The following is a 57,948-nucleotide window of genomic DNA, read 5'->3' as shown; positions in this document are numbered from 1 at the left end:
TTGTCCACTCCAGAAAATGGGACATACAAGGAAGTTTGCAGAATGACTCATCTTCGGTTATAATTAGACGGTATATAACGTATTCGGTGAACTTACACAACACAACATCTTTGACAACCTCTGTGAGACACGACACAAGATTGTGACGATCTATGACAAGTGAAGAGTTTGCTGGTGTTCGGACAAATTAGCACGTATTACCGGGACATCGATCAGGACTTGGGGTCGACGTACGTCCTCTTGTACAAAGGCGAGCCAAAACCCCGAGACGATGAGTACACGTTGTATGGATAAAATGGGGCACTGAAGTGGAGCCACGAATGCTTGGTCTCATCAGATATATTATGGTATATCCTCGGGTGTACGGTGGCAGTCACATGTTCTTATGGACTTGTTGGGTTCGTTTTACCAGAAATAATATATTGAAGTGTTATGTATAGTGAGTGTGAAAAATGATACCAATAAAAGACGCATTTCACTCACTATATTACTATATTACTATATAGTGATCTGACACAAAATCAAGGGCATTTCTGTCCCAGGTTCATTCTGTGAATAGATGTATTACACGTCCTGTTGTTGTTGTTGTTGTTGTTGTTGTTGTTGGTGGTGGTGGTGGTGGTGGTGGTGGTGGTGGTGGTGGTGGTGGTGGTGGTGGTGTACACACGGTAGTACACACGCATTATTACATGTACATATAATCGTACATTCAATAGTATAGTATAGTGAAATGACAGCAGGCCATGATTTGTTGTACCATGATATCACGGGGAGAATGCATAACTTACATTCAAAAGGTCAGAAAGGCACATGTTCCCCGAAGCCAGACACTTGTTCCCCAAAGCCAGACAATACGACTTCTTTCTACAAACAAAACACCTTTCGACAACTAAATGACAGAACTACTATCACTCCAACCTGTCTGAGCTGCAACTGACTCGATCATTTCTGAAGTGTCCAACGGTAGACACGTATAGTACGATCACTGCTGGAGTAAGACGACCTGACCTGTACATTTTTTAACGACAATTTTCTAGAAGTTTCTTGTCTCTTTTTGTATAACAGAAAACAAATTTCACCATAATATTGTTTCATCAGTTATATAGGTAGAAATACATTGTACTGTCAAGACTTTTTCAAGATGTTGAGAATGTTTCAATAACCCCCCCCCCCCCCCCCCCCCGATATGAGGAGACCTTGACCCACCTTCGACTGGGTCATTCTCGGATTGTTTCTAGAACACTTTTACAGTAAATCATGGAAAAGAACTCGTATGAGATACTAATAAGCAAATACAGTACAGTTTTGACTCAAATCAAGGTGTAGGCAAATACTAGTACATGTACAAACGTAATGAGCGAATAATATCACACTCTTTGTTTGTTATTGTAACGTTTGGAAACTTTGTTGTTATTCCAAAAAGAAGAGATGTTTGTTTATTTGTTTATTTGTTTTCTGTGTACATTTGCGCATTCCGCGAAGTTTGTGTTTCTTCCTTTTCAGATTTAAAAAATCACGGCCACGCGACGAAAACTCGTAATAGTTTAGAGCCCTGAAGTATCACCAGCGAATCAAAAGTAAATAATCGTTTCATAGATGCTTTGTGTACGAATGATTGACGACATCGTTGGAGGACGTGTCACACAAAAGGCAAGCATCTCGTCAGTTCCACTAGCATACTTCGAATGTCGTTTTTCTGACTCAAGGAAAGTAAATTTCAAGGACGCGGGGGATTGAAATTGGGTTTTCAAGTACTTCACTGCATGCTCACCGTCCGTAACTTGTCGACATCCAAGAACAATTTTATCACTATGTCAGTTATAGGATAACGCCGTTGAGTGTCACATTGGGGAAAAGGCTCACTATTTACTTTTCCTCATTTCTTTTGTGGTGGTGTCATGACTTTCTTGTCGATATTTGCCACGGAATTCCCTAATGATGTTGTAATAGCAAACAAAATAGAAGACGAAAAGCTAGTTCGCAGTTAAAAGTTTGATTTCACCCATTGCAAACTTAAATGTACCGTTCGTTGTTCTGTTATTACATTGTAGCTACCGTGAGGTCATGCGACAGTCAGTCACCATTACATTGGGCCAAATGTCATCCAAGGATATTATAAATAAAACATGCTTACGAAATACACTAGCTCTAGGCCTCAATACATCTGCTCTATAAAAGTATTGGTGATGTATCGCTTTTTCGTGTACCTTAGGGACCCCCTCGGTAATACGTTTTCAAACTGCCAGGCAAAATAATAAGTTTTACGTTGTTAAAGGACAGGCACTTGAAACGTATCCAACATTTCAACAAAAGTGAATGTTTGGCATTCTTAGCCCCGACTATCAAACTTTCACCTCAGATGACAGAAAAAATACTGCTGTACCTAGAGACGAAAATATCCAGAGAGATCACATTACTTTCAGTACAGAACGATTCCAAATATTTCGTTTTCGTGTTGTTTGAATGTCTGATTGATGGGAGGGTTGGTCAGGTGAAAGTATTTGGTAGATAGTTTTGGTATTTTATGAGGCGGTTTTTGTCGGAGACAATGAAGGACAGAGGATGATGCCTTGGTTTCTAATAAATTCATCGGACGCAGGGAAGCGTGGATGCTGGAATGGAAATTGAGTTATTATGAAAGAAAATAATAATATCATTTGAACTTATTTTTAGGTTTATTTCATACTGGTTTAATATATCGAGCGATGAAATATAAAGTAGACATGTAAAAAAAGGAACATTGCAGATAAATATTACAATATATAAAATTTAGTTTTATCGTAATCCAAATTTTAACAAAACAGTAAAAAAATTCAGAAAAGTTATATTTTAAACAATAAATTGATACTATTCTCATAAATGCATAAATAATACAACAATCACATTCATTTTTAAATTTTCACAGTGATATAATGATTCAACGATGATCTTTAAGTGCGCCCCCAGTGGTCGATTGTTCAAAAATTCACATTTACTTTAGGCAGTACATTTTTACAGTACTTGAACAATTGCAGTGTATATTTTTTGCTGTTTTTAAGAGGAAAAAAAACCACAGTTCACAGCTAATGTAAATGTTCTGAGAAGAGAAAACGCTGGAGCACACTAAGCTATCCTATGTATTACATTGTTCACATAATTTCCCTACACTCTCAAACAACTAGGCTAAAACCTTCGTTTTAAAATCATTTTGATTGTCATGTACGCTCTCTTGATTATAAACACAGCCCCCATATTTAAAATATATAAATTTATAATAAAATAACATACTAATACATAAACGATAGCACTTTGTGGCTGGTATTCCACATTTGGATGCGGTATGTGTAAATGGCGGGAAATAGGGTATGTCGGGCACTGAGATAAACAAAACTTAAAAACTCCATTACTATCATTTACAAAGTGGTTATAGGATTACATTCACTGTTGTCTATTGCTAAACTGAAAAAAAAATAAAGTGTTTTACGGTTTGTTAAACTAAACAGCCAGAACACATTCCACTGAGTAATACTAAGCTGCCATCTTTACTGAAAACTAATAGTAAACGTTCATGAAAATTGAATGTTTAAGTATATGTTCATTTCGATTTGCTCAAGTGTAAGCTGTAGAAGTGTAAAAGAGAAGAGAGTGATTCCTAAGACAAACGATATATCGATATTTCATACTGGAGATCAAACATTTTTAGAATTATACATAATTATGTCACTCAAGTTTTCAGTCATATTTTAGAGTTACATTATTGCATTATATGCGTAGTAAAATTTGCACAGTCACGTGATAACATTGTTTTGGCCAAACACAGCCTCAAACGACAAACGACAGCGCATCAATGAAACTTACAAACAGCATAGCGAATCGTTGTGAACATGCCAACATGCAGGAGAACCAATGTGTTTAGTTCTTGAAAACAGTGATGGTTATATCATTATTTTAATTAATTAAGAGCATGAATTTCGATTTCAAAAATATTCTACAGTTTAGTACAATTATATATGTGGAACCATTAATAATGGTTTCTTTAAAGCTAAATTTACATTCTTAGATCTGTCAGAATTAACTGAAAATTAAGAGAAAAATTTTAAAAGTAACGAAAGTATGTACATTCTGGCCTGTTTGATTATTATCATTAATGTGGATTACTCTTATACGTAAAAATACAATTACCTCGAAAATTGTGAGAAATAGTAGTTGTATGTGTATCGTAGTGGCATAAAAATCTTCTAAATAATACTTACAGGATGCTAAAAAATAATGTTCCTTTAAGTTTATTCCTTAACTGACAGAATACTGAACAATCATTCTGACAAATATTGCAACAGCAGTTCAACGAATTTTGATAGTCAGTTTTCGTATTTCGACACTTTTGTTTTCATTTTAAGAAAATATATTCTCTTATTAAAATCAAATGTAAATATACAATTCTGTACTCGTAGTTTACATTTTTCCAAACAAAATTGGCAGGAATATGAATATTTTTGGCAGCCATAATTCAACTTTTGGCAGCCATTTTGTATTTATGTCAGGCAGCCATTTTGTTTTTTATGCTGAACTCTCGGATTTTTTCTTCTTTCGCTTCTCCATACATACACAATAAGTTAGCACAGAAAATAGTATAATCATCATGCAGCCAAGTAAAACGGCAAACAGAATCCAAAACCATTCAAGTCCACCGGTCGTTTCCACACCAATCGCTGCGTGGAAAAAAACATAATCGTGAACCAATTAAACAATTATTTGTGACGTCACCATCACTGTAATATTTCTCGCGTCGGTGGAATATGCTGGCGTTGTGAATATTTGGAGCCACCTTAGCCGTCAATGTCATTGAAACAGCAATAATTGAGTTTATTTCACATCTTGTGGCTCCGGGCGCAGACTGTGGTTGACAATCTGACCTTGAAAACTAGTAACTTTCAACTCAAAAGTCCCACTCCAAGTCCCTGAAACTCGGTAACGCAATCCCTGGTACATTTTAATTCTTTGCTTTAACGAAACAATAATGAAATGATACAAGCCAGAACTCGTTACATTTATTCCTAGACCAGCATCGAATTTTTTCTATGGTGGTCTGAGATTTATCACACATTGTGATCTACTAGACACTGGCGATTGTCTTGATGGCCACGCTACATTCTCACCCTCATATTCAGAAACGAAGTGACAATGTGATGTGTTGGTGTGAACCATACATGTAAAGGCATGCTATCTCACAAGGTTGTAAGCACTTTGTGTAAACCCGTTTGTAATCATGTTTCGCGCTCTGAGTTTTCTAAAATCGAGAGTATACCATCGTGTTTGTTATTTCATACAAAATAAATTTGTAGTAAAGATAACTTGAACCCCTATTACCACGGTACTACCTTTTGTTGTAGTAAATTAATCTCGCATGTTTACGTGATTTAAGGAACCACCACACCAACAAATATTTTGGTTTAGATAATTTATTGAGACACACTGTGATTTCAAATGGAAATGTAAGTTTGAGTTGTCTTTTATTGACAGTATAAATGAATGACATTAAAATGAAGAGAATGTTTTAGTTGTGTGTACCCGTGAAAGGGAAGACAGAAACAACACAGAAAAGATACCTACCGATATCACAGACGTCTCCTTCCCAACCTTGTCTACAGAAACACACGAATTCGGTGAACTTATTGACACAAGTACCGCCATTCATACAGGGATTACTGTAACATTCATCAAAGTCTGTCAAAACAAAGATAGAGATGACGGCACCGTTAAAGTTTAAAGTGGCATGTACATATAATGGTAAATGTTATGGTATATTGATACTTCATGTGTGCATGCATACAAACATGGTTATCGAAGTAAATTTGCACACACAAAAAGGACTACAGAGAGAGAGAGAGAGAGAGAGAGAGAGAGAGAGAGAGAGAGAGAGAGAGAGAGAGAGAGAGAGAGAGAGAGAGAGAGAGAGAGAGAGAGAGAGAGGGGGGAGGGAGAGAGGGAGGGAGAGAGAGAGGGAGAGAAAGAGAGAGATACGATGGTGAAGTAGTTATCAACTTTACAGTGGTTGGGATAATGTCTAAGTAATTAAAGTGGCGCATCCGCCTATTAATCCTGAAAAGATCTCTTTGTATAAAACTTTGCGTTCTATAAAACATTTCGTAGCAACTTTCATTGTCTCAAAAGTTTAACATCATTAACTTAACTTCAATTAAAATAAATGCTGAAGTGATCTCCATGTGTTGCATATATTTATTCAGGTATGAAGTGTTGGTACACGAATTACTTTGGAAAAGTAGCACACAAACAAGTTTGCAAGCACCTTCACGTTCGCCCAAATAAGCCAATATGCAACGCTGAGGGCGTTATTGCCTTACCTTTCTCACAAAAGTCGCCTGTCCAACCAGGCGGGCAAGTACAGGTGTATCGACTTTCATAATCAACGGATGAACAGAGACCGCCATTCCTACACTGGTGGTTAACGCACATACCGACATCTAGTCAAGTAAAAAACAAGTGAGAGTAGAGTAAGCGAACCATGCAACAGTGACGAATTATTTATTCATCGGGGTGCCGGGAAGTTGTGATTTGTTTGGCCAAAAATGAGAATCTGAAATAATTTTTATCCTTTAAGTTGTGTACAAACTGATAGGTTTTACTGTTTTATAATAACTTGTCTACATAAATAAACCCGAATATTATACTTACATAATTCGCAATACTGTCCACTATAAGCCGGTGTGCATTTACATATAGATGTACTGTCAGGTAGCGTCATACACGTAGCTCCATTGAAACACTGGTTGCCGCCAACACAGTGACTAACAATACCTACAAATTGAAAACGATGAGACCATATGTTTAGCAAAGACACATAATTTTTTTTTTTAAATAGAAATAAATAACGAATAGAAATTGGTTTTAAAGTCCACATTGTTATAATAAGCATAGAGGAAAGAAATAGTCCACCAATTGTAATGTACGGTTTTTACTTTGTAAATTATGGACCTGTGAAGTTCTTTGCATTGTCCGCTGTGACGGATTGACAGGGTAAACTTAACAACTACAACTGCAAGCGGAACATCATTGCTTGTAGCATTCTTGAACAATACGTCATCACTGTCTTACCTAATTCACAGTTTGTGCCTGACAAGCCGGTTGGACATTGACAAGTGTATTTACCAAATCCGTCGTCGATACATTTACCACCGTTCATACATGGATTGCTTTGACAAATATCAACTGTGAAAAAAAAAATAAAAATTAATATTCTAGATTATAAACACCTAGTTTGTATATTTTAAAGCAAAGGTAACCATTTCAATCACTGTCACTTCTTGTGTTAGTCTGTAAGGCACACCATGACTGGGCGCCCTCACACATCGGCCAACCCCTCCCTCGGTGAGAGGAGGCCGCTGAGGGCGGAACGTCACGACGTATCAGACCGTCTACTCTTGTGTGTGTGTTTGAGTATCGTTTTGAAACTGTTATATTTTGAAACTATAATGTACTTATTGTTATTGGTGGTTTCATTTTCTTACACTTTTTTTGATATTTTGCTGATAAAAATGCAACATTTCAAAAACCATGGATAACAATTATTGTTTTGCAGTATTTTCACATATTTCACAAGCGATAACCAAAACTTTATAATTATGATATAAAATTTATCATATTTGCTAAGAAAATAAAAATTCAAAATACATCAGAATTTGTTCTGTAATGTTTATGGGCTAACCGTCAACTTTGACGGATAGAAGGACTATCTTTCTTTAGAAAAAAACTGTTTTCTGTTTATTTGGAATGTTCTGTCACTGCGTGATTGGCACGATAGCAGGGAAAATGTCAGATTAATGACGTCACTCACGTGTTTCACAGCGGTCTCCTTTCCATCCATCCTGACAAATACAGGAAAACTTGTTGATATCATCGATACAGAAACTGTCATGCTGACACGGGTTGCTTGCACACTCGTTAATTTCTGGAAATATAATCACAAACAATATAAATATACTATTATCTTTACAGAAAACATAGACATTCTACAAACAAAAACAAATCTAACGTTACATATAATTTTACCCATCAAGATGAAGTACATGTATATGTAAAGTCAATGAGCGACTGGACGAGTGGCGAGTAATCACATGATTTGCACCGAATTAATTAGATTGGCCGCATGTAAATTGGTCGTAAATACGAAAGCTGGAGAGATGTTACTAGACTGTAGTGACGTCATCGGTCTGGGCTGATCAGCCTGCCCTTATTTGATTAGACCACGCCCACAATGGCTGATCTGTCAGTCTAAAATATTACCTGCCACTTTTTGAAAAAGGTGAAATACACACGTCAGTTTCCACAAGACAGTGTTTTAGCCTTAATTACGATTGCTTAAAGAGAGGACGAACCTCAGAGTACTCTGATGAGCTTTGATTTCGATCGAGTTATCAATAATCACTCTTTCTTACCATTTTCACAAATTTGTCCAGTAAATCCGTCTGCACAATTGCATTGCATTCCACCATTGGCAAGATCTAAGCAAGTTCCGTCATGACGACAAGGTAAAGCCCTACACCCAGTCAATTCTGTAAGTGAACAAATATCATATTCGTGATGATTGCACGTGTCGGTTTAGGATCCAATGTGAATGTATGAAAAAGTTATTTGCAGAGCTATAGCAAAATTTCGCTGAAATACAAAAGAATGATCCTCGCTAACCGCCACCCCCACCCCCACCCCACTGAAAATATAGCACTAAATATGAGAACCTAGATTTAATCATGGGACAAAAGTACGTAATCTGGGGAACGGTTCGCTGAAATATACGAGTAATACAGATTCTATGAATGCTTAAATCTTACATTTACATATGTTAAGTGGATTTATTATTAACATTTCAACATTCACGATACATAATTCAGGCCATCCATGATTCGTGGTCTGAGTTTTTAATTTGAGAATGGCAATGTACTACGCCCCATTAGTAGACAAACATTGAAAATATCAGCATTGTTTATGTCAGTATACGCCAAACTAGACGAATGTTTTAGATTTTCACTTACCAACTTCACACCTCGTGCCTTCGTATCCTTGACGACAGAAACATGTATAAGAGTTCCTACCATCTATACAAGTTCCGCCATTGTAACATGGGTTGGGAGAACATTCATCAATTTCTGTCGAGAGAAGAGTTTTCAATATATATAAATGCCAGAGGATTTTTGAAAGTTTAATTTCTAAAAATTGAAACCATGCAAGGCCTATAACCAATTACCGAGAGGTCTTATATCTGATTATTAAAGCAATGTACAGGACGGTTTAAGTTTGTGAGACAAAGTAAACTTTACTAGTTATGAACAGACAGACCATATTCTTAATATTCGTCAGCTGAGAAAGCAAATGACATAATATGACTACGATGATTACTAGATTGCGTCTCCATCTGTCATCGTTTCAATAATAACAACAACACAATTCTAGTAAAAACAACAAACTGACCTGCTTCACATAGCCGACCGTCATATCCAGGAGGACAGGTACAAGAGTATTGGTTGTTGTATTTGACACAGGTGGCGCCATTTTGGCACGGACTGCTGGTACACACGTCATAACCTGAAGACGACCAGATAGATGGTTTGTTATTACACAAGAAAACAAATCGACTAGTGCATGTAAAAAACTGTTGGTGTTATTTTTAGGCCCAAATTCAACAATTGTGTTATGTATGCATTGATTCACTTTAGCCTAGCTAAAGGATACAGTTCTTGGTGATTATTTTTGTTACATACGTGTTTTTCTATGTAGATAAAAACTAAATTCCAAGTTTTATTTTCACTACTTACCTTGGGAGCAAAGATTGTGATTCAGACCAGGTGGGCATATACAGATAAAGTGATCCAGGGTGTCTAAACAAGTCGCCGTGTCAGGACAAGGACTGCTAGAACAGTCATTAATATCTAAAGAAAGTTGTACGAAACATCGGTTATTATAATTTTACGGACTCGAGTATTCTATATTTTGTCATTTCTTGTTCCGATCGGATGATTTTAGCATAATACCCTCGATAGGACTAAAGTTCCTTTAATATGGTAAACATTTTGGAATAGTTGGGGACATATCGTATTTTTCGTAACGTCCAAATTCCAATCCGATCACTCTACAGACTATAATATGATAGCCTTGCTTGAACGTTGAAATTTTCCGTGGTGAATACACATCAGTAGAAAAAAAATCAGAGTTTTGTCCCTATTACGCAGACAGGTACAATGTATACTTACTGACTTGAGTTTCACAGTTCACGCCTTGCCATCCATCCGTACATACACAAGCATACTTGGAGACGGCATTGATACAGCTACCACCGTTCTGACATGGCATGCTGACACATTCATTGACGTCTGTAGGTAAATAGAATTAAACACACGTTATCTTTCAAGTAAAAATCCAAACTAAATACATTTTTCCATCCATATGGCCACTTAAAGTTTCTATAAAATCCAGGGAACTCGAAAGAGGACAGAGAAAGAAAACGGGGACGTACACAATTTTTGGAGACAGGGTCGCTATATCAATGGGGCTAATTAGAGTTCTTACTACATGACAATATACATTGTAAGGTTCTTTTTTACCTTGTATCTATGGAATTTATACAGAGAGTTGACGTGCTGTTACATAGTTTATTACCTCGAGATATCTACCGAAATAAGCAGCTACTTATTTACAACAAAATTAAGGTATACTAACCGTCAACTAGACTAGTCTCGTAAAGTCGTACAGAAAAACCAGACTCGGTCTTTTCATGATCACTTGTAAATTGAATCCAACATTCGTGACCGTCAGTGATGATAGAGGGCGGTTGTTCACGTCCGGACCAATGAATACGTCGTGATCCAAGATCCAGCACGTCATGCCACAGTCCCACATCAACCCAATCGTATTTCCATTCAGTGTAAAAATCCTGGAAATCCACCTGGATACGTTTTCCTGGATCGCAGCGTACGATCCATCTACAGTATTTGTTGTCTGGATAGTTAGCAGGATAGTTTGGTGAATGGAGCTCCAATACTCCATCGTCTGGCATGTCGATCTCAGCAATACAACCAATTTCTGTGGTAGAAAAGAACAATTTTATACATGAGGTTACCTTGAATATTGAGGCGATATATTATTTGCTAAATGAATATAGTTGTACGGAATCAGTCGTATATATTCATTTGAACAAACTGCTATTACTTGGGGTCAATCAAGAAAGTTACCATATTGTGTGTGTGTGTGTGTGTGTGTGTGTGTGTGTGTGTGTGTGTGTGTGTGCGCGCGCGCGTGCGTGCGTGTTTTCATTTCATGTGAACAGCCGACATATCAAAGTATCCCTGTGATCATCAAAATAAATGTGCCCTCTCTATTACATTCATGCTGTACTCACTGTACTGTGTATATGTATGCCCTACCAACAACACAACTTACCTAGCTCACACACTAACCAACAACACAACTTACCTAGCTCACACACACGTATAAGACCATTATAAACACCCCCCAGTTCACACACACACTTACCAACATAATAACTAAGGTCTTACCTAGTTCACACACACGTCCTTGGTAGTCGCCGGGGCACTGGCATCTGTAGGAACCAGGCATATCAATACAAGTACCACCATTATGACATGGATTACTTTCACATTCATTCACTTCTGTAACGATAAATAGCCGAGAATATCTGTTAGGAATTTCACCTACTTAGTTCGAGTCAAATAACAGTTGCAAAGATCTAAGTGTACAGTAGAACAGTTGCTTCGGAAGTTTGTAAAATTACAATGCTTACAATAAGTAATGGTTTCAAAGTAATACATTTAGTTCAGCAAAACGAATACACTTTTCAAACCTTTGCCTAAGTCAGGCCGGTGAAAAATGTCTTCATATTAATTGATGGCTTAGACTTTGAAATATATGACGGGAAATACTTAGAAAAGTAAGTGCCTTGAGGGCAAGGATTTGATATTTGTAAAAATAAAATGTTTAGACAACTTACCATATTGACAGAGAGGACCATTAAACCCAGGTAGACAACTGCAACTGTAGCTGTTTGCACCATTAATACAGGTAGCACCGTTCACACAGGGACTACTCACACATTCGTTGATGTCTGTGAAAATGATGACACGGAGTTAAGGTTATTGCGTCATCAACAACAAGCACGAACGGTGGAGGAAAGTAAAGAACGTAGAAAACAAGTCATGGCAAACAACAAAGAAACTAAAAACATAGATCAAAATTGAAAACCTAACAATGTAACAAGAAAAGGAAAAATATCATATTATGATAGTGTAATGCTGAAGATAAATACTTACCAACTTCACAGTGTGAGCCAGTCCAACCTGGTCTGCAGTAGCAAGTGAATCCATTTATTCCATCCGTACATGTACCACCATTTAGACATGGATGACGAGAACACTCGTCTATACCTGTTAATAATTAACAATATAAATATGTTAAAGTATGTAACAGCTTGTATACCAACAATATCACAGCTTTATTTCCATAAATGTTTTCTTTCAAATTTGAAACCCTATCAAAAGTATTCCTCCCTACTCCTCTTTTTTCCTTTGGCGGCATGAAATTGAAGTTTGGCATGACTATAAATATCATGTTATTGAAAGAAACTGCTTTTTACATTCTAAATACAAAACAATGTTTCCTGCAATGTATATAGTTTGGCATTCTTCTATACTGTAATATCGTCAGTTTCAGGCTTTTCATTGTTCGTATTTTTAGATGTATCTATTACGTTTTGAGTAATCACACTTTTTTCAAATATTTTCCCTTTAAAAAGTTGATTCACCGTGATTATAGTAATCACTTACCTAGTTCACATCGTGTACCGGTATACCCAGCTTTACATACACACATATAATAGGACTGGCCAAATTGATGATTACACTCCCCACCATTCATACAGGGACTACTTTGACAAAGGTTTACAACTGTAAATGATAAATGCATTGTCATAATCAATTTTCGCATAGTCATGTAAAAATACATAGAAATAAGAAACGGATGAATATGCATTCTATTAATAACAAATTATAAATAAATTCAGACAGTTATAGCATAACAGATTAAATGCACTAAATCTAACACATATCCAAACTAAATTTAATGAAATTATGACAAACAAACTATATTATTGTAGATTAATTGATAAATGAACAATAAAATGATTGGACATTGGCCCAATCAACCAACCTAATCAACACATTTATATGTGAATTTCAATCGAAAGGTTTCGCTTGACAATGCCATCTATCGACCCCTACCTGCTTCACAGTTTGTTCCAGTCCAACCCAACCGACAATCACAAGTGTAGCCAGAGTAGAGGTTCGTACATATACCACTATTTTGACATGGATTGGGATTACAGCGATTGATACCTACAAATGGGAAACAAAATTTCAAGTACATGAGCTTTTACAATATAGCGATACACTGTCATGACTTTACATCCGGGAAGAAAACCTGAGGATCCATATTGAAAGCTTGTATTTTAATATCTCCAATTATTTTGAGGCGTTACAAAATTTACATTGATTTTGTCACTATCAGAAGTAAGCTTAGACTCAAATACATCACCGGGAGCATCCTGATCATCCCTCCCTTTGTGGAACGGGATGAGAAGAGCGCCCATAACGGCGAGTCTTTCAGTCTACAGTAGGCTCCGTTCAGGGATCTTCAATAGATTTGAATATAAGCATCGAGCACAGTGAAAAAATCACCAATGAAACACGTGTTTCCATCACATAGTAATTTAGAAAGAGAGAACCACGAAACCTAGTTAAACATTCGTGCGCATTGTCATCGCACTTGATACACTTGAGATGTTATCACAATACATACCTATTTCACAGTGAGTACCGGCGAATCCAGACAGACATGAACAGCTGTACCGTCCCACCTGATCGTTACAGATACCACCATTCTGACACGGGTTACTAGCACATTCATCGATATTGGTCTCACAGTGTACACCTGTGAATCCTCCCACACAGTTACATGTATAATGTGTATTCTCCTCACCAACTACACATATACCGCCATTACTACAGGGGTTACTTAAACACGGGTTTAAAACTGAAAACAAGTAAAATTGGAGAATTAGAAAGTTGTCTTCCCCGGGTGCCTTCCACCTTGAAAAGAAGTACTTCACCAATGAATAAGTAAGTATTGATATCTATAGGTACGGATCCGTGTTGGATCGTATTAGGTTTTTTGGAGGACAAACGTCTGTTATTTTGTCAAGGAGAAGTCGAGAGACACAGTTTCAAGAATTGGAACGAGACTAAGAGACGATAACCTATTTTCATCAACAATATACGCTGCGTCTCATATGTGAAAAGGAACTTTGTTAGTTTACTTGATCCTTTACTCCAATGCCGCTTTATTTAATATACTAGAAAAAAACGAAATATTTGACCACTCCAAGTACAAGTATAAGAACTTTCGTTATCTTTTCATCTTACCTATTTCACAGTGAGAGCCTGTATAACCAAGTTGACATCTACAAGTATAGTAAGTACCATAGTTGGAACACTGACCAGAGTTGAAACATGGATTGGGGTCACATAGATCGTCAGCTGTAAAGAAAAACAACAAATAAAGTTCGTAAACCATGAAAGTAATTCGAGAACAAAATGACATGTAACCGTCTTGCCATGTCTATTTACATCGTAAATCTACTCAATATTACAGTGTTACAATAATCTAGTTTTAAATAAAAATTCTTGTACTGAAAAGTTCTTTTATATACTTTTTAAATATTTATGGATGTTTAGTCATTACTGTTTTCTCTTTACTTTAGTATATAACTACTTACCAATTTCACAATATGTTCCAGTCCAACCAGTTACACATGTACACTGGAAGTAAGTTTGGTAGTTTGTACAGATCGCACCATTCTGACATGGGTGAGACAGACAATGATCTTTAGCTGGAATCAAAAATAAATTAATAAATACATATTAATAAAACTTTTAATCAACTGATTTAGTTGTTCATATTCTTTTATTGATTACTACGAAAAAAATCACAACCCCATGGAAATACTAAAAAAGACGGCACTGCTCTTTCTATATATCTAACAGAGAGGTTTAGGGTTTAAGTATATTGTTCTTTTCTTCATAAAATTGTGTCTATAGGTGGCGCAAACTGCTACAAAGATATTTGCCCAACGAAATATGACTACTTACCAATTTCGCAATTGTCACCAGTCCATCCCGGAGCACATTCACAAGAATAGTGAGTGTAAAAGTTGGAACATGTACCACCATGTTGGCATGGAGTGCTTGTACACACATCAACAGCTAGAAGAATTCGATTCGTTAAGAACGATATATTAAAAGGAGGGAATGCATAACTTATGGACCATAAATAGATCCATGTGAATATTTCCAACGTGTTACAGTCTGAAGATCTGATTTGTTTCCATATCAAATTCAAATTAAATTTAAAATGGGGGGGGGGGGGGGGGTTGCTGAACTTTTTGATTAATTGACAACCTTGTTCACCAAGTGCTACAAACGCTACCTTTTGTCAGGATCAAATGTACAGACTATTTAAATACCTGAACTAGTATTTAAAATACTAATTACTGAACAATTAATTAATTTGCTATTTCGCTCACAAAACTGTAGCACTGAGGAAAGTTCTGTTTTTCCCATACTTTTTGTAATATGTAGCATTTTTGGCCAATATTGTGTAAATATATCATTTGAATTGGTTTCAGGTGTAAGTAATTTCGTCAATTATTGTCTCTATTATGTCAATCTAGTTATTACTGTGTCCCCCTAGTTTATCTCTATCTATCACTATTTCATATTCCACGTGACAATAATATTTCACCATTGAAGTAATCCTCACACACTTACCAATTTCACAATTTTGGCCACTCCATTGTGGAAGACATTGACATTGGTAGGATGTACCCACGTTAAGACAGGTAGCAGCATTGCGACATGGATTGTTGATTGTACAGTAGTTGAACGCTAAAAGTGACACAAAGATAATAAGTAAAATCTTTCATTTACGTTCCTGAATTTCTCATTAAAATGTAATGAGGCAATTTAATTCATTCCTTCAATTAGATTCTTTAATATTCGTACATCGTAATCAACGGCGTGTTTTTCTTTGTTTGTTGTTGTTGTTGTTGTTGTTGTTGTTGTTGTTGTTGTTGTTGATGTTGTTGTTGTTGTTGTTGTTGTTGTTGTTGTTGTTGTCTTTTGGACTAATTTCAACATATGTGAAAACGTTACTTACGGTCGCTGCAGGTCTCGCCGATCCAACCTTGTGCGCATGTGCATGTAAAGTGGGTAATAAGGTTGTTGCAGGTTGCACCATTTCGACATGGTGAACTTTGACACGCATCAACAGCTGTAAAGAAAAGTATTAATACTTTAGTAATCACGTAAATACCGACAACAGCAAAAAAACGAGAGGAAAACATAGTAAAATCAGAATTCTATAGTTTTTAACTTTAACTTACCAATTTCACAGTTAGTTCCAGTCCATCTAGTACTACAAGTACACGAGTAAGTGGTCTGTAAAGTTTGACATACACCACTGTTCAAGCATGGGTTCGGTTGACATAGATTAACGGCTACAAGGAAAAATAGAAAAGCAACATTAGGTTGAATTCTCGAGCTCGTACAAAATAGCTATGGAGGATAGCACCATTCCGTCCATAGATACACCTTGTACACTCAGAGTAGTCGCCTGATTATCATCATTTTTATTATTATGATTATTATAATAGTAGTGTTAAATCTGCATGTCCATCTTGCTAAATCAGTATTTAGAGCCACCAGTCGTTTTATTAAATTGTTATCGAGTTACTGTGTATGATAATCACTACCACGCAATGTTAGCCTACCTGTTTCACAGTTGTTGCCAATCCATCCACGTGGACAACTACAGGTATAGTAGGTCTGGAAATTACTGCAGATGCCTTCATTAAGACACGGGTTTGGTAAGCATTTATTGATTGCTGTAATACAAAAAAATAATCATTATAATTTCAAAACTTCGCTTTTTAGAAACTCAACTAGAGCAAATCTTATCACATTATTTATATCACTTTCTTGAGGATGAAACGTTTTATATAGAAATGGAATGAGATATCGATGTAATAACAGATGATGAATGTACTGAAATAATGGCTATCGAGATATCAAATGTTGAATGAGATAACAGATTCATGTTTTTTTCTAAATCAATTTGTTTCAAATTCAAGTAGAAAACAGATGCATCGTCAGCACACCTGCAGTGTGGAAAAGATCAAAGGAAATTCAAAATGCTTACCGATTTCACAGTTATATCCTGTCCATCCCTCTGGACAACTACAGGTGTAGGAAGTCTGTTGGTTGGTGCAAGTACCGCCATTTTGACATGGTTTAGATGTGCACAGATCGACAGATACTTCACAATTACTACCCGTCCAGCCGTTTGTACACGTGCATAGGTAGGATGTTTGGTAGTTGGTGCACACGCCGTTATTTAGACAAGGATTCATTAGACAGAGATCAATTGCTGTTATAGAAAGATAGAGAATGGAGTTTGACAATGATGCAATAAAGTTTGCTAATGATGTAGAATAACTCATGCCCTGTGATAAAGCATGCTTCTTCCTTCAAAGTGGCATGCAAATTGAAATGAAGCAAAGTTTGTCGAAAGACTTGACCCTATATTGTACAGAACCTAGCTTAAACTTTGGCAGAATGTGTGTATTAGAATGTATTAGAATATACAAGTATTATATTCACCTGTGTGAAAACTTGTTCCTAACAAATCATGCAATAGATCGAATGGAAAGACATGGTAATATGCTATGTTTATAATTTCTATTACTTTCTAGCTAAAAAGCCCACTGATAGCTTACCTATGTCACAAAGTGTACCACTCCAACCAGGAAGACAGTTGCATTCGTAATATGTGTAATGGTTAACACACTGTGATCCATGGAAACATGGGTTGCTACCACACGCGTCAAGTTCTGGAAAGGAAGGACATTGAACTCTTTCAACAAACAAAAGTTGAGCACAGACGTAATAGTATGAGCGCATCTCTCTCTCTCTCTCTCTCTCTCTCTCTCTCTCTCTCTCTCTCTCTCTCTCTCTCTCTCTCTCTCTCTCTCTCTCTCTCTCTCTCTCTCTCTCTCTCTCTCTCTCTCTCTCTCTCTCTCTCTCTCTCTCTCTCTCTCTTGTGTACTTATTTATTCATCATGTCTTATGGTGATGGGCAACCTTCATGATATTTACTTTTTTGTACTTGCAAACCATATATCGATCATACGGACTCACCAATTTCACAATTAGATCCAACATATTGTTCTGTACATTCACATTTAAAATGGGTTCCGAAGTTGATGCAGGTTGCTCCATTCAAACATGGGTTGTCAGCACACATGTCAATCCCTGGAGGAAGTGAAGAAATTGATAAGTAACAAACAAATCAATGTTACATACATGACTCAATGTTTTTGTAACGAAGACTTGCAATTCGCATTTAAGATATCCGCTTCTTATCATCTAGTCACTGTGTAGGGCATGTTAATGAGTAATACACTATACTTACTTGTTTGACAGTTATTTCCCATGTAACCTGGTAGACACTGACATGTGTATGACGTGTATTGGTTAACACAGTTACCACCATTTAGACAAGGACTTGTAGCACATGCATCCAGTTCTGTAGATTCAACAAACGGAAGGGAAACAAATTATCAAATTGTGCTGCTTATATGAAAACAAATGTATATACTTCAAGCTGTGAAAACAGACTTAAAATTAATTCTATGTACCATGCATATTCCTAATCGCAAAATGTGCACACAACGCATACCGACCATCATGACACAAAAGATCATTTTTTTGAATATTAAAAAAAAAATTTAAATCAGCCAAAATACCACTCATTTATATATAACATTCTCTGACGGTTTTATTCGTGTGACTTTAAACAATGTCATTTAAATAGGATAATCTTGTTCTATTTGGCCACTGCAGAGGATAATGGATATGACTGTGGCCGTCATCACACTTACCTATTCCACAGTTAGTCCCTGTCCATCCCTGTGCACAGCTACATGTATAGGACACACCATTGTTATTGGTACATATTCCACCATTAAGACATGGTCTTGACTGACATAAGTTGATCACTGGAAGATAGATAGTTAAAGATAGTTAAAAGAGAATTATATATAATCTGAAAAGGTGTTTTTGGTTTGACACTCTTTCAAAATAAATGCGTCGACTGAGATCTGCGAGAATGACACTACAGGAGCATTTAAATGACAAAATTTTGCTAACTTTGCATTTTACTTTTGAAATGAAGGAAGAATTACTGAAGTTCAATCTGGTTTATTTACAAATAAATGTTGCTGTTTATATTTACTGTAAACTGATGGCGAAGAAGGAAATTGAGTACATACCTTGACCACAGTTAGCACCAGTGTAGCCTGCTGTGCATGTACACAGGTAAACAATTCTAAAATTGAGACAGGCACCTCCATTCATACAGGGATTACTTACACACAGGTTAATTTCTGTAAGAAAAATATCGTGACATTTGTTGAAGAGTTATTAACGTTTTTTAGACAACGTGACCGGAAATGACGTTGGCAATACAACCAAATTCTTACTCCCAAAAAATAACAACGATCAAATTCATGGAATAAGTGTTCAATAATTGTTATTAATCTTACCTGTTTCACAGTTGCTGCCAGTATATCCCTGTGGACACGTACACGTGTAATACTCATAGTTGTTAACACAGGTGGCGCCATTACGGCATGGACTGCCAACACAAGCATCAATGGCTGCCATGGAAGAACAAAACATCGTCATATTTCCAATAAACAGATAAATGAAGCGATTGTTATATATATAAGCAAGGAACATTTAAAACAACATAGATAGACACACACACACACACACACACACACACACACACACACACACACACATCTGTACATCTATAGTGTCTTACTAAACTAATATCTGTGTTTTCTTGATTGAATGCATACTTACGAAGAGAGCATGTCGGTCCACCCCAGCCTCTCTGGCAATTACAGGAGTAAGATGTCTGATAGTTGTTACAAGTACCACCATTATTGCATGGATCACTACGACACGGATTCATTTCTGAAATCACAGAAATATTGATGAGCGCATTGTCTTATTGGCATACTAAAAACTGTATTGAATTGAAAAACATGGCTTCTTGTGGCAAGTTTCAGACCATATAGAGTGACACTTACCGTTATCACAGTTACCGCCAGCCCACCCGGGAGTACACTGACATTCATAGTGTGAGTAGTAATTTATACATGTTCCACCGTTTCTACAGGGGCTACCGGCACAAGCATCAACAGCTGTGGAAGAACAAGACAGGAAACATCAAGATCTGATATGGATATCACCTTAAGTCAAATCCTAAAGTGTATGTTAACCCTGAAAATATTATCATTTGAAAGGATCTTTTTCATATATTTACATATTAGTTACGTCACTTACCAATATCACAGGTAGGGCCAGTCCATGCATGAGAACAGTTACAGGTGTAGAAGTTGCGATAGTTAACACAGTTGCCCCCATTTTGACATGGATAGCTGTTACATGGGTTCAATTCTGTAAAAGAGAAAAAGATTTGTTCACGTATTGCAAACTGTGGAATTAATAAAAATTATTTTTTTGCGATATGGGCCGGAGGCCTTAAGAAGCAATAAACCATTATTACATATACATACATACATACATACATACATACATACATACATCTTATTGGATGAATTTGTAAACCTAATAATCATGATCGCATCATAACATTTTCATTTATAAACTTAATAAATGTACACAACATCTATGAATTAATAATATAATAACCAACAAATCTCTTGTGTGAATAATTATTTAAAATGTCCCTCAATTTCACTTTGAAAAAAACATGACGCCTGGTTATAAGCCACTAACTCAAAAAAAAGAAATCAGGCACTTTCAAAGGTGACAGTGATCTTAATATGTGTTTACTCACCAACACTACAAGTACTGCCAATCCATCCGTCAATGCATTCACAGGTATAATGAGTCTGGTAGTTTGTGCATCTACCACCATTGAGACATGGATTCTGAACACAATGGTCAATAGCTGAAAAAAGGTACAATACAAACATTTGAAATACACAGTTTTACGAAAAGTTATATCTTATGATTTTGTCAATAACCACAGACTAAGTTTCAAACTTCAAACTAAAGTAATATTTAGTTTTCTTACTTGTTCAAAAATGTATGATTATATTAGCCAGTGTGTATGCTTACCGTCTTCACAGTCATCGCCTATCCATCCAGCCTGACAAGTACACGAGTAGTAGGTACCATAGTTAGTACAGATTCCACCATTAAGGCAGGGGGCGCCACTACACATATCAACCACGACACCACAGCTACTTCCAGTAAAACCCGGTGCACAGGTGCAGGTATAGGAAGTTCGGAAATTTTGACAAGTACCACCATTTATGCATGGGTTGGTTAGACATAGGTCAATCTCTACAGAAAGCAAATTGATCATCATGTTATAAATTTCTTCTGTCTTATTAATATTTATATTCATATCACTCTCAAAATTTCTTGAAAGTGTTTTTCACAGTCTCAATATATCTTATATATGCTGTTACATCATGTTATTAAGTTATGGACCTGCTAAGGCTGTTATCAATATTTCTTAATGATATTTCACAAACTAAAAAATAGGTAGGTAGGGAATAGATCAACTTGTGACCAAATCAAGTAAAAATACATTTATTGTTCTAAAATACAAACTTCAGCTGCATATCTTAGAGTGAGGTGATAGGCTTCACGAGCTTACTAAATTGAAAACAATATTTCTTCTCGATACCCTGTAACTAAGAATACTTGTTTTCCCGCTAACGAGTGTCATCAACTTTGAGATAATCAAACCTACCGTTTATACAATTTGGACCATTATAACCAGGTGCACAATCACAGGTGAAGTATGTGTATTGGTTGATGCACTGTCCGTTGTTCAAACATGGTGAACTTAAGCATGGGTTCAGTTCTGATGATAAAAGAAAGACATTGGTAATGCAAACGACAATTGACACTTAGTCTAACAAGACCTGAAATGATTATCTTCTGTATAAAGAAATTTGTTTTGCAGTACTATAGTGTTTTTACCTGTTTGACAGTTGACGCCACTCCATCCTTGCAGACAGTTACACGTGAAATAATTGTAGTAGTTCAAACACTGACCACCGTTCAGGCAGGGGTTACTTAGGCATGGGTTAAGCTCTGGAAGACAAAGACAAAGAAACTATTTGCTTATCTGTAAATTTTTGAACCTTTTTGTTTTTGGTAGTTTTGACAAATCGATCAATAACATAACCAGTTATATATCAAATTTGTTCACTCGTGTATTTTCCTCACAGTGTTAAAAATGATTCGAACATCTGCTTCGCCAAGTATATATTGTTCTATTTGCTCTTACCAGTCTCACAGTTTGCACCACCCCAGCCATCCAAACACTGACAAGTGAAGTGTGTGTAATGGTTTGTACAGGCACCACCATTCTGACAAGGACCAGTAGCACAAGCATCAACAGCTAGGAAGACAAAAAACAAATGATATACTGTAAGTATTTCTTTTATGTAAATTATACAAAATGCTTTGTGCAAAGTTTTGAAATGTGGAAGAAAATCTAAGAGTCACCATATATAGTTTTACTTTGAGTTTTAAAAATTATTAAATTCTCTTTCTGGCATCTCTGTCACTTTTTCGCACTAATTATTACCATTTCCCTCGCATAGTGAAGGGACACTTTTTCCTGCACTTTGACATGGAATTCTAATATTTGACGTGTCGTTTTTGTGCTAACTTGTTGCTAATATTTGACAATGGTCAGTCTTATGGACACACCTAATAAATATCATGTCAATGAAGATTTTGGTTATTTACACAAACTAAGTACCTTGGCTGCATGTTTGACCACTCCATTCTCTTGGACACCTACACGTGAAGTAGGAGACGTAGTTATTACATTGTCCACCATTATTGCAAGGCTGACTTAGGCAGGGATTTACTTCTGTGAAGGAGAAAAATGAACAACGATTTACTACTTGGTCAGCGAAATCCAACGCTAAAACTTCATCAATGATGAACCACGCATGACTGTGTATACTGGGTGAACTGCATTTATAACGTTTACAACGAATTGAGTGAGCTTTTCCATTATATAGTATTGTTAAATGTGTTCAAAGTTAAATGTTTCGGTCAAAACTTTGTTTACATACAATCTAAGAAAGAAATTAGACAAAAGCTAGCATACCTTCTTCGCATCTAGTTCCAGTCCATCCATTTGTACAGGAGCATGTGAAGTAACTGTAGAAGTTACGACATCCACCACCATTCAGACAGGGGTCACTCAAACATGGATTCAACTCTGAAAAAAAAATCGAACTTCGTGATTTCTTTGGTAAACTTTAATCTCAGAATCACATCACCCAATTACTAGTAACATGATTCGATTGGGAAACTGTTAGACACTATTGTTGAATCTAAAGAAAATCCATAGAAACCATTGTGGTTAACACATAAAAGTGTTATCAAAGACTTATTTCCAATGTGATACCTTCATTTCTATTTGAAATATATTGATCTCTTCACTTACCAGTTTCGCAGTTCTGACCATTCCATCCTTGTGTGCAAGTGCAGGTATAGTAAGTGTGGAAGTTGTTGCACATACCACCATTCAGACAAGGAGTGATAACACATGCATCGATTTCTGGAATAAAATGTTGAAATTCACTATCTGATTTCTCTCCAAATCAAGTAAATCCCATGGTGACCATAATTTCTTTCCAGATTTAAAATTGTTAAAGTAAATTCTAGATCTATAAAGAGTATATCTTGGTATGTTACTACACTTTTACATCAATAAAGAGTAGAATATTGTGAAAACTCAGAAATTAGCACAATAGATGTTATACATACCTGTCTCACATTTCACTCCGGTGTATTCTTGGGTACAGAAACACTCGAATTGATTGTTTTGGTTCATACAGGTGCCACCATTTAAACATGGACTGCTTGCACATTCATCAATATCTAAATGATGAAACAGGACCAATCTATGTTAATCCATGTCTTTGAACAATTAATGTAAACAGTGTAATGGGTATAATAGTATATCAGTATATCTGCATATTGTTTTTCAGTGCTAACTTTACACATCACACATAAAACGCCTCGTAGACAAGTGATCCAAGTTACATACCTATCTCACAGTCATTGCCTATCCAGCCTGCTGCACATGCGCACAGGTAATTGTTTTGAAGATTAGTACAGACACCATTATTTCTGCATGGCTGACTGGAGCATTCGTCAAAATCTATAATTAGAATATTAAAATGTATTAATCATCTTAAACAACCAGTATAAAAACGTTACATCAATGAAGTTGAGAGGATAGAGTTAACATGAACATTGATCAGTATCATAGAAAATGCAATTGCAAGAAGCAAGAAAGAAGTATATATTTACCTTCTTGACATTCAGACCCGGTCCATCCAGGTGCACACTCACATGTGTAATGTGTATGATGGTTAACACAGGTGGCTCCGTTGCCACAGGGGTTTGTAGAACACTTGTTGATTTCTGGTTTGCATGAAAACAAATTAACACTTCCGTTAAATTTTGAATACAAAATAATGAGGAATGTATTTCTACTGAAGTATATGGTTTTTATGTATCCTACTATGGAGTTCACAGTGTGACATTTTCTACATTGCTGTTCAATATGCAATGACTTTAATTACATACATGTATATATGCACCACAACAAAGCACCTGTCAGTGATAGTAGGTTACCTCCATGTATTCACATGTATTTGCTGATATTTGACCACATTATGCACAGTTATCTGGCATATTAGATTTTTACATTTACTTGTTCCCGTTTTATATAATTTTTCTCAAATTTCGTAAAGTCTCAGCTAACATTGATAGATGGAGATCTATGTTGTATTATATTGTATTGCATTGCATTGTATTGTATTGTATTGTATTGTAGGGTATTGTAGGGTATTGTAGTATATTGTATTGTAGGGTATTGCATTGTAGTGTATTGCATTGCGTTGTGTAAAAATGCATACCTGTTTCACAGTCCTTTCCAGCATATTGGTATGTACAAGTACAAGCATATCGACTTGGTGGTAGAAGATTGTAACAAGTGCCACCATTCTGACAGATTGGGTTGAAGCACTCATCAATGTCCGTCTCACAATTTGTACCAGTCCAACCAGGTTCACAGATACAAGTATAGGCGTTCTGTAAGTCGACACACGTAGCACCATTAAAGCATGGGTCATTAGCACACTCATCAGTATCAACTTGGCAGTTGATACCATGCCAGCCTGGGGTACATTGGCACTTGTAACCGTTGACTCGATCTGTACAGACACCACCATTCAAGCATGGATTGATTACGCAGTCATCTATGTTGATCTGACAGTTTGCTCCTGAGTACCCAGTCACGCATGTACATTGGTAAGCAGCCATCATATCTGTACAGGTAGCACCATTGAGGCATGGGTTGCTGCTACATTCATCGATATTGGCTTCACAGTTGATACCAGCCCAACCTAAGACACAGACACACTGGTACGAATTGAACAGATTCAAGCATGTTGCACCATTCAGACATGGTGATACTGAACATTCATCAAAGTCCGATTCACAATGGGCTCCGGTCCAGCCAGGAATACAGGTACAAGTGTAAGAGTTTATAAGGTCTTGACAGATTCCTCCATTTTGACAGGGACCACTGGCACACTCATCGAAGTTGACTTCACAGTTTACACCCGTCCAGCCAGGTAAGCAACCACATTCATATCTGCCAATGAAGTCATTACAGATACCACCATTCTGACATGGATTATGGAAACACTCATCAACTTCATTTCCACAGTTGAACCCTTCCCAACCTGTGACACATGTACATCTGAAAGAGTTCAGCAGATTGCTGCACACCGCACCATTTAGACAAGGATTACTGGCACACTCATCAAAATCGATTTCACAGTTGCTACCAATCCAGCCAGGAACACAGTCGCATATGTATGAATTGACTTGGTCTCGGCATACTCCTCCATTCAAACAAGGAGAACTGGAACACTCATCGACATCTGCAACCAAAGAGATTACATGTAATGTGTTTCGTAGTATATGTATATGCAAAAGACATTAAAAGTAAAAAAAAAGAACTTCTGTAAAGTACCCAAAGAGTAAATGTCAACGCTAAAGTTCCAACTCACAACTCACCTATTTCACATCTAAGACCTGTCCACCCTTGATCGCACTGACAAGTGTATTGATTCACTCCATCTGTACAAGCTCCACCATTCAAACATGGGTTACTGACACATTCGTCTATGTCTACAAAAAACACAATATTCAATCATTTGAATGAAAGCAACATGTCAGTCAATATTGTATGTGCGGTGCGAGTAATGCAGGAGTAATTTGTTGTTCGTGAAGAAAACAGCATCTCAGCCATATTGACGACAGATTTGTGTTAAGAAGATAAGAATCGAAAGGATTGCAATGTGGATACAAACTTTTTTCGTTACTTACTAGTTTCGCAGTTCACTCCTCTGTATCCAAACACACAGCTGCAAGTGTATCCAGTTAATCCATCGACACAGGTGGCTCCATTCAAACAAGGTGCAGCATCACAGAAATTGAAGTCTGAAATTGTATGAAAGAAATATGAAACATGACTAGGATTCGTCATTTCTGAACTTATTTCAAAATATTGCCAAATTGGATATATGATATCTGCATGTTATATTTCTGTCATTAAATCAATGGAATGTAAACACTTAAGAGGGAGGAACAACATTTTATTTCCTTCTTGAATTGGTTGGATAACTTTTTCATATGATAGAAATGTTTCTTTCATACTTACCAATATCACAGTTAGTACCAATCCATCCAATAGGACAGTCACATCTGTAGGCATTGAGCAGGTTGACACAAGTACCACCATTACGACAGGGACTAACTGCACATTCATCAATGTCTAGCTCACAATGGATACCTTGCCATCCTGGTGCACAAGTACAGGTGTATTTGTTGACAAGATCATTGCACTGACCACCATTCAAACATGGACCACTGGTACATTCGTCAACATTGGTATCACAAGTGACACCAATCCATCCTGGAGCACAGTCACATCTGTAGGAGTTGAGGAGGTCTGCACAAATGCCACCATTTGAACAGGGAGTGCTGATGCATTCATTAAAGTCGACGTCACAATTTGCACCAACCCAGCCTGGCTGGCATGTACATATGTAGCCATTCAACACATCTCTACAGGTACCACCATTTGAACATGGACTACTGGCACACTCGTTAATGTCAATCTCACAGAGAGTGCCAGTCCAGCCAGAAACACATTCACATGAGTAACCATTTATGGAATCTTGGCAAATAGCACCATTCAAACATGGGTTGCTGGCACACTCATCGATGTTTACTTCACAGAGATTACCATTCCAGCCAGGTCCACAGATACAAGTGTACTTGCCAACAGCATCTGCACACGTTCCACCATTTAGACAAGGGTTGCTGGCACACTCGTTTATGTTCATCTGACAATTAACACCAGCCCAACCATAAACACAAGCACATGAATACCCATTTATCGAGTCAGTGCAAGATCCGGCATTGAGGCATGGGTTGCTTGCACACTCATTGATATTGATTTCACATAAGTCCCCATTCCATCCAGCAAGACAGGCGCAGGTGTAGCCATTTATGATGTCATTACATGTTCCACCATTCAGACATGGGTTACTGATACACTCATTGATATTGACCCCACAAAGGATACCATCCCAACCAGACATACAGGTACATGTGAACCCATTGATAATGTCATTGCAGGTTGCTCCATTCAGACAAGGGCTACTTGAACACTCGTTGACATCAATCTCACATCTGTTGCCACTCCAACCAAGTAGACAGGTACACGTATAACTATTAATGAAGTCACCACATGCAGCACCATTCAGACATGGATTACTTGCACATTCATTGATGTTGGTCTGACAGAAGTCGCCACTCCATCCAGCAACACAGAGACAGGTGTAGCCATTGATACCATCATTGCAGGTAGCACCATTTAGACAAGGATTACTGGCACATTCGTTGACATTCATCTCACAGAAGTCACCACTCCAACCAATACTACAGAAGCATGTGTATCCATTGATGCCATCTTCACAGAAACCACCATTCTGACAAGGGTTGCTGGCACATTCATCAATGTTGATCTGACAGAAGTCACCACCCCAGCCAGAGACACAGATACAGGTGTATCCATTTATACCATCAGTACAAGTGGCACTATTTAGACAAGGGTTGCTTGCACATTCATTGAAATTGATTTGACAAAAGTCACCACTCCAACCAGCAAGGCAGGAACATGTGTACCCATTGATGCCATCTGCACAGGTGCCACTATTTAGACATGGGTTGCTGGCACACTCATTGATATTGATTTGACAAAAGTCACCACTCCAACCAACATTACAGAAACAGGTGTATCCATTGATGCCATCTTCACAGACTCCACCATTCTGACAAGGGTTGCTGGCACATTCGTTGATATTAATTTGGCAGAAGTCGCCACTCCATCCTAAATTACAAGCACAGATGTAACCATTAATACCATCATTACAAGTGGCGCCATTCAGACAAGGGCTGCTGGAACATTCGTTGACATTGATCTCACAGAAGTCACCACTCCAACCAATACTACAGAAGCATGTGTATCCATTGATGCCATCTTCACAGAAGCCACCATTCTGACAAGGGTTGCTGGAACATTCATCAATGTTGATCTGACAGACATCACCACTCCAACCAACAACACAAACACAGGTGTATCCATTTATACCATCAGTACAAGTGGCACCATTTAGACAAGGGTTGCTTGCACATTCATTGAAATTGATTTGACAAAAGTCACCACGCCAACCAGCAAGGCAGGAACATGTGTAACCATTAATGCCATCTGCACAGGTGCCACCATTGAGACATGGGTTGCTTGCACATTCATTGATATTGATCTCACAGAAGTCACCACTCCAACCAATACTACAGAAGCATGTGTATCCATTGATGCCATCTTCACAGAAGCCACCATTCTGACAAGGGTTGCTGGAACATTCATCAATGTTGATCTGACAGAAGTCACCACCCCAGCCAGAGACACAGGCACAGGTGTATCCATTTATACCATCAGTACAAGTGGCACCATTTAGACAAGGGTTGCTAGCACATTCATTGAAGTTGATTTGACAAAAGTCACCACGCCAACCAGCAAGGCAGGAACATGTGTAACCATTGATGCCATCTGCACAGGTGCCACCATTGAAACATGGGTTGCTGGAACATTCGTTGACATTGATCTCACAGAAGTCTCCACTCCAACCAATACTACAGAAACACGTATATCCATTGATACCATCTTCACAGAAACCACCATTCTGACAAGGGTTGCTGGAACATTCATCAATGTTGATTTGGCAGAAGTCACCACTCCATCCTAAAGTACAAGCACAGATGTAACCATTAATACCATCATTACAAGTGGCGCCATTCAGACAAGGGTTGCTGGCACATTCGTTTATGTTGACCTGACAGAAGTCACCACTCCATCCAGCAACACAGGCACAGGTGTATCCATTTATACCATCATTGCAAGTGGCACCATTGAGACAAGGGTTGCTGGCACATTCGTTGATGTTGATTTGGCAGAAGTCACCACTCCATCCTAAAGTACAATCACAGGTGTAACCATTAACACCGTCATTGCAGGATCCACCGTTAAGACATGGGTTGCTAGCACATTCGTTAATATTGATCTCACAGAAGTCACCACTCCAACCAACACTACAGAAGCATGTATATCCATTGATGCTATCTTCACAGAAACCACCATTCTGACAAGGGTTGCTGGCACATTCATCAATGTTGATCTGACAGAAGTCACCACCCCAGCCAGAGACACAGATACAGGTGTATCCATTTATACCATCAGTACAAGTGGCACCATTTAGACAAGGGTTGCTAGCACATTCATTGAAGTTGATTTGACAAAAGTCACCACGCCAACCAGCAAGGCAGGAACATGTGTAACCATTAATGCCATCTGCACAGGTGCCACCATTGAGACATGGGTTGCTTGCACATTCATTGATATTGATCTCACAGAAGTCACCACTCCAACCAACACTACAGAAACATGTGTATCCATTGATGCCATCTTCACAGAATCCACCATTCTGACAAGGGTTGCTGGCACATTCGTTGATGTTGATCTGACAGAAGTCACCACCCCAGCCAGAGACACAGGCACAGGTGTATCCATTTATACCATCAGTACAAGTGGCACCATTTAGACAAGGGTTACTTGCACATTCATTGAAGTTGATTTGACAAAAGTCACCACGCCATCCAGCAAGGCAGGAACATGTGTAACCATTAATGCCATCTGCACAGGTGCCACCATTGAGACATGGGTTGCTTGCACATTCATTGATATTGATCTCACAGAAGTCACCACCCCAAGCAACACTACAGAAACATGTGTATCCATTGATGCCATCTTCACAGAAACCACCATTCTGACAAGGGTTGCTGGCACATTCGTTGATGTTGATCTGACAGAAGTCACCACCCCAGCCAGAGACACAGATACAGGTGTATCCATTTATACCATCAGTACAAGTTGCACCATTTAGACAAGGGTTGCTGGCACATTCATTAATATTGATCTGACAGAAATCGCCACTCCATCCAGCAAGGCAGGAACATGTGTACCCATTGATGCGATCATTGCAAGTGCCACCATTCAGACAAGGGTTGCTGGCACATTCATTGATGTTGATCCCACATAAAATGCCAGTCCAACCAGACACACAGTTACAAGTAAACATGTTGATTTGATCAATACAGGCCCCACCATTCAAGCAGGGGTTGCTGGAGCATTCATTAACATCGATTTCACAGTTTATACCTGTGTATCCAGGTACACAATCACATGTGTACTGGTTCAACAGGTCATTACAACTGCCACCATTCTGACATGGGTTAATGAAGCATTCGTTGATATCAACATCGCAGTTGGTACCTGTCCATCCTGAAAAACAGCTACAGGTGTACAAACTGATTAGATCGTTGCAGGTACCGTGTACGCATGGACTACTGGAACATTCATTGATGTCAACTTCGCAGTGGGTACCAGTATAGCCAGAAACACATGCACAGCTGTAGGAGTTGATCAGATCTGTACAGGTGCCGCTATTCTGGCATGGACTACTAGCACATTCATTTATATTAATTTGACAGTAGGTACCTGTCCAGCCTGGTGCACATGTGCAGCTGTAAGCATTGATTAAATCATTACAGGCACCACCATTCAAACATGGAGCACTTGCACACTCATCGATGTCAAGTTCGCATCTTAAACCTGTGTAACCAGCAATGCAGGAACAGATGTATTGGTTGAGACCGTCGGTACATGTACCTTCATTCAAACAGGGACTGCTCAGACACTCATTAAAGTTGGTTTCACAGTTAGCTCCAGTCCAGCCAGGTACACAGGTACAGGAATACATGTTGATCAGATCATTACATGTGCCTCCATTCAAACAAGGTACACTCAGACATTCGTTGATATCTGAAACGACATAATATATAGTTCAGAATATATATGTGTTGGTTTAGACAGCCTCATTTTGTTTAGAATTGGGAAAAGTAGTACAATTCGAGTAACAAATTTGGTAAAACGTGATTAAAAACTAAATATACGGTAGAGACTTATGGTGGGTTAAATTGGTCAATCACATCCTGGGAAGAGACTTCAAGTTGATCAAATCATTACACAAGGGTTGTAGCATTACATATCTGTGACTCATTATGTCACTCGTATTTTCCTTGACTGAACAAAGACAAATGTTGGAGGATAATATATAACTATAGTGATTCTATGCTACTTACTGATTTCACAATGAGTTCCAGTATATCCTGCAGCACAGCTACATGTGTAGTAGTTGACAGCATCCAGACATGTACCACCATTCTGACATGGATTACTAGCACATTCGTTGATATCTGAAAAACGAGAACAACAGCATGACTGTTTAGTTACCATAGATACGTGTGTGGATGATGATTTGGGAAAATTAGATTAAAGACATATTTTCTAACTTTACTCCCTCAAATTCCGAACATGAGGGAGCAACACGATTTCCAACCACTAAAAGATTATTTCTTTTATCATGGTCATGTGAACTTTTCACACATTTCAAATGCGTTGACAGTGATTATTTGAAGAAACATGAAAATACAAAATCACCCACCTCTTTATATTATTCACAAATATTACACAACGTGAATTGTTTACATTCTTAACAAATAATCAAGATATTTTGTCTATAAAACTTTTCTCTCATAAATCTGACGTTCAACTGAGAACACGCCTGCACCACTCACTGATATCACATCGAGTTCCTGTCCATCCTGGTAAACAGTCACAGCTGAAGGCATTGATCAGATTACTACACGTTCCACCATTTTCACAAGGGCTACTGTTACATTCATTTATATCTGTTAATGAAGGGAGAGCATATATGTTTTGTTACTACTGATGATAAGATTAATGTGTATTTACATCTAGTAACTCTGTTTCATAGTACAAGTACTGTAACAGTAGACTTTACCAACTTTGATGATACATATTCAAATGCAGTGTGCCATCATAAAAAATACTGACGAATTGATTATATTAATAACAGTTGTACCAAAGACCAAGATTTTCTTAATTTGTTATTGTAAATAAGTGTGAATTGTAATGGTTTATTGGTTTAGATAAACATTGGCATATGTGGGTCAACATCTTCCAGAACTTTCTGATCATATACAAATATTAGTTTCTGAAAAGTTCACTTGTGTCCCCCTGACTTCAGGTATAAAAACCCTATCAACACTTTGGAACTTTTGGAAAAAAAAAACAGGCTTATGGCATTGAGATGAACATTTTTCTTTCGTTCCGTTTCGTTTCGTTTCGTTTCGTTTCGTTTCGGAGAATATCATAAGCCCGAAAAACAAACTTCAATATACCAATAGAAGTCTGAAACTCACCGATACATGTGTATGAAAATGCTTCATCGATACATTGGTATCCGGGCTGGCACGGGTTACCAGCACACTCGTCAGCATCTAGTGATAAAGGAAAAAAAGAATATCACGATCAAGAACAAGTCTTCTCTAGTAACTGATGGGCAATTCTGTGGGTCGAGGTGTCAAGAGTTATTGTACTTAACCTGTGTTATTATTATCTTTAGTAGTAATGGCTTTAATTTCAATTATATGTTGTCAATTTTGCAGCATAAACCTTGAATTTCTAGAAACGTTCTAAATCATACAAGTTGTTGGATTGTAAATTAGAAATTTGTATATTTTATTTCTCAATCAATTTGAAATAGTGAGCCTCAATACCATAGATTTAATGAATGAATGAATGAATCACATGCTTGTGAAAACAGATTTTCCGTTTGTGAGAAACAATGCCCAGATAATTGTGAATGTTACAATATTTTGTCTCTTAGATCTGCATTAAAGAGAACAATTCGGTTATAAATACTCTATGTGGTTTGACATCGAGGAACACTTCATTTCAAACTTCAACAATTAAATTGAAACTTACCAATCTCAAATGTTATGTTAAATCCACGGAATCGAATATTATGATCGGTGAAAAATGTCACCCAGATCTGATCTTCCTGGATTAAGAACACGTTTGGCTCTGGCATTGTATCTCCCATGAAGGTATACAGAGCATTGTCGAAATTAGTTGTCGTGCCAACACCAATTTCCAAGACGTCTTTTTGCATTTCGGTCTCGAAGAAGTTTATGGTAATTCTCATAGCATGGGCAGTGGGGTAGGAGATGAGATAAACGCAAAACGCTCGGTCGTCATAGAGACCGGGAAAACCGGGTGACGTCAGGTCGAAGTTTTTGACATCGTAGTAGTTTTCACCACAGTTCCCACCTGTGATTGGATAAGAACGGTACAAGTTGGAGGTTTGATTTCTGAACTATAAATGTCGAGAGCAAATAAGGGAATGCAAGGCCCAAAATCACATAGAAATTTACTGGAATGTGCAGACTTTGTTTAAAATGTCAGTTAACAGATACAGTGAGTACACAAATAATAAGATATTGGAAATGAAATGAATACATATACAAAGTTTTCCAAGATTTTGTTTGACATATTTCGATATTCTGACCCCATGGGTAAACAATGTCAGATGACTCATCGGCTTCGTAAAATCCACTTTTACTGTTGATATTATGTCAAATGCTCTAATTTCTCGACTCTGTTGTTCCCTTTTTCTCGACTCTGTCTTTCCTTTCTTTTCAAAATTCTAGTAAATGTCAACAAGTATCAGGTGACGAAACAAAGCTGAAGTGCATTGATGTGAGAAGTAAAGTCGTTGACCTCATTGTAATCCCAGTCCCACTTGAAAAAGGAACTGTGGTGGCGTGCTTCCGTAATAACCCCTCTATAGCGATGACAATGCAGGATGGCGGACCACAGTGAATGCAACTAAGCATGAATTGCATTGTCAAAATTGGGAAGTGAAAGGTACTCTTTAGATGTCATGCGTAGTTTCCTTCCGATACTTTCTTCAACGTGCCGACGGCCCTAGGTTTTTTCAGTGGAAGGATATGAGGTAGTGAATAAAGCATTCAATACATTTACCTGTTCCTAACTCGCAGTTATCTCCTTGCCTCCGATGCGGACAATGGCAACGATATGTGCCCTCCACCAGGGGCACACATGTTCCTCCATTCAAACATGGACTACTTACACAAGCACCACGATCTAGAAATCAAAATGTACATTAACTGTTATCATCACTGATAAAAATGTCCATGTCATTACTTTAGTTATTTTGAAGGTAGGAGAGGTATGAATCCCCATCAGGGATAGATGTAGCAAAAATGACTGGAAAACATTTCTCACAATGTTTAAGAGTTTAGCAGCTGACAGGACAAGTGGTAATCCCATCACCATGGAAATTGATATGCTATAATCCTGAATTTTGAAAGTATGATTTCTATTGCATTGCCATTTGCTTTAACTCATTAAATGTAATTATGTATTTCATTGTCGATATTTCTCAAGATATAATTGATGGCATTCTGTCTGGATTTCACAACCAAATTTGAACAAAAGAAAGAATTTCATCAAAAGGAGGGGTGTTTCCGGTCACATACTTGGGGGTAATATGAGACAGACAGACATAGTACTACCGTAGTAGCCAATGGGCAGAGTTCCGCTAGGAAGTATGAACAGGTGAGAGTGGCGACAACAATGGATTTGGACTCCCCCTCATTACCCATATGCCTAAAATAACGGGGAGGGGGTTGTTAAATTCAAGATGCAATACTATATTAAACAGACACACGCTGATAACAACTGAAAGCTATTCTCTCAGTTTTTAACAACATCGTGTTTTTTCTTTCTCATTTTTAAGCAAAATGTAGTTGATAATACTTTAACGTCACGAAATCGTTATTTCAAATGCTGAATACTAATCTCCTTATACCTGAATACGTGTGCGGGCGTTTTTGATAATAGTTTTGCCTTTTTTCTCTTTTGTTGCATTTTCGACTCTTAATTGAAAAGTAATCTGTATTCCAAGGTTAAGAATATCAGCAGAGACTCATGTCTAGTATTGCCCAAGGCGCAAGAATAACATTTTAGGGTTGTTTTATTAGCACTCTGTTTGACTTCCTTGCTTAAATCCCAGCCTGAATATTGCATGACCTTATTCCGCCGAACCCTTACACCGTTATGTATGAGGAGAGACACGCCTAATAGTTGGATCAGCCTTGTACGTATTGTGCCAAGACACCACCTTCGAAGCGTCTTACTCACGCTTTGTGAGATTGTCAACTACACCCAGCAGCGTGGTTGCTTCAAAGGACATACCTGCTATTGACTGTCTGCTAGGCCGTGACAGCATTATTGATGAAATGTACAGAATGAATGAACCAGGAATCGACAATGCAATTTTAAATATGAATGAAGGTCGGTGAATTAATTACCCATTTCACCTTCGTTGTACACGTAAGAAAGCTATGTTACGATGTGGACACCAAAACATATTAATAAAAACGGTTACAAAAGCTGACATTTTTATCGCAATGGTAAACTTATATTGTAACTACGAAATGTTTTAGTGAGAAAACTTAAGTTTATGTACATCTGAAGTAGTTTACATTGTGATACATATAATGTAAATGGTATGACTGGTACGTATGTCTTCGGCGTGGTTAGGTTTATCAACATTAACTCATCACACAATAGTGGGTATGAAACCTACTCAGTGAACAAAAAGTTTGCCACCCAGTGTTTGAGTCATTACAAGACTGATAGACTTTGGCTGTACACAAGAAACCGGGTTCCACAAACTTTGACAACAATTCCTTGGAGGAAAAAAATACTTCTAGAAAGTCTATTTCAGCACAGACTTGTCTGTCATTTAAGTCATTTTCAAAGACATTATTCATGTTCTCATTATTTTTATTTTATAAGCATGTAGACACGTAATATAGACCCTGTCCGTTGTAAGTCAGAGTGGACGGTTTAATACTTCACTGATTTCCGTGAAACATTCCCGCGTTCGCTGAAACTTAACCACAACATCTAGGTAGGCAGTGATTTAAGACGAAGTAGAACTAAAGCGAAAACTCTCCAATATTCTGTCCTGTCCGAATTGCCAAACATCAAAATAAGCTTTAAAAGTATTTAAAACAATGAAATTTCTTACCTTGTGATAATACATCTGTTATTGCACATGTCAACAGCAAAACGGTGATCAAGTAGTTTAACTTCATATTGCACTAGCCAAATTTTTTTTGAAATGTTCCTTATCTAAAATTCAATCCCCTATAAATTAAAGTAAATCATTGAGTCTAGCCCAGAATAAGAGGCCAACGATGCGAGACTAGACTGGGACTGGATCGACACTGCAGGTCGCACCCTCTACCAAGATATAAAAAGGAATATTATATATATGGGTGTAGTGCTTTCCTTTGTACGGACAGACCTATTAAATTTCATTACAATGGAAGGTGTTGACTGGAATTTCTTGAACGTAAATCACCTTCAAATGTTTACTCTGCCCGTTAGCCGACCGCAATTGGTTGTTCACTATGTGGCTGTTCCGGCATTGGTTAGTACCCTGAAGTCAAAACTGCCGAATCGATGCAAAAAAATGAAAGTTGTTTTCATTTGCCAGTCAGATTGTGATTTAGGATATGATATGATTTAGAATACATTCAAAATCAACAACTCTTACTTCGTTTGATACATTCTGGTGACCAATTTGAAGTCTGTATTAACATCTATATTTCTTTGTGGGTTGATGTTTAGTAAATGGAAGAGTCGGTCACCCCCTGTTACCATATATGGACATGTTCATGAATAGTCATCAGTCTGAAGTGAGTTCACCTGAGTTCACACCCAAACTATGTCTTCCTGCATTACGCTGACATACGACAGTTGGTACCGTTTATATACTCCTACAATTGCAGACAAAGAACAATATTTCTTTTTGTGGTCGAAAGATTGTAAGACAATACATAATGTACGTACAACTTTAATAAAGTTACAATAAACGAACTGACCATTTCCTGTGAGGTATAGAATATACTTTATTTGCAAGTTTCAACTTTGTTTTCATAAATCCCAACGTATTTCAAACCCTAAAAGAATTCTGCTTGTCTGAGCATGGACAATGAAACCACTTTATTTTTACATTCGAAAGGATTAAGAGACGGCGACCTTTGGGAACAGTTGAGAACTTTCGAGTGCTAGATTACGTCGCACTCTAGTTTTATAGTTGGTCTGTTTGTTTGCAACGTTATCGTTTACGAGTGGGTGCCTTTGTGGTGTTTTACTTACGACGCACTTGTCGAGCCTACAGTAAGTGTCGACTGTCTGGATACGAACGCTTACTCGTCATTGAAAATTTCCTTTGATCCTAGTTGCACCCTTTTATCGGTAGTCTTTTTCGGGGGGGGGGGGGGGGTACTTTGTAAATGCGCAAAATTTGCAGTATTTCTCTTCTTTTTTAAAAATTTGACATACATTTGTATCAATAGCATAGACAATAGATTTACCGTCAAGACCGTCCTCTCTGTGCGTCATGAGACGAAATGATAGGGCCCTCATCGTAAGGTGCGTTAAACTCCTAGTCCCTTTTAGCCTTGAATATTCGACGATGTTTCCACTCCTAAAGAATGTATGCAACAACGAATCTTTCATTCTAATGTCTCTTTCTTTGTTATTTTATATGACGTCACGTATTCTTGATAGCCAACGTCAACGAAAAGAAGCTCTCAGTGAAATTTAACCAAAACATGGAAATAAAAAAATATATGTTTGAGTGTGAAAATGGAAAAATGAGATTCAAAAAGGATAGTGTTTTAGCCATTCTGGATTGTTATATCCATGGCAATAATATAATGATACAGTAAATTAAACTTGAGTTCCATGAACTTTGTCCCGTCGTAAAGGCTTGTGGGTCTCGTCACTTGATTGGTCAGTTATTCCAAAATGGCGGCGCCCATCTGAGAAACATATTCTGCGTGATCTTCCCCCCAATTTTTCCCAAAATCATGTCCAAATGTAACCCTATCGCTGTAATTATAGTGTCGTCTGGGTCAAGGGGTGACAGACTTCTGTTTAGATATCCCTATGAATTCGATGGGAACAAAGAAGTCACGAAACAGAGTGAGTACACCATACATGCTACAGACGTTGAGTGCAATGGCGTACGAGGCCTCGAGAGTGACACCTACAGGTCGATCGATCACAGACTACATCAAAACTTACATGTATAAAGACAGATAGTATCACATGTATCACCACAGACAGTCTATGTTATCATCAACGACTAAGGGAAGTGTTCTCTCTCGCTCACCTTCACGCTATGCCCTCTAGTTAGCTAATGTTCGATCCACATACAGCTGGTTTCAAAACCTGTTGTTGTTGTTGTTGCTGTTGTTGTTTATTGTTGTTGTTGTTGTTGTTGTCGTCGTCGTCGTTGTTATTGTTATACAGTTCACCAACATCATCATTGGCCATTATTTATTGCAAAACAACTACTAGTATTCTTGATTTGTTTTCGTGATATATGTGGAACGTATACTCAACTTTCACTTTATTAATATTAGTACTTTGCCTGGTGACCAACTAGTATTTATCAGTTGACACCCTGTCATACGGTACACACTAAGTCAAGTCAAATCATCATCCATGGAGGTAGAAACAACTACCTCCTGATCCATGGTCAAGCATGCAGCATTAAAAACAAACACAGCTATCAATGTCCTTTCTTGTTAACCAGTTATGTTAGATTCTGGAGTATAATATTTCTGTTCTAAATTTTAGACACTTCTCGGAATCCATACGCACTACGGGAAGACAAAAAAGACTCAAAGGAGACAGCATCAGCTGGCAGGGGGTCAGGTCAATTAGCAGGGTAAGTAATAAGATAGAACTCCATGATGTGTGAGCGCCTGAGTGGAATACTCTGGGTATTTGCACGGGTGCTTGTGGTGTTCACCATACTTTGTAGTTTTCTCTGTGTGGCCATACTTTCATGAGTGATACTCAGTTACTAGTCAAAATTTTATAAAATAATAGTGTGCATTTTCCTAATTTTATAGAAATCACTGACACTACATTTGTGTGTGTGTGTGGAGTTCTCACAACATTTCACCAGATCAGGTTATTGTCAGAAGTGCTTAATAAGCAAGAAGGAAATATTTTGTCATTAATATAACTGCATGTCTAGTACCACCGCGTTGGCACTAGCCGTTCCTCACTGGAAGGGCTAGTGCCATCACCCGGATATTTCTCATCGCTGAACATTTCCCAAACAAATAAATCACACAGAACTCCTCAAACGCTTGCATTCTACCTTATAATACCAAATGCAAGCCAATTATTTCATTTCTCATGCAGCGCACAACTGCTCAAAAAGCCTCCGTAGTGACAGCCATTCCTCGTGCATGTACCGGTGTCATGCATATGCACAATAGCGCTGACACTTGCGACACCCCCCCCCCCCCCACAGAGACTTGTTTGAGTGGTTGTGCACTGCATTAGAAATGAAATACTAGGTTTCCATTTTGTGTTTTACGGTAAAATGGAAGCATTTGAAGAGTTCTGTGTGATTTATTTGTTGGGTAATGTTCAGCGATGAAAAATATCGTAGCCCGGGATATCATGGAGGGTGGCACTAGCCATTTCAGTGAGGAATGGCTAGTGCCACTGCGGTGGCAGTAGCCTCTCCAGTGAGGGCCAGCTACTGACACTGGGGTGGTACTAGACTTGGCCATACTATAAACTGTAATCAAAACAGCAGCCACATAATGGCTGTATTATGGCTGCATTTGGGCTGAAAATTGACTGCCATGACCATTCCTTGGCTGAGATAGCAGAATTCAGACTAAATTGTTCTGAATGGCTGCAAAATGTGTGATAAAAAGTGGTGAAGTCTACAATGGAGAATGATTTTGTAACCTTCATCAGTTTGCACTTCATGTTTTGACCATTCAGACTGATTTAGGGAAACTAACTTTCTAACTACAAGAGAATTAGTTTAACTGCAAGTACTCAGATAGTGGCTTGACACTAACCAGGAAATTATGATAAATATATAATGTAAAAAAAAATGATGTCAATTCAGAAAGATTTCCTTTGGGCAACCTCACCTGCTTGCTCATGATAATTACCAATAAAACATTTTCAATTTTGTAACCAAACTATATAACCAAACTAATCCATCCTAAAAGTTTGTGTTTTTTTTTCTTTGATTTGCTTCATTTCCCTATGTGGAACCGTGTGTGCTTTTGAACTAATTGACACGCCACTTACACATGCACACTAATTTCTTTTAACACACTAAATTGTGACTTACAAGGATATCCATTGGGTGACTTACAAGGATATCCATTTTTACCCAGATGACAACAAATTAAATTGGATTTTATCTTTTATTAGATGGCACACTGATGGCGACTCAGTGTTTGTCCTTCAGTTTCAAAGGTGAGAGGGCCCTGAGGAAATCTTTCTATCATGCCACACAGATTATAACCAGTAAAAGTAATATATGAAGGCATGAACATACTACAAATATTTCAACTTAGTTTTGATAATCTTAAATTAGACTGTGTACATGTGGCTTCAAAAACACCAGAAGTCTGGCCAGGTGGGGGGGGGGGGGGGGGGGGATGATGATGTTCCAAAGCATCACAATTAACTAAAACTGTTGATAAATAATTTGATGAATAATTTGAATACACATTCTAAAAAGGTCATCCTTTCAAACTCTGTGAGTGTTGTTACAAGAAAAGAATCTAGGAACTCTTGAATGGGTCAAGTGAAAAATTATGCTCATTTTTTCAGGATATTTGATGTGTACAAAGCATTTCATTGCTCTTTGTACAGTGGTAAATGATTACCGTGCTCTCTGCAGGCCAAGTCTTGTCAAAATGGGATCTGATCTCTGTTGATGAAAGAAGCCTTACTCTACATACATTTATAAGCTACATACTTACAACCATTGCTCTTAATTCAAACTGAGAACAGTTTACCAGTACAGTGAAACACAGGCCTTTGAAATGTTCTGTAACAGTGCCCACACTAGAGACAACTGATCACACTCCATACAAAAATTCTGTTGTGATGTTACATACATAGTATTTACACTTGGTGTACACTGATAGATACACCAAGTGTAATAAATAGAATATATCTATTTATCAGAATTGATTTTTCATAGAGTGATTAGTTGTCTCTAATCTCAGTACTGTCAAAGAACATTTCAAAGGCCCACTACATCAGTGGTTAGCCTAGCTGCTAGACCCCTTGGGCTACTCTGCTTACTTTAAAAAACAATCAAAGGTTGCCACAGAGGGGGCTAGCCCAGACAGAGGTACGCATCACCTTCAGCTTTATTCTACAACCCTCAAAGTGTTGGTCCAAGATCTTAGAGATTAACTACTTAAACTTGTGTCCATATAGACGTAAACAGAATAAGGTTTGAAATAGTTGTAAAGACGATGAAATTACATCATTCTTGGGAAATGTAAAATCAGAAGATACTTTGAGTGACATTTGTTGGGGTTCTGCAGAAGCCAATTATTTTTTTAAAACAGACAGAAATGATTCTGTTGACCTCTGACCTTCCCTAAATCACCATCTGTACACTGTTCCTTCCATTTCTAGATATTCCGATGAGATCCTGACAACCATTCTAGCAACCAAAAGTGAGCTGAGTGGATATAAGTTTGAACTGAAAGTTGATGATGTCAAATTTGTAGGACATCCTACGTTAGTTCAGGATGTCAACAATAGATGGGTAAGTCAAGACTATGTTGCATGAAAATTATTATTACGTAATGTACCAGAGATTACTTGCACCGGTGTGTGTACATACTAGTGGTATTTGCACTGCAGGGCAATGCCGAAAACATTATTGCGTGAGTGCCAGTGTGGGTACTTAGGGGTGCAAATACCCCAAGTATGCCAGACTTGCACTCTGTGTCACAGGGTTTTGTCATAGTAGTGGCCATATACTGCAGTAACTTAACTAATAGTATGCAACATCCTCCTTAGAATATCTACAATAAATATGGATAGAATTAGACAAGATGTAGTCAAAATTGTCTATGAGACAATGGTGGTGATCCAATTCTAGATCTGAAAAATTTTAGTTAAAGTATGTAATTTCAAGCTCAAGACATCAGGCTCCAATCCTTGAGTGTGCCTACAGCATTTGACAGCTTTCTAGTGTTACCTATCGCTAACTGTTTTTGATTGAAAAAAAAAACATATTTTGTGCCCCACTACAATTCTAAATTGTTTTCTTTCACTCAATCTAGAGAACAAGAAGTAAAGAAGCTCCCACCATGATATTATTTAATGTTGTATTTGCACTTCAGGTAAGACATTGTTAGTGTACGTATAGATAGGTCACTATAATGATACAGGTATATTATCAATATGCCCTCTAACCTCCTTTCACACACCACTGACATCGCAATCGTTCTTTGTGGTATGCCAAATTTGGTGTTCATCTCTCCATAGGTAAGTAGTTACTCACAAGAAAACTCAGTTTTAGTCATTTTGACCATAGATGTTTTCTTCTCCAATGTCAATGTTTTGACCAACAACAAAAATCTGTTGTCCTTCATTAGACAATGTTCATTGTTTGTAGAGATTGGGAACCAAGGACGACAAACCACTAACGCATGGACCATGGCAAACAGAGTTGACAGATTTATCACAAATATTACCTAGTACAGTTACATATATATTATTATTACAAGGCATACCTTTAAATGATACACTGGTCCATTGCTGGTATTCGTAGCCAGCAAAAACTAAAAATAAGAACTCAAAATATGTATTAAAAAAATAGATGAATAAATAAATAAAAATAAAAAACAAAATAAAATACACAATAAAGGGTGCCATGTGAACACTTTAATATCAAAAGTTTTGATAAATGATCATGACGCAGGTACATCTACTCACAACCGGAAATTATGACATTTAGTGGAATAGCGCCCCCTATCAGATAACATCATTTTCTTTTGTTTTTTATATTGGCCAAAGGGAGATGTCGTCCAGTCAGTTGTCCATTGCTATCATGACCTGTCAAAGCGATTGTCCTTGGCCTTGAGACATGAAGAGAGAAGATGTGGCTATCTGAGTAATCAAGCCAAAATCATGTTATCAGTACATGATGAAATTGCAGCATTACCAGAAGACATGGCTGAGTCTCCATTCAGAATGATGCTACCAAAAAGTAAACTATGCAGGGATTTGAAGGATGTATATGAAAAGTAAGTGCTATGTTGCTAATTTGCAAGCTAATTTATTGCTTATTCACTGGCTGCATTGCTAATTTGCAAGGTATTTATGTGCTTACTCACTGACTACTTTGCTAATTTGCAGGGTAATTGTGTACTTACAAGCTACTTTGCTACTTTGCAAGCTAATTATGTGCTTACTCAGGCTACTTTGTTTATTATGTGCTTATTCACAGGCTACTTTGCTAATTTGCAAGCTAATTATGTGCTTACTCACAGGCTACTTTGCTGGGTTATAGCTGTTTGCATTTTGCTTACTTACAGCACACTCCCTTTATCACCATGATAGTGATAGAGGGACAGTGCTTACAGACATATTTGACAACTTACTAATACACGATAATACGCGTGTAAAGTTATAATCATTATAAGCTTGGCTACAATTCACATGGGCTAATTCAATTCAGGCTTAATGTTGTCATGGTTACAGGTTAATGAGCTGATTTACAGCCTCCCATGTTATTGCTTAGTCTGTAGATTACAAGTTACAACAAATATAGTATTTCCCCTACTTAAAATTATATCATATTTGCAAATAAAACAGTGATCATTTAAGAAATATGAATCTATGAATTGAAAAGCAGAAATACATCACTCATATCAGTAGGATGTTTGATTTGTGAATTTTAAAAAAATTGATATTTGAGTTGTACCTACATGTACGTTCAAAAATGTTAGTATGCCAATTTTATTTCACTGTTTTCAATACTACATAGATTGTACACATGTTGACTGGCCATGATTGTGATAGCATACATCTGTTCCCATCGAGGGTCTGTTGATCACCTCAAAACAAATCTATTTCCCGAGGGCCTTGGCCCATGGGAATGTCACTTTGCATGCAACAGCATTGAAATGAGTAATACCACCGTACTCATGACAAGGTATTGACAAATCACAACGTAACAAATGCATGAGATGTGTTCTAAAATTATTTATTGCCTTTTCAGTTTGTGCAATTCTGGAGTAGTAAGTATCCGTATAAATAACTGGGTACAAGTCAGTTTCTGTTTACCACACAAAGTTCACAATGTGGAACAAATGCATATAGAGGTAAGTCTTACAGCTCTTTACTACATCAGTTGTTTTTAATCCGTGTGGATGACACATTGCAGCCAGAGATTTTTTAGGAGCTGTTAGTAGGCAAAATTCACCTGAGTTTCGGACACTTTCCAAGTCACTTTACTTTACTGGGGTCCCCAAACAAAATATGGCAAATAATGGGAAACAATACCACAGTTTACCAGATTTCCTCGTTAATGTTACTGGGGTGCCCACACCTTAGCAAAAACACTTTATGTGGCCTATACCAAAGTACAGGCAGTTAAGAGTTACATCATATCTTCTCTCATTCATTCATTACCAGACATTTCATGTGTGTTGAGTGCTTGAACCAAAATAACTAAATAGAGCAATTCTTCTCAATTATATAATATGTCAGTGAAGTATGCTATGAAAACAATAATTACAAAGAATACTGTTCCTTTCAAGCAGCATCATAAACATATGTTACATTTACCGCAATGAGTGTGATCCGTTTGTGTAATCACATCCAAATTTTATTTTCTAGCCTGATGTCATTGAGAAGAGTCTAAGAGCTATCAGACCTTACCATGCTGTATTGTTATTAGGAGATGAAAACCGTCTACTTGATGTACTGCCAGCTGACTCATCACCTTCACTTACCAGAGTTGTCAAGACAACAACACCCTTGAAAAGTTTACAGCAGTTGTCACAGGACTGTGATTTAGCTTTGTCCCAGGTATGTAAAAGTTATCACGGGACTGCAGTTAGCTTTGTCTCAAGTATGGAACAGTTATCACAGGACTGTGATTTAGCTTTATCCCAGGTATGTAAAAGTTATCACGGGACTGCAGTTAGATTTGTCCCAGGTATGTAAAAGTTATCACGGGAATGTGATGTAGCTTTGTCCCAAGGATGTAACAGTTATCACAGGACTGTGATTTAGCTTTTGTTAAAGCTATGTAAAAGTCATCCAGCAGGTGTATACAGTTGGTATGTATTTGCACTGCTGTTTAATACTGAAAACATTATTGTATGCAAATTAGTGTTCCTTGTACATAGATCATGTGACCACACAGCTATACTTTATTACAAAAATGTGCCCTTTTGGTTAAACATGTGATAAAACTAGAACCCCATGACACATGGGGTAGTGTGGGTACAAATACCCTGAGTGTGCAACACACTGTCACTCAGACATCATGGGGTTCGCTCTATAACAGATTTGTATTTAGTGTTATTATTTACTATCTCTTTGTCTCTTATTTCTCGTAGGTGTTTCAGATTGCCGGTCATTTAGTCTACTGGGGTCAGGCTACTATAATATACCCACTGTGTGAAACCAATGTCTATGTACTATCACCTAACTGTGATTTACATGTGTAAGTAACCTTGTTCTAAACTTATTAAATTTGACAAATATTACATTCCTATTTATTGGTACAGTTCTGTTTCTGTGCATGAAGCTGTGGTTTGACCTTTTGAGAGTGATGCCATAGCTTTGACTTGTAATGGACAGCTTAATGCCGTGGAGTTACTATCTGCAGCTCTCAATCCATGCATGAATAAACATGGTGATTAATAGAATTCGACTGTATTTTTAAAATAGTGAAACCCCCCTAAGACACATGTTTCCATGAGAAATAAACATGAACTTGATGAAGTACATTTGTAACCAAATGAGATAATTATCTAAAATTAATGATAGATTAGCAAAATTCATATTTTTAGCCAGCGGATGGGTGTAATTTATTCATCTGCACTATTTATAGCTATAATAACATACAGTAAGATTGTATCAGTGTAGATGTATGTCATGTACTAAATCAGATGTACATGTTTATTTTAATTTTCCAGTAACTCACAACTGGTGGAAGAGTTTACCAGTAAGTTTCCTGGTCAGTCATTAACAGCTGTCCTGTCAGACTTCTCATTACCATTACCATTGGGAGAACATAGAAACCTTCTAGGGTTTGAACAACAACAGGTAAATACTAAATATACACTTACAGTATATAGATATACCCAACTACAGTATGAAGACCAAAAGAACTGGAAACCAGGTCATGAAATTATTACCTAAGTACCAGAGATTACTTGCACTGGTGCACACATACTCGTGGTATTTTCACAGCAGTGCAATACCAAAAAACATTATTGCATACCTGCATGCAAATGATATGGATTGGATTGAGTTTGAGTATTGGATTATAATGCAATATAAGTTTTTCCCTAGACAGCGCCCTCAAGTGGCAACGTTTAAACGTTTAAGTGTCTCAGGTTCATGTCCTTATCAAGGGAATGAACAATCTTTCCGATGTTGGATAGCATCTTTCACCATAGATAGTGGCATCAGAAAGCACCATGTAGTTACCAAAGGCTTAGAACTCTACAGTCACTAGTCTAGTCTACGTTGTGGCATTGACAATAGAAAAAAGTTATCTGTGGCTGTAGTGATGTCATTTAGTGAAAAAAGAGTTATCGTCAGTATTAAGTATTTTTGTGATGTCATATTCTCATGTTTCATATTCTATCACAAGAAAATGATTCTGTACAGTCAAAGTATCACATTGTAAGTTTTGTAGAATACTGTATTTTACTTTGATTATCTCCATTCATTCAAAGTGGCCATATGGATGAGGATTGGGTATTTCTAAAACAATTTTATCATGGCTTTTTACTTGAAAAATCAATGTGACACAACATTTACTAAATCTGTGTTTGGAACTCAGTAAATCATTGCTACAAGCTAACAAATGTGCTAAAAATGTGTTTGTTATTGTACATACATTAACAAATATTTTACACTTTTATTAATCTTTTGCAATTTATTAAGTTACAAACAAGGACTTGGAATATGTTGTTTCACATTGATTTTCCAAGTAGGAAGCCATGATATTTTTTTTTTATAAATTAAAAATCCAAAATGAATAGCGAATCCACATCCGTATGGCCACTTTAAGTCTAAATACATACAAAATTTGATTTATTTATAATCATCTTTATTTTTGCAGATTAGTGACATAAATAAGATAGTTTGGAATTTTAAATAATATTTGATGCTAAAATGAAAGATATGACAGTACTGTATGCATTATTTAGTGTCTGTTTTAAAAAAAGATATTTACCCATGAGAATACCATTCAAACACAAAACTTTTATCATTAAAAAGTAATATTTGTCTGAAAGGTTTAAATAGTGAACAGCACTCCTATCACTAGCCATGCTAGCCTGGAATCCATGCAAATGGGGGTTTTGAATTTGTTTTTTTCCCCATGAAGGGAATCAGAATTCAAAATCCCCATTTGCCTGGATTCTAGGTTTTAGCTAAACAGGCTAAAGGATGATATCTGTGCAGTGAACCCAGGAGTCTTGTAGATGCAAAACTAAAAACATCTATATGTCATGGTTTCTTTCATGGTGATCTTGATTTCCCAAGTGTAACATACATGTATTCATACTATTTTGTAAAATGTACAATTGGAGATAGGATAATCTGTACTGTAAGACTTGCTGAGAAGTCTTACGACATATGTATACACTTTTTCAAAAGAATGGACTCCAGGGTTCATAGTCATTGATGAAAATTACTACTTATAGAGTGAAAAAATTTCTTGGATTTGAATCCAAAATTTTCACCGTCATCTCATCAGCTGTGCCCTACTACAATTGAAGCCAAATTTAAACTGGGATGCCAGCATCAAGATCTCAGTTTTTTCTCTCAAGCTTATTTCACATGTCTCTTGAGATACATGAAAATAGCCCATCATAGTACATCCCTCATGATGCTAACGAGATGTCAGTGAAAGTTTGAGATTTGCCTCCACGAAATCGTTTGACTCTGTGAGTAGAAAATTTCATCAGTAATGTATATCTTTGTTATTTGTAGGTTGAACAAGTAAGAACAGTAGTTTGGCTGCTGCAGAATAGACTTCTGGTACAGGTAAGTGGTAATGATCGTTTGTATATAGTCAAGGGAAGTAAGATTAATAAAAGGCCGTATAACTCCAATTCTATTTGTTTTACATACACACCTGGAGATTGTAATTCACAAACCACAATTACTATTGACAATGACAGTAATTATGCTTCTAACTATCATTGGGATTAGAAGATTGACAAATGATATATTGAAATGATGAAAGTACATCTATGCAGACGTTCAGTCTATGTTCATAAATTTAACTTCATTTTGCACCAAGAAATACTCGTAGCTCACCAAAACTTTCGCCAGTTATCCACCATGGCTTCATCAGTGTTTTCTAAAGTCATGACACATGCATGACTTCAGAAATTCTCACAAGCTGATAACGTCCCCCATCATGTTTCATTGAGGTTTGTGAAGTATGTACATATATGAGTTGCTTCCTTATCCCCCTCCTAAACTAGTGTAATTCATGATCCAGAATGTCGCCATTGGCTGGGCCAATAACATGTTGTTATAGGGCAAGTTCACAACCCCCAAATATAGTATCAGGGCAAGTTCACAACCCCCAAATATAGTATCAGGGCAAGTTCACAACCCCCAAATATAGTATCAGGGCAAGTTCACAACCCCCAAATATAGTATCAGGGCAAGTTCACAACCCCCAAATATAGTATCAATTAAAACATAGTGAAACCAAGCAGAATTCAATATCACACAGCTAACTGACAGATTCATTTGTTGTGATATATGATAGAAATGAAATAAAAACAAAAAACTCATAGTTAAGTCATGATCAGATTCTACAGGAAGAATGTCATACATTGTGATACGGTGTATAAGACAAACTCTGTCAGCCTATATATGTTAGATTTATTTGCACTTAATTTCAGTTTGATAGCCTCTTAGGGCTCACAGCTGCAAAAGCAGGCTACCAAACAATAAAACATTTAAAATAGCTACTACTGACAAGTTTGTATTGCAACCAGATCTAATATGTTCCCTTTGAAAAAATATCATCCCTGACTCATCGCTCTTAATTTTGCTTTTCTTGTAGCTGCATACGTATGTATTTTTAACACCACTGGATAGATACTCACCAGGTGATAGTGACTTCCCAGACTTTGCTGTAACAAGACAACACAAGATATCAGAAAGAAGTACAGGCAGCAGTACTGGATTACCTGAATCATTGTGTATGTAAACTGATTATATATTATCACTATCTGAATGGAATCTTAGAATGTCATGCTAGTGTATACACTACCCTGGCACTGAGGGCTTTGGGGCCATGCAAGACTTTTCACTATCCCAAGTCACTATCAACTCTTTGAATGTCATGCTAGTGTATACACTACCCTGGCACTGAGGGCTTTGGGGCCATGCAAGACTTTTCACTATCCCAAGTCACTATCAACTCTTTGAATGTCATGCTAGTGTATACACTACCCTGGCACTGAGGGCTTTGGGGCCATGCAAGACTTTTCACTATCCCAAGTCACTATCAACTCTTTGAATGTCATGCTAGTGTATACACTACCCTGGCACTGAGGGCTTTGGGGCCATGCAAGACTTTTCACTATCCCAACTCACTATCAACTCTTTGAATGTCATGCTAGTGTATACACTACCCTGGCACTGAGGGCTTTGGGGCCATGCAAGACTTTTCACTATCCCAAGTCACTATCAACTCTTAGAATGCAATGCTCGTGTATACACTACCCTGACACTGAGGGCTTTGAGGCAATGCAAGACTTTTCACTATCTCAACACACTGTAACTATTAACTCTTTGAATGCAATGCTAGTGCATACACTACACTATCATGGCAGTGAGTGCCTTGGTGCCATGCATGACTTTTTACTTAATATATGTCCTCCATTTTCTGTTCTTTTTCAATACCCTGAAGAAGGCTTTCCATGCAAAGCCATACTGTAGAAATAAAGATTTTCACTGACATCCATAGAAGCCATGTCTTGCTAACCAACAAACCCATTTACATTCCTCAAGACATGCTTGTACTAAGCGTCATCATTTTGTCGCTGGATTGAACCTTGCTTCATAGTATTTGTGACCATCTAGTTATGCTTAATGTTGGATAAAGCTGATGAAGTGTGACTGTCATGTTTGTCTTTGATATTGACCTGGCATGTACTGAGTTGGTGACAGCATGGAAGTATAACCTGGTGACAAGTAGTTTTGTCCTGACAGAGCCAAATGCCCTGTATGGCTTTTATATGTAGGATGTAGTCTGTAGACATCCGTACCACACTATCCGCCAGCACGCATCAGGGCTGAACAACACAATATATCTTACGGTCTAAGTAGGATGATGAATCAAGATGTTCTCCTTCTCATTGACACGTTATTCAATCCCATCATGCAATGACAAGTATTCTAAGCAAGGTTTGTGTTTTCTTTACTCTTGTGTCTGTAGATGACACAGAAGACATGTCACATAGTCCTAGTTTGGACAGTCTGTCTGCCAAATCACCAGAACTTAGCAGTAATGGACAACTAGTACAAGAACATATGCATTTGAGACAGAGAGTACGAGAAGACTTGTTGACAGAGTTAACTAATGCTGAACGACTTAGTGTTCTAAGTATACCAGCTGCTAGTAATGATGAAGATCTCAGACTGTTTGCTAGGTAACAATATTATTATTACTATCAATGCTGTATCCCCAGAATCAAAGAAACACACACAACTGCCGACAACGAAGCATTGACGAATGGAACTTGTTACAAACAGGGAAAGTAAACTAATTCACTTGGCACAGCATGTTGGAACAGCAGAGACTTGTATTACAGTTCATGGTTTGATAAGAATAGTTTTATAGCCTCTTCATGATGTGTAAAGCCAAGTGGAACTTCAAATTTGTTTGCGAATGTGAATTATTATGTAAAGAGGCCATACAGCAGTTCTTATCAAACCATGAAATGTACTGTTTGTCTCTACTTCCAGCATGCTGTGCCAAGTGCCCATTCATTGGTTTACTTTCCCTGTTTGTAACAAGTTCAATTCATCAACGCTTCGATGTCAACAGTTGTACATCATATATACTCACCTGCTTTAGAGGAAGACAGAGTAAAATGAAAAGATGTTTATCTAATTTTATTTTCCTGTTCTTTAAATCATATGAAGTAGATTAGCCAGAAAATTGATTATGCATAGAAACAAAATTTACATTTTGATAAAAGTATTAAGAAGTACAGAGATAGATAGAATTTGTCAATGTGTCATCACCGATGGTGGATTATGTTCCTTTTTCCCCCACCCCCACCCAAGAATGTTAGTAATTTATGGTAAAATGTGCTGTATATGTAGATATGTTGATACACACAGAAAGTTACTCTCAAAATGATCTGTATATGTCCTGAGTTCATTCTTTTCTTTCTGTCATCCAGGTTGTGCCCCTACTTCCGAGGAACTCACCACTTGGAGGAAATCATGTATTATGAGAACTTAAGAAGATCACAACTCCTGACATTACTAGATAAATTCAGAGATGTTCTAATCACGTGTTTACATCAAGATGCCGCCACCATTACATACAAAGAATTCCTTTGATTGTTGGTGTATTGTGCCAACCCAGCCTGTTACTTTAGTGTCTGTGTCACCGGTTGTGCATCTTTATGGCACACAGGGATATGATAGCAAACAGGATAGGATTTCCATCTCAGCAGAAGAGTGAATTCTATATGTAACGTATATGAATTCTATGTGATATCATCATCAACTGTACAGATGTTTGAAAGTCGTCTAGATAAACTTGGGGAAAAGCAACCCTTGTATTATGATTATAAGGGAAAAAACTATTGACACTTCACTATATAGAGACTGTAGTACACACGAACCTCATGACTAAGTTAGCACAGAGCTGACAGTAGAGGACAGATAGGCCTAAAGTCAGAATGAATCTTTAGCAGACAGGCCTAGGATATCCTAAACTGGTAGGCTTTACGAATCCCTTCTCTCCTATTGGTAGTGAATTTTCCATGCCATATATTTTTGAATATCTCTCAAACAGACAAATTCAAACCCAGCGAGCTACAGAGAAATTAAAACCTGTCAGCAACACACAAATTCAAACCTAGCGAACTATAGGCAAAGTCAAGTTGTCATTGTAATGGCTAACCGCCAAGCATTGACAACTTCTTGTACAAGAAACCTAGGCGCATCTAATGTGTACTGGTATATGTACCTTGAGGAGACAGACAGACAGACAGACAGACAGACAGACAGACAGACAGATGACAAATACCTTCATAGTAAAAAGTAGTTTGATCATGACAAAATTAAAAATGTAATACCAGAGATTGGCACTTTTATTATATATTGATCAGAAAGAGCAACGGAATTGATATTTTATAATTATAAACTGAGAACAGTGGAATGTGAATTCTTAGTATACTTCATCAAAAGTATTTAGCTTGAATTTTCAGCAATATAGTTAGATCCTAGTGTGTTCGATAGGCACAGTTGGTGAGAATGCCTTGTAAGTTGCCTGCGTATGAGAGAAACACCTTGCAAAGAGTGACTCTACATACACATCATTCTATCCTGTAAGAGTACATTGCAGAGTATGTCGTCATTTAAATGGCAGTCAGTCCTTTGTAGATGTTGTTCACAGTGTATATTATGCCAAATAATGGTGCTGTATATATTTGTAAACTTATTGCCAGTGTATTAACTACACTGAATAAAATGAAATACTAACATTAATTAGTATGTCATCATTATTTTTGTACATTTTTTTTTAAATTAATTAATGTGAAGTAAGATAGCAAGATTGAGTTATATCTCAAATCATTTGTTGACTTAACTGGGATTATACCATTGTACTGTCTTGTAAAGTGTGTTCATGCATGTGATTTCAGATATCACAACTTTATGTAAATCATAGAATGTTTTGAGCTCATTTGCATATCTGTCTGCACTAATGTTGTTGGTATTACACATGCAGTGAGCAAGTACGGTAATCACTGGTACCCTTAGATATTATTTCCCCAATATTTTTCTTCGATCGAGGAAGGTGCCTTGTCATACAAGACTCGTGTGTGTATTTCAAGCACTGCTGAACCAGTAATTTGAATGTGAGTTTTCGTGAACATAGAAAACTTTAGTGTAAAAATAACAGGTCAACCTACAGTCACTCTTTGGCTAAGATTCGATACAATGGTAGTATGAAACATTCACATCATTAGACATTTTACAAATATTCACAGGAAGTGCTCACTATCAAGCTCACAAGTGGCTGTGGTTAAACCTTGCTTGTATGTGGTATAGATATGATAACTAAATAGGAATACGTACAAGTTTAGGAAATTTACAGTGCATGTATAATCAGTGAATCTTGAAGAGTGACTGTCGCTACACTCCAAGGCACAGCCACAAAATGTGTATTGTCACCTGTTAGTCTGCATTTGTCTACACTCACACATAGAGAGAGACAGACAGACACACACATACATACACACACACATACATACATACATACATATACATACATACATACATACATACATACATACATACACATACATACATACATACATACATACACATACATACATACATACATACACATACATACATACATACATACATACATATACATACATACACATACATACATACATACATACATACACATACATACATACATACATACACGCACGCACGCACGCACGCACGTACGTACGTACGTACGTACATACATACATACATACATACATACATACATACATACATACATACATACATACATACATGGTGATAAATGCTTACAATAGAATGTTTTAATTTATTCTCAAATTCACATCATGGGGTTGACACAAAGTCTAAAGTCTATAAAAATGCAGCATTGCTGAATGGTTGATCACATTAGACAAAGGGTGGGACTGATAACTTACTGATGGGATGTACCTTGTGTATCTGAGTGGGTCCTTTTCAATATTCTTCTTGTCAAATATAATGTTGTCGTAGTATACATAGTTTCATAAAGTTCTGCTGAGGTAAAATATTTAAAAACAACTATGAAATAAGTATATATATATATCTCTTTTAAAAACAATTTGGTGATTGGGACAGTTTTAAGATACATGTACTGGGGGAATTATGTGACTCTTAATTTGAAAGTATGTGATTCCTGATCAAATATAGTTTTCATTCAAGTTCTCTTCTACAACAGGAATAGTCCTGGCAGCATATTTACATGTATTAACATCCAGTGTTCTGAAAGTGTTTGTGAATTTTGACCAGGTACAGTTCTTATTGTTACAAATAAATTCAGTTCATTTTTACAAAAGGAATATTTCCAGCAGCGTTTGTAAGATAACCCGGTTTCATCTAGTCTTTATCTCCGCCTCAACTTCAACATCTTTGGTGGTTCAATCTCTTCATAGGACTGTGAGAACCCTTGTATGTGTTGTTGACTACTCTGCATAGATATCAGTCTCTCTCTGTTTATAAGGTGTCTCGTGCTTCTCAGTTCTTTCCTCATAGGTGACGTATCCACAACCACAGCCCCACTTGCGCTCGCACTGCGTCTAGCTGCACGTGTAGCGAGCTGTCTTCTTGGTGCCTTTCCTCCTGTGGAGCGGCGAGCTGTCTGCCGTGTTCTTGCCATTCCTAATTAAACTTCACAGATATAAATGGACATCAAATGAATTCAGTTTTTAACTCTGAAAAATAATAAAATAAAATCCTGGATAATTAATTCTACATTTTTTATAACGCATATATTGTGTATTTAAAAGTCAAGTTTGGATCTGCCGTTAAATTGGTGTTAAATGTGTCATTTAGTTTAATTACACTCTGTATTGTTGTTTCATGCCAGCTCCAGTAAACCTAGCGTGACGTAATTTTGTTTTTATGCTAATTGTAAGGGGTTCATGCATGCGCAGCATTCATGTGGCTGCTGTAATAAATCCACACATGTGCAGTCATTCGTATCGTTGGTACTGCAGTTTCAACAGCTTGGTAACTCAGACGGCCTAAAAGTAACAATTTCATGTCACTCCGACTCTGTTGCTCCTGCGGAAATCCTCTGAAAGGTCATACAGGACTTAGCGGACGTTTTTGTTTGTCGAAAATGTTGAAATCACCACAACACGAGTCTACTAGCCCAGACTGTTCCGAGTATGTTGAGTTGACAGACCAAGATGTTGCAAGCACTGAACAAGATAATCACAAGGGCAAGAACGTGAAAACAGAACGGAAATCTACTAATCCACCACACAGCAAAGCCAAAGCAATGCAGTACCTGTACCAACAACAACAAAAATTTTAATTAAAATTTTGTTAAATTTGGGTAACAAAACAATTGTCTGGCACAGTTATAGAAAAAGATGATGCAGAACAAAAAAAAGTGACCCTAGTGATTCCTTACAACTCCTCTGATGTAAGATGGTATGTATGTGAGAACCTGGGATTGAATCCTTGGCCTTTAAACTTTGGATGAGAAAAACCCAGTCTGGCAGAGCTATAGGAAAAGATGGCCCAGAACATACGTGTATATGGCTTCACCAATAAGATAGTTTGTATGCTAGAACCTGGAATTGAATCCTTAGGAGAAAACTCATAGTCTGGCAGAGCTATAGGAAAATATGAGCCAGAACATTATGAATCCCGGTAGTTGTTATATATATGGCTCCTCTGAAAAGATAGTGTGTGTATGCTTGAACCTGGGATTGGATGGCCTTTAAACTTTGGATGAGAAAAACAAGTCTGGCAGAGTTATAGGAAAGTTGGTCCTGAACAAAAGAATAATCCTATGTAATCCTCATGGCTCCACTGATAAGATAACAGTAATGTGAGAACCTGGGATTAAATTATGGGCCTTTAAAAACTTTCACATCTTTATAGAAGTATAAAATTATGCAAAGATTCTATATGAAGGATGTATTTTATATATCATAGCATAGAAATGGATATTGATGTGGTATTCTATGTGTAAAATATTGGGTACTATACAGTGTCAGCTAGCGATCCAAACAAATTGTGTGTGTATTCTATGATGGTGTTTGTAAATAAACATGTCGTTTTTGTTTACCTGTTTGTTGGAGTATATTTAATTTAGCCTAAGAAGACTGCAAAATTTGAATAGACATGTAGGGTCTACGGTTCATCGTAATGTTATTTATATAACTGTGTGTTAGGCCTATAGATATGGTCAAACAGTCATTATTGGCCATTAAAAAACACTTTATATCAACCACAATAGCCCTCTTCTAGATCCTAGCTTAGACTTGTCATGTTCATTATCATGTACTCCCATTTAATAGACTGGCCTAAACAGTGTTGTCAAGCCTCTGGGCCTAAACCTCTCAATTAACCAACTCTGCACATTGCGATGGATTTCATTATTTCTGTAAAGGCACAGTCTGGATTACGATTAAAATCTAGGTGAGAAAACCAGTTGTCTGCCACAGCTGGAAACATTAGACTATAATTTATCAAATATGTTGTGTTATTCATCCAGCCCTACCTATCAGGCTTCTAAACCTGGTAGGTGGTAGCTGATGATGTGGCATGAATGTCGTATCTTCATGATCTTACAGGTTATAGAAACATTTGGTCCAAACAAAAGAATGAACCCACCCAAATCCTCATGGCTCCACTGATAAGATAACACTATTGTGCAAGAACCTGGGATTGAAACATTGGCCTTTAAACAGCAGGTTACAGTAAATGGCTAATAAATGGAAGTTGGCCTACCAAAATGCAAAATACAATGAAATATAATAATTAGCAATAAAAATCCAATTCTTTCAATTAATTTTCTATTTATAGTTTAATTAGGGTTTTTTTCTATTTGTTTATTGCACAGCTGGCATGAGTACCCTAAAACTTGCTGGTGGGATCCTGCTGCCCAATTAAGACAACATTAGAAATAACACAATGAGAATAAAATGAGTGCAATTACCATGACCA

At 37.3% G+C, this 57,948-nt stretch overlaps 3 protein-coding genes across 4 annotated transcripts; 1 reads left to right on the top strand and 2 right to left on the bottom strand.

Moving 5' to 3' along the window:
* Positions 1 to 2,750: 2,750 nt before the first annotated feature.
* On the bottom strand, positions 2,751 to 21,582 carry LOC144435339 (uncharacterized). Its single transcript, XM_078123935.1, has 37 exons — positions 21,330 to 21,582; positions 21,046 to 21,159; positions 20,529 to 20,642; positions 20,273 to 20,386; positions 20,043 to 20,156; positions 19,718 to 19,831; positions 19,445 to 19,558; positions 19,055 to 19,171; positions 18,586 to 18,699; positions 18,312 to 18,425; positions 17,891 to 18,004; positions 17,314 to 17,541; positions 16,886 to 16,999; positions 16,499 to 16,612; positions 16,273 to 16,386; positions 15,885 to 16,001; positions 15,207 to 15,320; positions 14,834 to 14,947; positions 14,481 to 14,594; positions 13,858 to 14,091; positions 13,281 to 13,394; positions 12,828 to 12,947; positions 12,315 to 12,428; positions 11,996 to 12,109; positions 11,544 to 11,657; positions 10,708 to 11,070; positions 10,242 to 10,361; positions 9,807 to 9,920; positions 9,463 to 9,576; positions 9,027 to 9,140; positions 8,433 to 8,549; positions 7,832 to 7,945; positions 7,093 to 7,206; positions 6,673 to 6,795; positions 6,342 to 6,461; positions 5,590 to 5,703; positions 2,751 to 4,688 (listed from the first exon to the last, which is right to left on the bottom strand). The coding sequence occupies exons 1-37, from the start codon at positions 21,580 to 21,582 to the stop codon at positions 4,537 to 4,539; spliced, it is 4,914 nt and encodes a 1,637-aa protein (XP_077980061.1). The 3' UTR covers positions 2,751 to 4,536.
* A 919-nt stretch (positions 21,583 to 22,501) lies between these two features.
* Positions 22,502 to 37,007, bottom strand: LOC144435338 (uncharacterized). Its single transcript, XM_078123934.1, has 17 exons — positions 36,941 to 37,007; positions 34,864 to 34,986; positions 33,805 to 34,149; positions 33,240 to 33,317; positions 32,592 to 32,705; positions 32,097 to 32,210; positions 31,339 to 31,776; positions 26,992 to 31,113; positions 26,658 to 26,771; positions 26,346 to 26,459; positions 25,178 to 26,209; positions 24,567 to 24,680; positions 24,301 to 24,414; positions 24,018 to 24,131; positions 23,695 to 23,808; positions 23,353 to 23,466; positions 22,502 to 22,629 (listed from the first exon to the last, which is right to left on the bottom strand). The coding sequence occupies exons 1-17, from the start codon at positions 37,005 to 37,007 to the stop codon at positions 22,502 to 22,504; spliced, it is 7,359 nt and encodes a 2,452-aa protein (XP_077980060.1).
* A 1,733-nt stretch (positions 37,008 to 38,740) lies between these two features.
* On the top strand, positions 38,741 to 53,663 carry LOC144435162 (GATOR1 complex protein NPRL3-like). Of its 2 annotated transcripts, XM_078123729.1 has the most exons (14): positions 38,741 to 38,907; positions 39,568 to 39,658; positions 41,185 to 41,229; positions 42,412 to 42,544; positions 43,068 to 43,127; positions 43,804 to 44,033; positions 45,011 to 45,113; positions 45,631 to 45,822; positions 46,359 to 46,465; positions 46,941 to 47,070; positions 48,973 to 49,026; positions 50,066 to 50,204; positions 51,446 to 51,659; positions 52,419 to 53,663. In XM_078123729.1, exons 1-14 carry the CDS (start codon positions 38,793 to 38,795, stop codon positions 52,579 to 52,581), a joined length of 1,776 nt encoding a protein of 591 aa, XP_077979855.1. In that variant the 5' UTR covers positions 38,741 to 38,792; the 3' UTR covers positions 52,582 to 53,663. The 2 variants fall into 2 exon arrangements, with proteins under 2 accessions (XP_077979855.1, XP_077979856.1); XM_078123730.1 differs by lacking the exon at positions 41,185 to 41,229.
* The last annotated feature ends 4,285 nt before the right edge of the window (positions 53,664 to 57,948 follow it).

Source organism: Glandiceps talaboti, chromosome 5 (assembly GCF_964340395.1).
Source record: "Glandiceps talaboti chromosome 5, keGlaTala1.1, whole genome shotgun sequence".
NCBI classification, from domain to species: domain Eukaryota; kingdom Metazoa; phylum Hemichordata; class Enteropneusta; family Spengelidae; genus Glandiceps; species Glandiceps talaboti.
Note: the sequence above shows the minus strand (reverse complement) of the source record. Positions and strands in the feature narration are given on the sequence as shown.

Bases quoted from the DNA above. Each gene is read 5' to 3' on its own strand.
- LOC144435339 (XM_078123935.1), bottom strand. From the start codon at position 21,582: ATGATGATCAATTTGCTTTCTGTAGAGATTGACCTATGTCTAACCAAC. The intron at 18,700-19,054 runs GTAAGTGTGATG...TTGAATCTACAG, and splicing joins AGGGACTAACTGTGGAATAG to AACTGGATGCATGTGCTACA. The intron at 13,395-13,857 runs GTATGTATTGTG...TCCCATTTGTAG, and splicing joins CGGTACTCACTGTGAAATAG to GTATCAATCGCTGTAATCCC.
- LOC144435338 (XM_078123934.1), bottom strand. From the start codon at position 37,007: ATGAAGTTAAACTACTTGATCACCGTTTTGCTGTTGACATGTGCAATA. The intron at 31,114-31,338 runs GTACCCACTGCG...CTGGATACACAG, and splicing joins ATGTGTTTCTGGCTATACTG to GTATAAACTGTGAAATCGAT. The intron at 26,772-26,991 runs GTAAGTATGAAA...ATACAATTTCAG, and splicing joins TGGTACTAACTGTGATATTG to ACTTCAATTTCTGTGATGCT.
- LOC144435162 (XM_078123729.1), top strand. From the start codon at position 38,793: ATGTCCAAATGTAACCCTATCGCTGTAATTATAGTGTCGTCTGGGTCA. The intron at 38,908-39,567 runs GTGAGTACACCA...TCTAAATTTTAG, and splicing joins CAAAGAAGTCACGAAACAGA to ACACTTCTCGGAATCCATAC. The intron at 47,071-48,972 runs GTAAATACTAAA...TGTTATTTGTAG, and splicing joins TAGGGTTTGAACAACAACAG to GTTGAACAAGTAAGAACAGT.